The sequence below is a fragment of the Macaca nemestrina genome, chromosome 1 (genome assembly GCF_043159975.1).
Source record: "Macaca nemestrina isolate mMacNem1 chromosome 1, mMacNem.hap1, whole genome shotgun sequence".
Taxonomy (NCBI): domain Eukaryota; kingdom Metazoa; phylum Chordata; class Mammalia; order Primates; family Cercopithecidae; genus Macaca; species Macaca nemestrina.
This window is the reverse complement of record NC_092125.1, coordinates 98,691,298-98,763,386: the sequence shown is the minus strand read 5'-3', so window position 1 is coordinate 98,763,386 and position 72,089 is coordinate 98,691,298. Positions and strand designations below refer to the sequence as shown.

The 72,089-nt window shown below is 43.2% G+C and overlaps 1 protein-coding gene and 1 pseudogene across 1 annotated transcript; both read right to left on the bottom strand.

The window, feature by feature from the left end:
* Positions 1-32,064: 32,064 nt before the first annotated feature.
* On the bottom strand, positions 32,065-62,278 carry LOC105498189 (intelectin 2). The gene is given in 10 exon segments (XM_011770110.3): positions 32,065-34,602; positions 54,776-54,880; positions 54,883-54,946; positions 56,244-56,347; positions 57,416-57,536; positions 57,924-58,082; positions 58,399-58,646; positions 59,962-60,072; positions 61,677-61,740; positions 62,022-62,278. Coding segments are annotated over 9 exon segments (960 nt in total). The 5' UTR covers positions 62,028-62,278; the 3' UTR covers positions 32,065-34,602; positions 54,776-54,797.
* Positions 44,580-44,635, bottom strand: LOC139360542 (U6 spliceosomal RNA; annotated as a pseudogene).
* Positions 62,279-72,089: the final 9,811 nt, after the last annotated feature.

Sequence of the window (72,089 nt, the reverse complement as noted above, 5' to 3'; positions counted from 1 at the left end):
CTTCTCCTTCAAAGGATTGCAGCTCCTTGCCAGCAACGGAACAAAGCTGGATGGAGAATGACTTTGACTAGTTGAGAGAAGAAGGCTTCAGAAGATCGGTAATAACAATCTTCTCCGAGCTAAAGCAGGATGTTCAAACCCATCGCAAAGAAGCTAAAAGCCTTGAAAAAAAGATTAGACAAATGGGCTAACTAGAATAAACAGTGTAGAGAAGACCTTAAATTACCTGATGGAACTGAAAACCATGGCACGAGAACTACGTGATGCATGCACAAGCTTCAGTAGCTGATTTGATCAAGTGGGAGAAACAGTATCAGTGATTGAAGATCAAATGAATGAAATGAACCGAGAGGAGAAGTTTGAGAAAAAAAAGAGTAAAAGAAAAGAACAAAGCCTCCAAGAAATATGGGACGATGTGAAGAGACCAAATATAGGTCTGATTGGTGCACCTGAAAGTGACAGGGAGAATGTAACCAAGCAGGAAAACACTCTTCAGGGTACTATCCAGGAGAACTTCCCCAACCTAGCAAGGCAGGCCAACATTCAAATTCAGGAAATACAGAGAACACCAAAAAGATACTCTTTGAGAAGAACAACTTCAAGACACATAATTGTCAGATTCACAAAAGTTGAAATGAAGGAAAAGATGTTAAGGGCAGCCAGAGAGAAAGGTTGTGTTACCCACAAAGGGAAGCCCATCAGACTAACAGAGGAACTCTCGGCAGTAACACTACAAGCCAGAAGAGAGTGGGACCCAATATTCAACACTTTTAAAGAAAAGACTTTTCAACCCAGAATTTCATATCCAGCTAAACTAAGCTTCATAAGTGAAGGAGAAATAAAATCCTTTACAGATAAGCAAATTCTGAGAGATTTTGTCACCACCAGGCCTGACTTACAAGAGCTCCAGAAGGAAGCACTAACCATAGAAAGCAACAACTGGTACCACCCACTGCAAAAACATGCCAAATTGTTAAGACCATCAATGCTAGAAAGAAACTGCATCAACTAAAGAGCAAACTAACCAGCTAACATTCATAATGACAGGATCAAATTCACACATAACAATATTAATCTTAAATGTAAATGTGCTAAATTCTCCAATTAAAAGACACAAACTGGCAAATTGGATAAAGAGTCAAGACCCATCAGTGTGCTGTATTCAGGAGACCCATCTCATGTTCAGAGACACACATAGGATCAAAATAAAGGGATGGAAGAAGACGTACCAAGCAAATGGAAAACAAAGAAAAAGTAGGGGTTGCAATCCTAGTATCTGATAAAACAGACTTTAAACCAACAAAGATCAAAAGAGACAAAGAAGGCCATTACATAATGGTAAAGGGATCAATTCAATAAGAAGAGTTAACTATCCCAAATATATATGCACCCAATACAGAAATACCCAGATACATAAAGCAAGTCCTTAGAGACTACAAAGAGACTTAGACTCCCACAGAATAATAATGGGAGACTTTAACACCCCACTGTCAACATTAGACAGATCCACAAGACAGAAAGTTAACAAGGATATCCAGGACTTCAACTCAGCTCTGCACCAAATGGACCTAATAGACATCTACACAACTCTCCATCCCAAATCAACAGAATATACATTCTTCTCAGCATCACATCACACTTATTCCAAAATTGACCACGTAGGTAGAAGTAAAGCACTCCTCAGCAAATGTAAAAGAACAGAAATTATAACAAACTGTCTCTCAGACCACAGTGCAATCAAACTAGAACTCAGTATTAAGAAACTCACTCAAAACTGCACAACTACATGGAAACTGAACAACCTACTCCTGAATGACTACTGGGTACCTAAAAAAATGAAAGCAGAAATAAAGATGTTCTTTGAAACCAATAGGAACAAAGACACACATACCAGAAACTCTGGGATACATTTAAAGCAGTGTGTAGAGGGAAATTTGTAGCACAAGAGAAAGCAGGAAAGATTTAAAATTGACACCCTAAATTCATAATTAAAAGAACTAGAGAAGCAAGAACAAACACATTCCAAAGCTAACAGAAGGCAAGAAATAACTAAGATCAGAGCAGAACTGAAGGAGACAAAGACACAAAAAACCCTTCAAAAAACCAATGAATCCAGGAGCTGGTTTTTTGAAAAGATCAACAAAATTGATAGACTGCTGGCAAGACTAATAAAGAAGAAAAGAGAGAAGAATCAAATAGATGCAATAAAAAAAAGATAAAGGGGATATCACCACTGATCCCACAGAAATACAGACTACCACCAGAGAATACTATAAACACCTCTACGCAAATAAACTAGAAATAAACGCAAATAAACTAGAAAATCTAGAAGCAATGGATAAATTCCTGGATGCATACAGCCTCCAAAGACTAAACCAGAAAGAAGTTGAATCCCTGAATAAACCAATAACAGGCTCTGAAATTGAGACAATAAATAATAGCCCACCAACCAAAACAAGTCCAGGAGCAGTTAGATTCACAGCCAAATTCTACCAGAGGTACAAAGAGGAGGTGGAAGCATTCCTTCTGAAACTATTCTAATCAATAGAAAAAGAGGAAGTCCTCCCTAACTCATTTTACTAAGGCCAGCATCATTCTGATACCAAAGTCTGGCAGAGACACAACAAAAAAAGATAATTTTAGATGAATATCCCTGATGAACAATGATGCAAAAATCCTCAATGAAATACTGGTAAACCAAATCCAGCAGCACATCAAAAAGCTTATCCACCATGATCAAGTGGGCTTCATCCTTGGGATGCAAGGCTGGTTAAACATATGCAAATCAATAAACGTAATCCATCATATAAACAGAATCAAAGACAAAAACCACATGATTATCTCAATAGACGCAGAAAAGGCCTTTGACAAAATTCAACAACCCTTCATGCTAAAAACTCTCAATAAACTAGATACTGATAGGACGTATATCAAAATAATAAGAGCTATTTGTGACAAACCACAGCCAATATCATACTGGATGGGCAAAAGCTGGAAGCATTCTCTTTGAAAACTAGCACAAGTTAGGGATCCCCTCTCTAACCACTCCTATTCAACATAGTGTTGGAAGTTCTGTCCAGGGCAATCAGGCAAGAGAAAGAAATAAAGGGTATTAAATTAGGAAAAGAGGAAGTCAAATTGTCCCTCTTTGAAGATGACATGATTGTATATTTAGAAAACTCCATCATCTCAGCCAAAATCTTCTTAAGCTGATAAGCAACTTCAGCAAAGTCTCAGGATACAACATCAATCTGCAAAAATCACAAGCATTCCTATATACTGATAACAGACAAACAGAGAGCCAAATCATGAGTGAACTCCCATTCGCAATTGCTTCAAAGAGAATAAAATACCTAGGAATCCAATTTACAAGGGATGTGAAGGACCTCTTCAAGGAGAACTACAAACCACTGCTCAACGAAATTAAAGAGGACACAAACAAATGGAAGAACATTCCATGTTCATGGATAGGAAGAATCAATATCGTGAACATGGCCATACTGCCCAAGGTAATTTATAAATTCAATGCCATCTCCACCAAGCTACCAATGACTTTCTTCACAGAATTGGAAAAAACTACTTTAAAGTTCATATGGAACCAAAAAAGAGCCCATATTGCCAAAACAATCCTAAGCCAAAAGAACAAAGCTGGAGGCATCACACTCCCTGATTTCAAACTATACTACAAGGCTATAGTAACCAAAACAGCATGGTACTGGTACCAAAACAGAGATATAGACCAATGGAGCAGAACAGAGCCTTCAGAAATAATACCACACATCTACAACCATCTGATCTCTGATGAACCTGACAAAAACAAGAAATGGGGAAATGATTCCCTTTTTAAGAAATGGTACTGTGAAAACTGGCTAGCCATATGTAGAAAGCTGAAACTGGATCCCTTCCTTACACCTTACACAAAAATTAATTCAAGATGTATTAAAGACTTAAATGTTACACCTAAAACCATAAAAACCCTAGAAGAAAACATAGGCAATACCATTCAGGCCATAGGCATGGGCAAGGACTTCATGACTAAAACATCAAAAGCAATGGCAACAAAAGCCAAAATTGACACATGGGATCTAATTAAACTAAAGAACTTCTGCAGAGCAAAAGAAACTACCAGAGTGAATGGGCAACCTACAGAATGGGAGAAAATTTTTACAATCTACCCATCTGAGTAAGGGCTAATATCCAGAATCTACAAAGAACTTAAACAAATTTACAAGAAAAAATCAAACAACTTCATCAGAAAGTGGGCAAAGGATATGAACATACACTTCTCAAAAGAAAACATTTATGCAGCAAACAGACACATGAAAAAATGCTCATAATCACTCACCATCAGAGAAATGCAAATCAAAACCACAATGAGATACCATCTCACACCAGTTAGAATGGCAATCATTAAAAAGTCAGGAAGCAACAGGTGCTGGAGAGGATGTGGAGAAATAGGAACAGTTTTACACTGTTGGTGGGACTGTAAACTAGTTCAATCATTGTGGAAGACAGTGTGGCAATTCCTCAAGGATCTATAACTAGAAATACCATTTGACCCAGCCATCACATTACTGGGTATATAGCCAAAGGATTATAAATCATGCTGCTATAAAGACACATGCACACATATGTTTTTTGCAGCACTATTCACAATAGCAAAGACTTGGAACCAACCCAAATGTCCATCAATGACAGACTGGATTAAGAAAATGTGGCACATATACACCATTGAATACTATGCAGCCATAAAAAAGGATGAGTTCATGTCCTTTGTAGGGACATGGGTGAAGCTGGAAACCATCATTCTCAGCAAACTATCACAAGGACAGAAAACCAAACATCGCATGTTCTCACTCATAGGTGGGAATTGAACAATGGGAACACTTGGACACAGGGTGGTGAAAATCACACACTGGGGCCTATCATTGGGTGGGGAGAGGTGGGAGGGATAGCATTAGGAGAAACACCTAATGTAAATGATGAGTTAACGGGTACAGCACACCAACATGGCACATGTTTACATATGTAACAAACCTGCATGTTGTGCACATGTACCCTAGAACTTAAAGTATTAAAAAAAAAAAAAAAGAAAGAAACCTGTGGTGGGCTTGAAGGTAGTGACTTGATATTTACTGAGCTATACTGGAATTCAAGTGTATTTCTTCTCTTTCAAAGAATAAAATCTCTCTTAACTTCACACACAAAAAAGTGGGCAAGGATGTAAAAGGCATTTTTCAAAAAGAGACATACGTGTGGCCAACAAACATGAAAAAATGCTCAATATCACTAATCATTAAAGAAATGCACAATGAGATACCATCTCACACCAATCAGAATGGCTATGACTAAGGAGCAAAAAATAATAGATGTAGTTGAGGTTGTGGAGAAAAGCGAATGCTTATACATTGCTGATGGGAATGTGAAAAGCAATTTGGAAATTGCTTTTCAGCCACTGTGAAAAGCAATTTGGCAATTTCTCAAAGAACTTAAAACAGAACTACCATTCAACCCAGCAATTCTATTATTGGGTACATACTCAAAGGAAAATCAATGGTACTACTAAAGACACATGCACACATATGTTCACTGCAGCACTATTCACAATAGCAAAGACATAGAATTAACCTAAATGCCCATCAACAGTAGACTGGATAAAGAAAATGTGGCCCATACACACCATGGAATACTGTGCAGTCCACAAAAAGGAAAAAGATCATGTCCTTTGCAGCAACATATATGGAACTGGAGGCCATTGTCCTAAGCAAACTAACACTGGAACAGAGAACCAAATATCACATTTTCTCACTTATAAATGGGAGCTAAACATCAAGTACACATGGACACAAAGAATGGAAAAACAGACACGACAGCCTACTGGAGGGTGGAGGGTAGGAGGAGGGTGAGGACCAAAAAAACTGTCTATCCGGTACTATACTTATTACATGGGTAACCAAATAATCTGTACGCCAAACCCCTACAACATGCAATTTACCTACACATGAAATCTGCACATGTACCCCTGAATCTAAAATAAAAATTAAAAATAAAAATAAAAAATAAAACTTTTGGCTAAAAAAAAAATTAATTAATTAAATTGAAAATAAAAATTCCATTACTTCAGCACTTTCTTATTTTGTAATCCACATCACTTACAAGTTGAGACATTACAAATAGGTTATATGCTTCGCTAAAGTTTGATTTGAACGAAGGGGCTCTCCCTTGGAAAGCTAGCGTTCTGGCTACATCCATCCCCTGTTCAAAATCCTCTTAGGGCATCTTTCTGTTTTAATTCCCACTTACTGGTAGAATAGTGACATGGCACATGTTTTATGTTCACTATTCATTTGCAGTTTTCCCACAGCCAGAGATCCTTTATCTGGAGATACTATTAAGAATTACTTTCTTCATGGAAAAGCCTGCACCCTTCTCCTTTGGAGGCTGAGTAGAGTGGACCTTTGTGCCTTTTCTGGCTACCCCACACCAGAACACCTTTCTTCTTTTGGAGGAATCTCTCTCATACCCTGTAAAATGTACGACTTGGAGGGAGGCAGAGCCCCACCTCTAACTAAGGAAGCTGAAGGTCCTGATTCTCCCTTGTACCGCTCCGGACAGTTCATGATGCAGACTGATGACCTAGGCTTTGTCAGTTGGAGTTGCAGCCCAGAATTCTAAATCTTGAGACAGACAAACAAAGTCAGAGAGTCAAGTTTGGTAACGACCACAGTAGTGGCACCATCAGCAGCCCAGAGCAGCCTCAGAGAGACTGACAGACATGGAGCCAGCAGCAGCATCCTGAAAAAATTGGAGCTGCGACCAACCACTGTTGTGTTCCCTGAAGTTCACTCTCCTTTGAGGTCCAGACCATTTTCCAAGCCTAGGATGCCATGCCAGCCTTCCCACTTTACACTGATTCTAGAATAGTTCTGAGATTCTTAAATAAATTCCTTTCTGCTTCAATGAAGTGTGTGTGTGTGAGAGACAGAGAGAGAGAGAGAGAGAGAGAGAGAGAGAGAGAGATCTAAAATTCTTGACCACAAGAAAAAATCATCTCAAAGGAACCCCATATTGACAATATTTCCAGTCAAAATTTTATGAAAAACTAGACAAAAGTGTGATGCAATTGTACTTTGTTATACATCTTAATCTTCTGCCAAAGTGAATATCATAATTTTTTGTTGTTGTTCTTGAGACAGAGCCTCACTCTGTTGCCCAGGCTGGAGTGCAGTGGTGTGATCATGGTTCACTGCAGCCTCAAACTCCCGGGCTCAAGCAATCCTGCCACCTCAACCTTCCAAGCAGCTGGGACTACAGGCACACCCCACCATGCCTAATGTTTTTAGGTTTTTGTAGAGATGAAGTCTCACTATGCAGCCCAGGCTGGTCTCAAACTCCTGGGCTCAAGGAATCCTCCCACTTGGTCCCCCTAAAGTGCTAGGATTACAGATAGAAGCCACCACACCAGCCAATATCATAATTTTATTCTTATTTCTCATTTTAGAAAAAGAAGAAATACAGTCATTCCCTCTTATCTTCAGGGTATATGTTCCAATACCCCAGTGGATACCCAAAAACCAATGATAGTACCAACACTATATGTAGTGTGTTTTTCCTATACACACATACCAATGATAAAGTTTAATTTATAAATTAGGAACAGAGGCCAGGTACAGTGGCTCTATACCTGAAATCCCAGCACTTTGAGAGGCCAAGGTGGACAGATTGTTTGAGCCCAGGAGTCCAAGACCATCCTAAGGAACACAATCAGAACTCGTTGCTACAAAAAACTAAATAAAATTAGCCTAACATTGTGGCTTGCACCTGCAGTCCCAGCTACTCAGAAGGCTAAGGCAGAAGGATTGCCTGAGCCCAGTAGGTAAAGGTTGCAGTGAGCCAAAATTGCGCCACTGCACTCCAGCCAAGGCAACAGAGTGAGACCCTGTATCCAAAAAAAAAAAAAAAATTAAATTAAAAATAAAAATAAAAAATAAATTAGGCACTGTCTAAGAGATTATCAGCAAAAAATAATAATAAAATAGAACAATTATAACAACATATTGTAATGAAAGTTTCATAAATGTGGTTTCTCTCTCTCTCTCTCTCTCTCTATTACCTTATTGCGCTGTACTCACCTATTTTCACACCGTGGTTGACCTCAGGTAATTGAAATTATAGAAAACAAGGCCTGGCATGGTGGCTCATGCCTGTAATCCTAGTACTTTGGGGCGCCATAGTGGGGGCAGACCACTTGAGGTCAGGAGTTCGAGACCAGCCTGGCCAACATAGTGAAACCCCCTTTCTACCAAAAATACAAAAATTAGCAGGGTGTGGTGGCAGGGAGCTGTAGTCCCAGCTACTTAGGAGGCTGAGGCAGGAGAATGACTTGAACCTGGGAGGCAGAGGTTTCAGTGAGCCAAGATGGCACCATTGTACTCATCTGGGGAACAGAGTGAGACTCCGTCTCAAAAAGAGAAGGAAAAGAAAGAAAGAAAAAAGAAAAAAAAGAAATTATAGGAAACAAAACTGTGAATAAAGGGGTACTATTTGTATAAACAAGCCTACGGAGGTACAAAGGTTGCTGATGCTCAAATGACATTACTAAGTCAATCTTTTTGTGCTGCTGACACGTTGGCAGGGAGAACACCTTAAAAAAAAAATCAAATAATTTGAAACTTCAATTACTGCCCCAAGACTCCTCTGTATAATGCACACACTTTTTCTCCTTAACCAGGCAGCCCTTCTTCTTCCAGTACAGAGCATGTCCTAGGTAAGGTCCTACCATGCCAGGATTGACAAGCTGACATTGTCTATCCCCTAGATGCTCTGAGAAGGACATAACAGCAACAACATATATTCCTGCCAGAGATGTTTAGCCTGGAACTAATAACCTGAAGGAAGCAGCCAGACAAACCCAAATTAAGGAACATTCTGCAAAATAGTTGACCCCCCAGACTCTTCAAAAATGATAATATCATTAAAGACCAAAAATAATCTCAGTTACTAGTCTAGATTAAAGAAGCCTAGGTACACATGACAAATAAGTGCAATGCATAATCCCTGGTTGGATTCTGGATCAAAAAAAAGCTATAAAGAACATTATTGAAATAATTAGTGAAATGTAATATGAGCTACTATTAAGTACTAGTATTTTATTAGTGTAAAACTTCTTGAATTATATTTGTATTGTGTAGGAGATTAATGTTTAAATAATTAAAGGTAAAGTGTCACAGGCTAGGCAAAGTGGCTCATGCCTGTAATCCCAACACTTTGGGAGGCAGAGGTGGGCAGATCACCTGAGGTCGGGAATTCAAGACCAGCCTGGCCAATACGCTGAAACCCCGTCTCCACTAAAAAATACAAAAAATTAGTCAGGCATGGTGGCAGGCTCCTGTAATCCCAGCTATTGGGAGACTGAGGCGTAAGACTTACTTGAACCCAGGAGTCAGAGGTTGCAGTGAGCCAAGATGGCACCAATGCACTCCAGCCTGGGCGACAGAGGGAGACTCTGTCAAAAAAAAAAAAAAAGTGTTACACTTGCAACTCATTTCTAAGTTCTTCAACAAACCATAGTGAGAGAGAGAGAGAAAGAAAACAAATGTAGCAAAATGTCTAGATGAAGGAGTTCATTGCCAATCTTTTGCACCTTGTTGGGGATGCATGGCAACATATTCAAGTTTCTCTACAAGGCATTTGAGGTCGAGGCATGGAAAAATACTGAAGCATTCTGTGCATGTTGTTTGTGCATGAGACTGAAATTCCTTGACCCTGAAAACAGGGCAAGGAACAGAATGTCTGATTAGGAGCTGTGTGATAAGGAGTTGTGTGATAAGGAGCACTGAAAACAGCCTCCTGAGAATGTGGTCTGAGTGATTTTAGATGTAATAAACAAGGCCGTATGTGCCTCATGACCCAGCTGCAAATCGTTACCTAGTGGATGTCTCTTGGTTGTCTAAATTGTAGTTCTTGTACAATTACAATTTAGATTACAACTACAACTACAATTACAATCAGAACTACAATTTAGAGAGGGCTTGTTGCCCTCTCAATAAATACTTGGCAGACAGATCTTAGAGTGGCACTCTCTCAGAAGTGCTACTCCCTGCCCCGCTCAGCTGGAATTCTCTGAGTACTTCATTCTCAGCGTTCGCTGTAGCTACAAGCTGCAAGTGGTGACCCCAACATAACTGCGTTGAGATTATGCATGGAGTAGGAAAACTCATCAATCTTTGGGGAATACCAGTAAAGGACAGTCACAACCCGTTTCAGGAGGATGGGACTGATGCATATAATACCAGGGGTTGAGTTATCATGGGTCAGGAATTGACCAAAGAGCAGAAAGTATTTTTTAAAACGGTGCAACAATTAAGGCTATCCACTGCATCTTAGACTCCGAAGCTTTGCATCAGCTTATGCTTTTTATTCGGCAGGAATGCCCTTGGTTCCCTGATCAAGGAACATTTGACTTAGAGTTATGGAAGCAGGTGGGTCACTGTCTGAAAAGAGGATTTAAGCAGGGCCATTTTACTAATGTTACCATTTTGACCACCTGGGCTCTGGTACGCTCTGCGTTGTACCCTCTTTATAAGCCAGATTGTGGTGAGTCTGACTGCCTATTATCTCCACCTGAAGGGAATTCAGAAGATTTAAAGAAAAATAGGAACAGAACAACAGGGAGGGGCTCCTCTCCCTACTTCATTCCCTTCTGTAGAGCATAAGGAGGACACTTTCCAGTGATGATGAGGACAGACCGGAGCTTTTTCTTCCCCCAACAGAAAAGTCATTGCCCTCCTTTCCTCCACCCCTAAAAAAATCTGCATCTATTGGCCCTGTTCAGGCAACAGCACCTCCCATCCCCCTGCAGGAGATTGGAGGCCACCCAAGGGACGGTTCTTGGATAAGACCCCCCCCGTCCATGAACATCTATATTGTCATGCGCATCCATGTGAAGAGACCACCAAACAGGCTTATGTGAGCAATAAAGCTTTTTAATCACCTAGGTGCAGGTGGGCTGAGTCTGAGATGAGAGTCAGCAAAGGGTGGTGGGATTATCATAAGTCCTTATAGGTTTGGGATAGGCGTACAAAGTACATTCTCAAGGGTGGGGAGAATATTACAAAGTATCTTCTTAAGGGCAGGGGAGAATATATCATATCAGTTAGAGTGGGGCAGGAACAAAACACAATGGTGGAATGTCATCAGTTAAGCCTATTTCCACTTCTTTCGTGGCTCTTCAGTTGCTTCAGGCCATCTGGACGTATACGTGCAGGTCACAGGGGATATGATGGCTTAGCTTGGGCTCAGAGGCCTGACATATATGATCAGGTGAACACGTTCTCAGTGATAACTCATCAAACTTCCCTAGTAGAGGGGTGCCTCCAGGAGAGACTTAGGAAGGGAGATTCTGAGGCACTTTTTGGCGCATTCCTTGTCATTTTTCAAAACAATAGGAGACAGCATGAGAGTTTGCCTTTAACTGTTTTTAAAGAGATAAAGGAAAGTATCCGTGAAAATGGTGTACATTCATTCACCCTTTACCCAGGGGATGATTGAGGCTCTGGGAAATGGCTATAAGATGACTCCGCATGAAATGTGTCTGGAATTGGTGGGTTCTTGGTCTCACTGACTTCAAGAATGAAGTCGCGGACCCACGCAGTGAGTGTTGCAGTTATAAAAGATGCTGGGTTTGGAATTTGTTCCTTCTGATGTTTGGACGTGTTCAAAGTTTCTTCCTTCTGGTGGGTTTGTGGTCTCACTGGCTTCAAGAGTGAAGCCACAGACCTTCCCGGTGAGTGTCACAGCTCATAAAGGCAGCATGGACCCAAAGAGTGAGCATCAGCAAGATTTATTGCAAAGAGCAAAAGAACAAAGCCTCCACAGTGTGGAAGGGGACCCAAGCAGGTTGTCACTGCCTGGCTGGGCAGCCTGCTTTTATTCCCTTATCTGACCCCACCCACAAACTGCTGATTGGTCCATTTTACAGAGAGCTGATTGGTCTATTTTACAGAGAGCTGATTGGTCCATTTTACAGAGAGCTGATTAGTCCATTTTAGAGAGCTGATTGGACCATTTTGACAGGGTGCTGATTGGTGCATTTACAATCCCTGAGCTAGACACAGAGTGCTGATCCCTGCATTTACAATCCTCTAGCTAGACATAAAAGTTCTCCAAGTCCTCACTAGATTCAGGAGCCCAGCTGACTTCACCTAGTGGATCCCACACTGGGGATGCCGGCAAGCTAACAGCCAGTCCTGAGCGGTGCCTGCATTCCTCAGCCCTTGGGCGGTCCATGGGACCTGGTGCCACGAAGCAGGGGGTGGCGCCCATCGGGGAGGCTTGGGCCGCGAGGGAGCCCACCGCAGAGCTGTGGCAGGCTGCAGGTCCCGAGTCCTGCCCTGTGGGGAGGTGGCTGAGGCCCGCAAGAATTCAAGCACGGTGCATGCGGGCCAACAGTGCTGGGGGACCCTGCGCAACCTCCGCAGCTGCTGGCCCAGGTGCTAAGCCCCTCACTGCCCTGGGCCAGCGGCACCGGCCGGCCGCTCCGAGTGCGGGGCCCACCGAGCTCGCGTCCGCGCCCGCCGGACCTCGCGCTGGCCTGTGAGCGCAGTGCACAGCCCCGGTTCCCGCCCGCTCGTGCCTCTCCCTCCACACCTCCCCGCAAGCAGAGGGAGCCGGCTCCGGCCTCCGCCAGCCCAGAACGGGCTCCCACAGTGCAGTGGCAGGCTGAAGCGCTCCTCAAGCACCACCAGAGTGGATGCCCAGGCTGAGGAGCACGGAGAGTGATGACTGCTAGCACATTGTCACCTCTCAAAAATAGTGTACATTCACCGTTTACCCAGGGGATGATTGAGGCTCTGGGAAATGGCTATAAGATGACTCTGCATGATTGGAAAACTTTAGTAATAAAGTTTTGGTTTCAGTTGCAGAATACACTGTGTGGTAGAGTGAGTACAGTGATCTATCCATGCAGCAGCCCTTGCAAAATTTGGATAATAATATCCCAGTACAGCTTGATATGCTATTGGGAACAGGGCCTTTTGTTTGAGCTCAGGCTCAAGCTCAAATAAACAGCCACCTATTTCCACAATACTTGCAGCTAGCAATACAGGCATAGAAGAGGATACCCTTTTTTATGGCTGCATAGTATTCAATGGTGTATATGTGCCACATTTTCTTAATCCAGTCTGTCACTGATGGACATTTGGGTTGATTCCAAGTCTTTGCTATTGTGAATAGTGCCGCAATAAACATACGTGTGCATGTGTCTTTATATCAGCATGATTTATAATCCTTTGGGTATATACCCAGTAATGGAATGGCTGGGTCACATGGATGCAGCTGGAAACCATCATTCTTAGCAAACTATCACAAGAACAGAAAACCAAACACCGCATGTTCTCACTCATAGGTGGGAACTGAACAATGAGATCACTTGGACTCCGGAAGGGGGACATCACACACCCGGGCCTATCATGGGGAGGGGGGAGGGGGGAGGGATTGCACTGGGAGTTATACCTGATGTAAATGACGAGTTGATGGGTGCTGACGAGTTGATGGGTGCAGCACAGCAACATGGCACATGTATACATATGTAACAAACCTGCACGTTATGCACATGTACCCTAGAACTTAAAGTATAATAATAATAATAAAATAAATAAATAAATAAAACATATTTATCTAAAAAAAAAAAAAAAGAAGAGGATACCCATGGGACAATCCCAGTGTTCCTTTATAACAGTTAAACAAGAGTACCACAGAAATATACACTGCAAGCTGCACGTAGTGACCAACATCACATCAGCAGAGCTATAAAAAAAATCTATTTAAATCCACTGCACATGGAATGAATCAGAAGGTAAACAAAATAAAAGCCTCAAAATTCATACAACTTGTGAGTGAGTTCCAAAAAGCTTAGTTTAGAAGGGCTAGACAAAGTAAAACTTCAATGGGGCCCAAATTAGAATGCCTATAATGAAACCTAGTCTCCAGGAAAACAACAGTCACATGTGTTTATTCATATAAAATGATTTATAATGTCTCTAATTAGGTGAATCAACTAGAAACAAACTCATTAGTCAAAATAAATTTTTAAAATATCTTGTAACCTATATTTTACTTTTCTGAGTAGATTAAGGGGATGCCAGCCCAGAGAAATACTTAAGATATAGGTGAAAAATCCCCAGGCCTTTACACAAAATATTTCCACTTTCAAAGCAATGTCAGTGGACAATGATAAAAGTATAGCAGCATCCTCTACTAAGGTGATTTCATTTATTCCCTGCAACCCACTAGTAAATATCCCACTTCTCCCAAACAGTGTTTAGGCTCCTAGCTAAGCAAAAAACTATTGTCAATTAGCATTCAACTGAAGAAAAGAAAGATAAAAGATTGTCTTGTTTCCATCACTGTATTACTTGGGCAACACAATTATGTAATTCTTACCCTAAGAGAAAGTTTTCATATTTTTTTAAAAGTCTTTTCAACTAAAACCTTCTTATGTTTTGAAAAATATAAAATATAAACTTTCACTTTATTTTATTGTAAATTATAAAGAGATCATTGTCTTAAATAATATATTAAGTTAGCTTCAAGCTTCCTAAAATATAAAAACATTGTTGTCTAAAGTCACATATTAACATTAAACTCAGTGGTGTAGAGACTCTCCTACATTTTTGCAAGCTCAAGCTGATCATTCCGTTTTTTATCCGAACAACCACAGTCTTAAACAACAGGTTTTTTTGGCACTCACTCAAGCTCGCATGATTATTAAAACCTGTCCTGATTGCCAATGGCATTCTCTCTCCCCTTTTGCATTAGAATTTGGTGCCAACCCACGAGGTTTGGTGCCTAATGCTATCTGGCAAACTGATTACTCAGCATCCACCCTTTAGATGCCTCAAATTTCTACATGTTACTGTAGACACTTTATAGAGGCCTGAAATATGCTACTGCCCTGACTATAGAGAAAACTAAAGATGAAATTGCTCATCTTTTTAAATCTTTTATGACTTTAGGCCTTCCACAAACTATAAAAACTGATAATAGACGTTGCCATCTTAGTGCTTGATTTACATATGCATTTACAACCTTAGCACATACAACACAAGACTGGCATTCCTTATAACTCAACCAGTCAGGTCAATGTTGAGTGAGCTCATCAAACTCTTAAAGTATATCTTAAAAGGGGGCTTATGGGACTTTCTCCTCGAGAACAGATAGGAGACCACTGAACAACCCCCTCCCGATGATGAAAGACCTGTCGTTGGAGAATCGACCAGCAATGAGGGTGATGACGCAGAAGACACCTGACATTACCTGAGGACAGCTAAAGAAATTGGAGCAACAGGCAACTATCCGGCTTGTTGCCATGGGAGTCCCTGGAATTGCAGAGAATTGGCTTCTTATGTATCTGGTGGTAATTGGGGAAGCTTCTGAGAAACTAAGACAGACATGGATGCTGGGGTGGCTGGTGTTTCTTGTCCTTTGCCAAGTGGGATCAGCTCAAGAACATATTTATTGGAATCATATTCTGAATCCCCCTGTTTTAAATGTTATTACACGGTGGGATGCTGATCTACCTTTGTCATCTAAGGATACTTCTTGGATGAGAGGTCGATAGACGCCCCTGTCTTACCCCTTAACTGAAAATTTGGGATGGATTAAACTCAATGACTCCTTGACTTTATTGTCTAGCAACCGCCTTCTTTGTTTTTCTACAGTATCACACGATAAGCACATTACTCTCATTCCTCTGGAGTATCTTTACTTCCAGCTCAAAAGGGATGCCAAGCCGGCAAACTTGACCTTTATTTCTGCTGTTACCATTAATCTCACTAAGGTCTCTAATGAAGCTACACAAGTGCCTGATCTTCTTATATGCTATTTGAGAAGGGACTGGCAATATAAGCTTGAGGCTGTCCAGTGTGATCCACCTGCAGACAACCTGCGCCACGACAAGGGCCTCTGTTTAATAATGGCACCTTACTTGATTGGGGTCGCCATGGTAGTCTTATGTCTGCAAATCAGACTATTGGATTTGGGAGTCCCTCCAATAGTTCCATCACCTGGTCAGAGTATGGGCTTTCAGGACCAATATTACAACTAAAAGGGAAGCAAGCTTTAAGCCCTGCTATTACCCAAATTTGGAGACTAGGTCTTCCCTTTTTTGAATGGGTTCTTTTGCATGGTGATTACATTTATAGCAGTGGCAACCACGCCCTCTTCTTGTACAATAATGTTACTGATACAGTCCTGATTTGTACTACACACCCCTATATAGTTTTGTCTGGGCAGGGTATTCCTAACATAGAACAGAATCAATCCTTTTATAGTATTACTTTCTCTTCCAGTAGTTGGTATGCTACATGTTTGTCTCATCAAAATGTTACATAGTTAAATATAACCTATGTCATGATCCTAAAATGGCATGTAGAATTGTGGCTCCCTGTAAATTTAACCAGAGCTGGGAAGGGGATTCCACCCTACAGTTATTTAGAAAAGAACTATCTCATACTCGAAAAAAAGATTTTTGGCCACTTTAATTGCCTTTTTTGTCTCAGCTATTATTATACTGTGTCTGGAATTGGTTCCTTCTGGTGGGTTCTTGGCCTCGCTGATTTCAAGAATGAAGCCAGGATCCCTCAAGGTGAGCATTACAGTTCTTAAAGATGGTGTGTCCAGAGTTTGTTCCTTCAGATGTTCAGATGTGTCCGGAGTTTCTTCCTTCTGGTGAGTTCGTGGTCTCACTGACTTCAGGAGTGAAACCGCAGACCTTTTCCGTGAGTGTTACAGCTCTTAAAGGTGGTGCATCCAGAGTTGTCTATTCTTCTCGGTGGGTTCCTGGTCTTGCTGACGTCAGGAGTGAAGCCACAGACCCTCGTGGTGAGTGTTACAGCTCATAAAGGTAGTGCAAACCAAAAGAGTGAGCAGCAGCAAGATTTATTTTGAAAAGGGACAGAACACTTCCGTGCCATAGATGGGGACCCAAGTGCTTGTGGCTGCTGGCTCCGGTGACCAGCTTTTATTTCCTTATTTGGCCCTGCCCACATCCTGCTGATTGTTCCATTTTACAGAGTGCTGATTGGTCCGTTTTACAGAGTACTGATTGGTGCGTTTACAAACTTTTAGCTAGACACAGAGTGCTGATTGCTGTGTTCACAATCCTTTAGCTAGACAGAAAAGTTCTCCAAGTCCCCACCTGACCCAGCCCAGCCAGCTTCACCTCTCAATACTAGCAACTGCTGCTACCACAGCTGTTTCTCTGACAGAATCTATTCATACAGCCTCAGTAGTGAACCACATGGTATACAAAGTAACCTTTGGATTTCAAGAATAAGTAAACATTGATAAAACTATTTTGTCTCACCTGGAGGCTCTTAAAGCCCCTGTTGAATGGCTGGGGGATCAGCAGCAGGTATTCGTTACTCGTCAAAATTTACATTGTGATTGGCAATATAATTCCATCTGTGTCACACCTCTGCCATATACTAGCTCCCAATATACTTGGGAGAGAGTAAAGGCACACCTACAAAGGGTTTATCAGGGCCACTTACCCTCTCAAATTTCTACTCTTGAGTGTGAGTTAAAGAAACAACTTAAAGAATGATCACAGTAATTACAAACAAATATCCTTCAGCAATTACAAGGTTTTCAATGGTTGAACCTGAACATTTAGTTGTCTGAGTTAAACATACGCATTTGGGTGATGGTCACTATACTTATTCTTTTTTGTATCTGTTTGCTAGGCATCTGCAAATGGCTCTGTGCTGCCCTCCCTCCCCCCACCCCCCGCATCTACCACTGCATTACATAACCAGCATGCTTTAAGAATTAAAGAAGGAGTAGATGTGGGGGGTGCACAGCAACATATTCAAGCTTATGTATAAGGCATTTGAGGTTGAGGCATGGAAAAATACTGAGGCACTGTGTGTATGTTGTTTGTGCATGAGACTGAAATTCCTTAACCCTGAAAACAGATCAAGGAACGGAATGTGTGATAAGGAGCTCTGTGATAAGGAGTTGTGTGATAAGGAGGGCTGAAATCCTCCTAGGAATGTGGTCTGAGTGCTTTTAGATGTAACACACAAGGCTATATGTGCCTCATGACCAGACCGCAAATCTTTACCTAGTGGATGTCTCTTGCTTGTCTAAATTGTAGTTTAACAAGCCCTCTCAATAAATACTTGGCTGACAGAGCTTAAAGCAGCACCCTTTCAGAAGAGCCGCTACCTACCCCGCTCAGCTGGAATTGTCTGAGTACTTCATTCTCGGCGTTCGCTGCAGCTACAAGCTGCAGGCTTTGTTTCTTGTTCTGCTCTTAACAAATTACCACAAACGTGGTGTCTTAGAACACACATTTGTTGTAAAGTTCTAGAAGTCAGAAATTCAAAATGAGCCTTGTGGAGATGAGAGGGGTTGGAAGAGCTATGTTTCTTCTCAGGGCTCAGGGAAGAATGTTTCCTTTTCCAGATTCAAATACCACCCACACTCCTTAACTGGTGGCTCCTTCCTCTATCTTCAAAACACATCACTCTAACCTCTGCTCTGATCATCACATTTTCTTTTCTGTATCCTCTGCCTGCCTTCTGTACCCCTGTCTGACCCTTTGCCTGCCTTTAAAGAACTCATGAGATTATACTGGGCCCACCTGGATAATCCGGGACACTCTTCTCATCTCAAAATCCTTAACTTAACCACATCTGCAAAGTCCCTTTTGCCATCTAAGATAACGTATCCACAGGTGCCAGAAATTAGAATGTGGACCTCTTTGGGGGACGATTATTCTGCCTTCCATACCCTTTTCCATAGATTTGAACATTTTCAAAATAAAAAGGAAGAAAAATAAGGAAAATGTCTAGAAAATTAGAGCAATCAAAATAAATGTAGGCCTGTAACTCTTTGTGAAGCTTTGTGACAGCCCTTCTCAGGCACTAACCTTGGAGTCCAGGAAGCCTTGCAGAGGAACCAAAGGCTAAACAGAGATTCACAGAGGACTCCTGAAACCAGGAATACATCCTCCAGTCATGCAGTCCAGCATGGTTAATGAAAGAAAAAGCACAACTCTTCCTTCAAAAGCCCACTGCTGAGCCAGGTATGGTGGCCAGAACTGCAATCCCAGCTACTCTGAAGGCTGAGATGGGAAGACTGCTTAAGTCCAAGAGTTTGAGTCCAGCCTGGGCAAAAGAGCAAGACACCATCTCAATGTTTTAAATAAAATTTTTTTTTTTAATTTTTTTGGAGACAGAGTCTCGCTCTGTTGCCCAGGCTGAAGTGCAGTGTTGTGATATCAGCTCTCTGCAACCTGCACCTCCTTGGTTCAACTGATTCTCCTGCCTCAGCCTCCCAAGCAGCTGAGATTACAGGTGCACACCACCACACCCAGTTAATTTTTGTATTTTTTTAGTAGTGATGGGGTTTCACCATGTTGGCCAGGCTGATCTCAAACTCCTGACCTCAGGTGATCCACCCGCCTCAGCCTCCCAAAGTGCTGGAATTACAGGTATGAGCCACCGTGCCCAGCCTAAAAAATGTTTTTAAAGCCCACTGCTACCAAAAGAAAATTCAGAGACTTTATTTTGATGGCATTAAGGAAGCTGATGTTGATGAGACAACAAAAATGAAAGTTAGGACAGGATGGGAAAATAGTGAATTTGTTTCAAGCTCTTTAGTTAAACTGATATGATGTGCATGAAACAATATCTACACAAAATGGCCAAGAATAATCGTCCTCAGAAAATAACCACTCCAGCATAAATGCAGGCCTTTCTCACTACAGATGTATTGCTATCATAGATTGAAATAGATATATGAACTCACCTTTTTTTCTACTTTGGTGAGTAAACTGCTTTTTTAAAAAATTAAGAAATAGGCCAGGTGTGGTGGCTCAAGCCTGTAATCCCAGCACTTTGGGAGGCCGAGACGGGCAGATCACAAGGTCAGGAGATTGAGACCATCCTGGCTAACACGGTGAAACCCTGTCTCTACTAAAAAATACAAAAAAACTAGCCGGGCGTGGTGGCGGCGCCTATAGTCCCAGCTACTTGGGAGGCTGAGGCAGGAGAATGCCGTAAACCCAGGAGGCAGAGCTTGCAGTGAGCTGAGATCCAGCCACTGCACTCCAGCCTGGGCGGCAAAGCGAGACTCCGTCTCAAAAAAAAAAAAATAAATAAATAAAATTAAGAAATATGGGCAGAAGGGTGATTTTAAAAGAAAGTCAGCCAAATTACTTTTTTTTTCTCACTCCATTGGCCAGGCTGTAGTGCAGTGGCACAATCTTGGCTCACTGCAACCACCACCTCTGGGGTTCAAGCAATTCTCCTGTCTCAGCCTTCCAAATAGCTGAGATTACAGGCACCTACCACCATGACCAGCTAATTTTTGTATTTTTAGTAGAGACAAGGATTCACCATGTTGGCCATGCTGGTCTTGAACTCCTGACCTCAAATGATCCATCCGCCTCAGCCTCCCAAAGTGCTGAGATTACAGGTGTGAGCCACTGTGCCTGGCCTGAATTAAATCTTCTAAAGTTTAATTGAGCAATGAACGGTTCCCGAAACTGGCAGCCTCCCAAACCAGAGTAGGCTCAGAGACTCCAGCCCAGCCACATGGTGAAAGATTTACTGACAGAAAAGGAAAGTGACATACAGAAAATGGAAGTGAGGTACAAAAACAGCTGCATTGGTTACAGCACGGCAAACATTTAGCCACATTTGATTGGTCAAAACTTAGTGATTGGCACAAGAATAGACTACAGTTTGTTTACATTTCCATTTAGGCTATAGCTCATAATGTAACCTTTAAGCTGAACTTAAAATATGTAAGGAAGCTGCTTTAAGCTAAACTTGATTTAACAATTCCCCCGTTTTAGTCATCCTCTCAATTTTGAGACATTTACTGAAACGTTAGTCATTGATGTCACAATCACCATCGTAAAAGTGCTTATTTGGTCTTGAGACCCACTGGGAAACAGTAGAACAGTTGGTTTTGCAAGTTGGGAACAAGGACTTTGGGGGTTTTTAAGGATTAGGGTAGAGGGTACTTCCTTATGCTGAGACGTCCTCTTTATAGGAGAAAAAACAAAACCTGGTCTCTTCTGGGATCTATGTGTTTCTTTAAAGTCTTAATTTGATTATGTCACATTTAGAACAGTTACTCCATTTTGCTTTGGTCTGGTCTGTTTGGGCCTAGTGCATGAGTTCAGTCCAAAACAATGGCTTTCCATAATTTTGTTTAAAAATTTCCCCATTTGGTCCTCGCTTAGGTGAGAGTGGGATCAAAACTTAGCATCACTCTCAGTTGCCATCATTTTGGATTTCCAGTATCAGTATGTCATTCACAGGTTACGGCGCCCTCGTGGTCACACATCTTTTTTTTTTTTTTTTTTTGAGAGAGGGTCTTACTCTGTCACCCAGGCTGGAGTGCAGTGGAGCGATCTCGGCTCATTTCAACCTCCACCTCCTAGGCTCAAGTGATCCTCCCACTTCTGCCTCCTGAGTAACTGGGACTACAGGTGTGCACCACCACACCCAGCTAATTTTTGTACTTTTTGTAGAGACGGGGTTTTGCCATGTTGCCCAGGCTGGTCTCGAACTCCTGGGCTCAAGGCATCTGCCCGCCTTGGCCTCCCAAAGTGCTGGGATTACAAGCATAAGCCACCATGCCTGGCCTGTGGTCACACATTTCTTTGAGCCCTTGTCATTCCATTGAAGCAAGACCATTTGACATTTTAGTGATGGCTGCATGCAAACATTTAAAACTTTTGAGAGAATACAGCACACCAGGGAGACTACTCTTATGACAATCATGAGGATAATACCAAGAGTTTGCAGTACGTTCTTTACTCAGGGTCCCCATAAACCAACTCCTAAAATCAAATAGATCAAAAAATGAGCTAGATATACAGTCTACTTGCTTAACTAAGCAGCCTCTTCATTAATCCCCTACAACTGAATCTCTATCATACCCAAGACAAGGTATTTCTCCTTAGGCTACAAAGTGTCAGCAGTTGCACAGGTATTTCTCTGTTTAGCCAGTAAGTAATCTAAAGCAATTCTATTACTTAGCATAACTTTCATGAGATAATTTGAAGTCTGTTGTGTAATCATATCTGTTACAGTAGAATCTTCTGTAGAGCCTATCATGAGGGATACATTTCTAATCAATGCCTCTTTTACTCCAAACCATGGAAAAAAGGACCTAATGAATGAGCCCTTTTCTAGAAGAGTGAAGACCTCCTGGCAATGTTCTCTTTAACCCATGATGTAGATTAAGAGGGGATAGGTGAACCAAAGTTCTGTTTCTGACTGATTATGAAGTAACGTATATGCCACTAAAATTTCTCACCTACATTGGGCCTTCACCTTCCATCTTTCAAGGTATAAGGTCATCCATGTATAAGGCTCACTACAAAATCCTTCACAGGTAAGAGTATACTAACAGATCCTTTTTTTTTTTTTTTTTTTTTTTTTTTTTTTTTTTTTTTAGACAGAGTCTTGCTCTGTCACCATTCCAGACTGGAATGCAATGGCATGATCTCGGCTCACTGCAACCTCTGCATCCTGGGTTCAAGTGATTCTCCTGCCTCAGCCTCCTGAGTAGCTGCGACTACAGGCATGTGTCACCACACCTGGCTAGTTTTTGTATTTAGAGACAGGGTTTCACCATGTTAGTAAGGCTAGTCTTGAACTCCTGACCTCAAGTGATCTGCCCTCCTTGGCCTCCCAAAGTGCTGGGATTACAGGCATGAGCCACCATGCCCAGCCGCTCTTTTCACTTCTGTTGTTCAAAGAGGCATAAGCAAGGGGAAAAAATATTCAACGAGTCACATGATAGTAGAGAGGTCTGGATCTGTGGTCTTAGGAAAAAGCTGTTCACATCAAGCATGTCATCTTCTTCTGGGGAGAAACTTCCCTGATTAGCTTTACTTTAAGCTTTCCAATGGCTCTACAAGTGTGTGGAGGGACCCTTCTCAGTTGCGAGATTGTGAACCTGAGATTCGTAGTCCCAAAGTTTTGCTCCAGTGTGAAAGGCAAGGGCAGTCTTTCTCTATTGTTCTCAGAACATCCAGTCTTCAGGTTTTAGAATTTGAAGGGTTTGATTGTCCTCATAAAAGGCTTTCTTTACCAGTGGCATAACAATCTACTGTTAGAATATCAGCATTCTTCCGTGGGAAAGCTCTTATACAACCAGGAAACATGCATTGAAAATGACAATTGAACGAATTCTCTCTATAAATGTTTAAATGGCCCATCAGGTAGCAGAATGTACTTGAAGCTTTGATTGTCTTCCGGGATGTGGGTTTGACAAACCAAATATTGGTCATAAACTATTTTAGCAATTTACAAGACACCACACCAATATGTATTCAATTTGGATCATTTTATCTTTTCCATAATGAGTCATAGAATGAAAAGCTTTTAATAACAAAAGCTTTAAGGACTCAGAAAGGACAAGGCAGACGTCCCCGTTCTCCGTGAGTGCAAGCTTAACTGGACTTACATCCTCTTGAATACTAGTTGTTTTTCCAATTTAGGGGCATAGCACTGATAACTGATGGGTTATCGTAAGTAATTTGACTTAGATCATGGAATTCATTCAAATTATATATTTAAACTATTTCAGTATTGGCTGATTTAGCATGAAAATCTGACAAAGTAGTCTCTTGGTTTTCAAATATTTTTTGTTCTACTTGGGTTAGCAATTTTATAAACCAGTCAATCTTTTCATTAAAGTTCCAGGAATTCTTACTCAGTCCAAATGATATGATTCTAAAGTCATCAGAAACCTGTATTCAAGAGTGCTTTTCAGGCTCCTTTCATCCTTTCACAAACCTCCTAAAAGACACTATATTCTAGGATTTTGCCTGCTTATGAAGCTTTCAGAAACTGCATCAGAATTAAGCAATTAACTATGGAAATGACTTTAAATTGTCTTAAAGACAAAATTGACAAGGAAATTTCTGTGGTCTACAATATCTTAATATAATAGCCATAATTATTATTGATAGCATTTACTCAGACATATTAGAATTTTAGAAATCCCATATGAATTGGGAACATGTATTAATAACATTCACTAAAATATAAGATGAAGAAAGATAGACATTATTTCTTGTTTTAACAATGCTTCCCATGTAACTAAACAATTCTGTTTTCCTCTCTTTTGGATGCTTCAGGGGTACTCTATAGCATCCCAAAGTTAGAGGTTAAAAAAGACTTAATTTTGAAGCTAAAGTTTGATTTTGGGAAGCCTGTCAAATATGTTAAAGTTTTAAAAGACTTAATGTTACAAAATAGAATTACAGGTCTGTATTTATCCATTTTCACACTGCTGATAAAGACATACCTGAGACTGGGCACTTTACAAAGGAAAGAGGTTTAATGGAGAACCCACATTTCCATGTAGCTGAGGAAGTCTCACAATCATGGCAGAAGGCAAGGAAGAGCAAGTCACATTTTACATGGATGGCAGCAGGCAAAGACAGAGAACTTGTGCAGGTGAACTCCCCTTTTTTTTGTTTTGTTTTGTTTTTGGTTTTGTTGCTGTTTTTGTTGTTGTTGTTTTGAGACAGAGTCTTGCTCTCCCACCCAAGCTAGAGTGCAGTGGCATGATCTCAACTCACTGCAACCTCTGCCTTCCAGGTTCAGGTGATTTTCCTGCCTCAGCCTCCTGAGTAGCTGGGATTACAGATGCCCTCCACCACTCCCAACTAATTTTTGTATGTTTTGAGACAGAGTCTTGCTCTCCCACCCAAGCTAGAGTGCAGTGGCATGATCTCAACTCACTGCAACCTCTGCCTTCCAGGTTCAGGTGATTTTCCTGCCTCAGCCTCCTGAGTAGCTGGGATTACAGATGCCCTCCACCACTCCCAACTAATTTTTGTATGTTTGGTAGAGACAGGGTTTTACCATCTTGGCTAGGCTGGTCTCAAACTCCTGACCTCATGATCCACCTGCCTTGGTCTCCCAAAATGCTGGAATTAAACTCCCGTTTTTAAAGCCAACAGATGTCATGAGACTTATTCACTAACACAAGAACAGCACAGAAAAGAACGGCCCACATGATTCAATTACTTCCCATCCAGTCCCTCCCACCACACGTGGGTGGGAATTATGGGAGCTACAAGATGAGATTTGGGTGGGGACACAGAGCCAAACCATATCAAGGTCACTATAAGTCATTCATTTTGCCAAAATGATAACTCAACAATTTTTAAAAGGCAAAAACCTCTACTCATTGATAGAGGGAAGATTTAGTTCCCCAAACTCTGTGTCTTGCCTTTCCCTTCCCTTTCCTATAGTTTATTCAAAAGACAAACAAAAATCTTTCATGGCCAGCCGTGGTGTCTCACACCTGTAATCCCAGTACTTTGGGAAGCTGAGGTGGGTGGATTGCCTGAGCTCAGGAGTTCAAGACCAGCCTGGGCAACACAGTGAAACCCCGTCTCTACTAAAATACAAAAATTAGCCAAATGTGGTGGCACACACCTCTAATCCCAGCTACTCGGGAGGCCAAGGCAGGAAAATTGCTTGAACCTGGGAGGCAGAGATTGCAGAGAGCTGAGATTGTGCCACTGCACTCCAGCCTGGGTGACAAAGCAAGACCCCATCTCCCAAAAAAAAAAAAAAAAAAAAAAAAAAAAAAAAAAACTTTCATTATTCTTTAATATACATGAAAATCTTACTCATGAGAAAAGCCAAGTTTCTTTTATTTCTTTAATTTTTTATTTTAAATTCTGGGATACATGTGTTGAATGTGCAGATTTGTTACATAGTTATACATGTGCCATGGTGGTTTGCTGCACCTATCAAGCCATCATCTCGGTTTTAAGCCACGCATGTATTAGGTATTTGTCCTAATGCTGTCCCTCCCCTTTTCCCCCACCCCACAACAGACCCTGGTGTGTGATGTTCCCCTCTCTCTGTCCATGTGTTCTCATTGTTCAGCTCCCACTTATGAGTAAGAACATGCAGTGTTTTGTTTTCTGTTCCTGTGTTAGTTTGCTGAGGATGATGGTTTCCAGCTTCATCCATGTCCCTGTAAAGGACACAAACTCATTCTTTTTTATGGCTGCATAGTATTCTATGGTGTATATGTGCCACATTTTCTTTATCCAGTCTATCACTGAAGGGCATTTGGGTTGGTTCTAAGTATTTGCTATTGTAAATAGTGCTGCAATAAACATAAGTGCACAGATGTGTGAGAAAGTCAAATTTCACCCTTGCATGAGTGTACTATTAATGTCAACATCAATTTTTAATAAAACTTTATAGACAAATCTATCTAATCTTAATCCGTTTGACCATAACGTAAGAGTCTCATAAGCCTCTTAAAACCCTTTACAAATTTTTGTTAAAGAGCAGATCAGTTCCTAAGAAAACCCTGTTGTGCTTATTCCAATGTTCAATTTATGGAAAAATCAAATAATACCCCTTTAAATTTAGCTGATATGTTCCCACACAGAATTTCTTTTACAATATTAATGTTTTATAAACCTTCCACAACTTGCTCAAGTTTTATCCTATCTAACTTAAAACAATCCTTTAATCGTTTAATTTAGGCATACACAAAACCCCACATTCCCATGCCTTCTTATAATCTTTTGCCAAAATTGCATTTTACTTTCCTCACACACCTTGCATGTAAAACTGTTTTTTCAGTAGTCTCAATTATGTCATACAATGTTAACTCTTAGCAATTTTTATCTTTGGTGAAAAACCTGGTAAGTTATTTTAATTATGTACTAGGTGTGGAGCCTAGGACACCAGAAAGAAATGCAGATAAAGTCTCATTTATTCCAGCATAGCCAGGGGGCATGGCTAATTCCACATGTCCCCAGGGCTTACCTAGAATGTAATGGCTCCAAAGCAAGTAAGTTGAACAATTTTCAGAAGACAAAGCAGTTTATAACCTTAAAGCATTTAGCAAACCTAATACCTGACCTGCATAATTTAGACCAAACAGCTTTATTTTACCAATAATATTTAAAACTCTTCATTTCTCAAAGTTACATTAACTAAAAGGCATTAATTACAGTTTTTATTTTTGATATGGTTCAGCTGTGTCCCCACCCAAATCTTATCTTGAATTGTAGCTCCCATAAATCCCATGTGCTATAGGAGGGACTAGGTGGGAAATAACTGAATCATGGAGGTGGTTTCCCCCATAATGTTCTCATGGTAGTGAATATATCTCACGAGATCTGATGGTTTTATGGAGGGAAAACCCCTTTCATTTTGTCCTTGTCCACCACCATGTAAGACATGCCTTTCACCTTCTGCCATGATTATGAGGCCTCCCCAGCCACACAGAACTGTGAGTCCATTAAACCTCTTTTTCTTTACAAATTACCCAGTCTTGGGTATGTCTTTATCAGCAATGTAAAAATGAACTAATATAGTAAATTGAACCAGGAGCGGGGCACTGCTGTAAAGATACCCAAAAATGTGAAAACGACTTTGGAACTGCATAGCAGGCAGAGGCTGGAACAGTTTGGAGGGCTCAGAAGACGACAGGAAAATGTGAGAAAGTTTGGAACTTCCTAGAGACTTGTTGAATGGCTTTGACCAAAATACTGATAATGACATGGATGGACAACGAAACCCAGGCTGAGGTGGTGTCAGATGGAGATGAGGAACTTGTTGGGAACTAGAGTAAAGGTGATTCTTGTTACGTTTAGCAAAGAGACTGGCAGCATTTTTCCCCTGACCTAGAGATTTGTGGAACTTTGAATTTGAGGGAGATGATTTAGGGTATCTGGTGGAAGAAATTTCTAAGCAGTGAAGCATTCAAGAAGTAACTTGGGTGCTGTTAAAAACATTCAATTTAAAAAGGGAAACAGAGCCTAAAAGTTCAGAAAGTTTGCAGCCCAACGATCTAATAGAAAAGAAAAACCTGGCCAGGCACGGTGGCTCATGCCTGTAATCCTAACACTTTGGGAGGCCGAGCTGGGCTGATTGCCTGAGCTCAGGAGTTTGAGACCAGCCTGGTCAACATGGTGAAACCCCATCTCTACTAAAATACAAAAGAAATTAGCCAGTTGTGGTGGTATGCACCTGTAGTCTCAGCTACTTGGGAGGCTGAGGCAGGATAATTCCTTGAACCCAGGAGGTGGAGGTTGCAGTGAGCCAAGATTGCATCACTGCACTCCAGCCTGGGCGACAAGACTGAGACTCCATCTCAAAAAAGAAAAGGAAAGAAAAACCCATTTTCTGAGGAGAAATTCAAGCCAGCTGCAGAAATTGGTCTAAGTAATCAGGAGCCACATGTTCATCACCAAGACAACAGGGAAAATATCTCCAGAGCATGTCAGAGAGCTTTGAAGCAGACCCTCCCATCACAGGCCCTAAGGCCTAGGCGGAAACAATGGTTTCATGGGCAGGACACAGGGGACCCCTGCTGTGTGCAGTCTAGAGGCTTGGTGCCCTGCATCCCAGCCACTCTAGCCATGCCTAAATGTGCCAAGGTACAGCTCAGGCCATGATTTCAGAGAGTGTAAGCCCCAATCCTTGGCAACTTCCATGTGGTGTTGAGTCTGCAGATGTATAGAAGTCAAGAATTGAGGTTTGGGAACCTCCATGTAGATTTCAGAGGATGTACAAAAACACCTGGATGTTCAGGCAAAAGTTTGCTGCCAGGGTGGGGTCCTTATGGAGCATCTCTGCTAGGGAAGGGAAATGTGGGGTTGAAGCCTGCACACAAAGTCCCCACTGGGGCACTGCTTAGTGGAGCTGTGAGAAGAGAGCCACCATCCTCCAGACCCCAGAATGGTAGATCCACCAGCAGCTTTCACCATCCACCTGGAAAAGCCACAGGCACTCAACACCAGCCTGTGAAAACAGCCAGGAAGGAGGCTGTACCCTGTAAAGCCACAAGGACATAGCTGCCCAAGACCATAGGAACTCACCTCTTGCATCAGCATGACCTGGATTTGAGACACAAAGTCAAAGGAGATCATTTGGTGCTTTAAGATTCGACTGCCCTGCTGGATTTTGGAATTGCATGGGGCCTTTAGCCCCTTCTTTTTAGCCAATTTCTCCAATTTGGAATGGGTGTACTAATCCAATGCCTGTACCCCCATTGTAGCTAGAAAGTAACTAACTCGGTTTTGATTTTACAGGCTCATAGGTGGAAGGGACATGCCTTGTCTCAGATGAGACTTTGGGCTGTGGAATTTTGAGTTAATGCTAAAATGACTCAAGACTTTGGGGCACTGATGGGAAGGCATGATTGATTTTGAAATCTGAAGACATGAGATTTGCGAGGGGCCAGGGGTGAAATGATATGGCTTGGCTTGTCCCCACCCAAATCTCAATTGAATTGTAGCTCCCATAATTCCCATGTGTTGTGGGAGGAACTCAGTGGGAGATAATTGAATTATGGGGGCAGTTTCCCCCACACTGTTCTCATGGTAGTGAATATGTCTCACAAGATCTGATGGTTGTATAACGGGAAACCCTATCACTTTATTCTCATTCTCTATTGCCCACTGCCATGTAAGATGTGCCTTTCACCTTCTGCCACGATTGTGAGGCCTCCCCAACCATGTGAAACTGTGAGTCCATTAAACATCTTTTTCTTTATAATTTTTTTTTTTTTGAGACAAAGTCTCATCTCTTTCACCCAAGCTGGAGTGAAGTGGCACAATTTGGCTCACCTCTGCCTCCTGGATTCAAACAATTCTCCTGTCTCAGTCTCCCGAGCAGCTGGGATTACAGGCATGTACCACCGTGTCCAGCTAGTTTTTGTATTTTTAGAAGAGATGGGGCTTCACCATATTGGCCAGGCTGGTTTCAAACTCCTGACCTCAGGTAATTCACCTGCCTTGGCCTCCCAAAGTGCTAGGATTACAGGTGTAAGCCACCACGTCCAGCCTTTCTTTATAAATTATCCAATCTCAGGTATGTCTTTATCAGCAGCATGAAAACAGATGAAAACAATTTTTCTGACAAAATATTTGATTTAAGTGCTTCTTATTAGCCCAATTAATCAGAACTTTTTCATATAAACATCACACACAACACATAAATATATAGACAGAAGAAGATCCAGTAGTTGTAAGATTTTTCATTTGTCAGTTTTTGAGATTCTTAATTGGATTACTGGATTCAGGGTGGAGTCCTTTGAGGAAAAGGGCTAGGAAAACATGCAATTTCTAGGGCCTAATAAGCAGGCACAGATGGAAAGCAAACAGATCTCCAAAAATTCAGGGTCCCATTTTTATGCCGGATTCTGGATCCCCAAAAGAGAAATGGTGTGGAACAAGACAGTGCAATGATTTTACTGTACATTTCATTGCAAAGCAACCCAAAGCCAATCAACCCATTTTTGATCAGTTCATCCCCCATGGGAGTCTTACCTTTCAGTGGGGGTAGGAGGACACCCAACTAGGTGTGGAGCCTGGGACGCCAAGCTCCTAGGCTAGTGTATTTAGCTTTAGGTTTTGAGAGGAATGGTATGTTTTGGCTCTGTCCTCACCCAAATATCATCTTGAATTCCCATGTGGTGTGGGAGGGACCCAGTGGAAGGTAATTGAATCGTGCAGACAGGTCTTTCCTATGCTGTTCTCATGATAGTGAATAAGTCTCATGAGATCTGATGGTTTGATAAGGGGAAAGCCATTTTGCTTGGCTCTCATTCTGTCTTTGCCTGCTGCCATCCACATAAGATGTGACTTGTTTCTCCTTGCCTTCCACCTTGATTGTGAGGCCTCCCCAGTCATGTGGAACTGTAAGTCCAATAAACCTCTTTCTTTTGTAAATTGTCCAGTCTCAGGTATGTCTTTATCAGCAGCATGAAAATGGACTAATACAAGGGATTTATCTACTTTCAATTCCTGGGGTTTCATGAGGAAAAAAGATTTTTCCCAAAATGGGGTCTGTGGCACTTCCTCCGATTTTCCCAAGGAGTCTGGGCTGTTAGAAATTATCTTAGGTCGCCGGGCGTGGTGGCTCACGCCTGTAATCCCAGCACTTTGGGAGGCCGAGGTGGGCGGATCACAAGGTCAGGAGATCGAGACCATGGTGAAACCCTGTCTCTACTAAAAATAGAAAAAATTAGCCGGGCGCAGGGGCGGGCGCCTGTAGTCCCAGCTACTCGGGAGGCTGAGGCAGGAGAATGGCGTGAACCCGGGAGGTGGAGCTTGCAGTGAGCCGAGATTGCGCCACTGCACTCCAGCCTGGGCGACAGAGCGAGACTCCGTCTCAAAAAAAAAAAAAAAAAAAAAAATTATCTTAGGTCTTCACACCTGTAATCCCAGCATTTTGGGAGGCCAAGGAGGGCAGATCACAAGGTCAGGAGCTCGAGACCATCCTGGCCAACCTGGTGAAACCCCTGTCTCTACTGAAAATACAAAAATTAGCTGGGTGTGGTGGTGCATGCCTGTAGTCCCAACTACTCAGGGGGCTGAGGCACAAGAATCACTTGAACCCACAAGGCAGAGGTTGTAGTGAACCGAGATCACACCACTGCACTCCAGCCTGGGTGACAGAGCAAGACTCCATCTAAAAAAAAACAAAAAAAACAAAAAAGAAATTATCTTAAATCTGTCCGGGCATGGTGATGCATGCCTGTAATCCCAGCACTTTGAGAGACTCAGGCAGGTGGATCACCTGAGGTCAGGAGGTTGAGACCAGCCTGACCAACATAGTGAAACCCCGTCTCTACTAAATACAAAAATTGGCCAGGCGTGGTAGCACATGCCTGTAATCCCAGCTATTTGGGAGGCTGAGGCACAAGAATTGCTTAAACCTGGGAGTCAGAGGTTGCAGTGAGCCAAGATCGCACCATCGCACTCCAGCCTGGGCATTAAATTCCTTCCCAAAAAAAAAAAGAAAGAAATGATCTTAGGTCCTCTCATGTGTGCATCAAGAGTGGCAAGAAGACAAAATGGAGAAAATCAATTCAGTTGTCTGAACAGATAAAAATCTTTTTTTTCCCCAGAAAAACAAGATCCAGAAGATCCAGAAAGAGAAAGAAAAAAACAAACAAAAAAATAACAACAAAAAATAATATATATAAATATATATATATACATATATATATATGTCTTGTCAATATACCTATAGCTCGAATATCTGCTTTTAATTAAGTTGACTTTGAACCAAATATCTTATTATAAGACTATAGCCAGAACAAGCAGCAAATATTTCTTACCTTTGAACTTTACCAAAGGCAACATTCCCAGTGCTCAGAGAAAAGAAAATTCAAGACAGGAAGTCAGAAGTTGTTCATGGAGGGAAAGAGAATCAATAAATGGCAAACATCACACAGATATCAAACCAAAAAGTGTTGCAACAGTGGGTAGCTAGTTAGGTATGAGCAGGGCAGGAGAGGGCTCCCCACACACAGACACACACACATACACATACACACAGACACACACACACGCACACACACTAGTGAAAGGTGACAGCATGCTGGCAGCCCTCGCTCACTCTCTGTGCCTCCTGGGCCTAGGCACCCACTCCGGCCATGCTTGAGGAGCCCTTCAGCCCGCTGCTGCACTGTGGAAGCCCCTCTCTGGGCTGGCCAAGGCCAGAGCCGGCTCTCTCTGCTTGCCGGGAGGTGTGGAGGAAGAGGTGTGGGTGGGAAAGCTACAAGGCACTGGCGGGCCAGTGTGAGTTCCAGGTGGGCGTGGGCTTGGCAGGCCCCACACTCAGAGCAGCCAGCTGGTGCCACCGGCCCTGGACAGTGAGGGGGTTAGCACCCCGGCCAGCAGCTGCAGAGGATGTGTTGGATCCCCCAGCAGTGCCGGCTGGCCAGTGCCGCTCTCAGATTCTCAGGGGCCTCAGCCGCGCCCCCCTGCACCCTGCCCCTCAGGGCAGGGCTCGAGACCTGCAGCTCGCCATGCCCGAACCGCCCTGTCACCTGTGGGCTCCCATGAGGCCCAAGCTTCCCTGATGGGCACCACCCCCTGCTCCTAGGCACCTGGTCCCATCCACCCTGGAAGGGCTGAGGAGTGCGGGCGCACAGCACGGTACTGGCAGGATCCACTAGGCAAGCCAGCTGGGCTCCTGAGTGGGGTGGGGACTTGGAGAATTTTATGTCTAGGGAAAGGATTGTAAATGCACCAATCAGTGCTCTGTGTCTAGCTAATCTAGTGAGGACTTGGAGAACTTTTGTGTCTAGCTAAAGGATTGTAAATGCACCAATCAGCACTCTGTCAAAACGGACCAATCAGCTCTCTGTAAAACGGACCAATCAGCTACCTGTAAAATGGACCAATCAGCTCTCTGTAAAATGGACCCATCCGCAGGATGTGAGTGGGGTCAGATGAGGGAATACAAGCAGACTGCCCTATCCAGCAGTGGCAACCGCCTGGGGTCCCCTTGCAGGCTGTGGAAAGTTTGTTCTTTTGCTTTTCGCAATAAATCTTGCTGCTGCTCACGCTTTGGGTCTGCGCCACCCTTATGACCTGTAACACTCACCAGGAAGGTCTGCAGCTTCACTCCTGAAGCCAGCAAGACCGTGAACCCACCGGGAGGAATGAGCAACTCCAGATGCACGGCTTTTATGAACTGCAACACTCACCATGAAGGTCTGCAGCTGCACTCCTGAAGCCAGCAAGACCACAAACCCACCAGAAGGAAGAAACTCCAGACACGTCTGAACATCAGAAGGAACAAACTCCGGATACACCATCTTTAAGAACACTCACCATGAGGGTCCGCAGCTTCATTCTTGAAGTCAGTGAGACCAAGAACCCACCAATTCCGGACACACTAGGAGTGTTGGGCGACCATCAGGTGATGGTCAGGCAGTTGTTAACTGTTTCGTTAAAGTAGTAATTGTTCACAGCTGGTGCCAGGGAACAGCAGTCTCCTAATAGACACAAAACACCTGAAACTAATCAGCAGCTTCCCAGTAAGATCTCAGGTTCGGGGAGAAGTAACACAAGATCCCAGAAGTATGCCAGCCTATAAAACTCCGAGTTAAGAGGTCAAGCTGCACACCTGGCCTCTCAAGTCACCCACGCCTGTAACTCCAGCACTTTGGGAGGTTGAGGCAGGCAGATTGCCTAAGATCAGGAGTTTGAGACCAGCCTGACCAACATAATGAAACCCCATCTCTATAAAAATACAAAAATTAGCCACGTGTGGTGGTGGGTGCCTGTAATCCCAGCTACTCAAGAGGCTGAGGCAGGAGAATCCCTTGAGTCTGGGAGGCAGGTTCACTGCAAGCCACTGGAGTGTGTGCCACTGCATTCCAACCTGTGCAACAGAGCCAGACAAGAAAAGCAAAGGGGTCGAACACAAAAATCCATGCAAATTTCTGAAAGCCAAGTTTTACACCCCTGAATACTGCCATTTACTACCCGTTTCTTTCTGACCCAGTCAAATGTAAGAGGCTTCTAACTAGATCCAAGCCAGTTAATCAGTTCATTACTGAATCCAATCTGGTCTGGACCCAGTCTTCTGTTATACTTTCAAACCAAGTTTGGATCAGAAATTTGCTCAGAGAATTCAGACAACTCAAAACACAAATCTATGGAGCTTCGGAATCTGAGAGATTCTGAGAGAGAACTTACCCACGATCCCTGCTTGGTCACTCAGCATTCCTGGGGGTTGTGAGAAGTTGTACTTCAGATCCCACTTCTGACACCATCTGATAAAAGAATAACTTCAGCCAAATTAAATTTAAAAGAGTTTAATTGAGCAGTGAACGATTGAAGGGCAGCCTTCTGAGCCAGGGTAGACTCAGAGACTCCAGCAGAACCACATGGTGGAAGATTCATGAACAGAAAAAGGAAGGTGACATATGGAAAATCAAAGTGATGTACAGAAACAGCTGCATTGGTTATAGCTTGGCATTTGCCTAATTTGAACATTTAGCCACATTTGATTGACCAAAACTTAGTGATTGGCACAAGAGTAGACTACAGTTTGTTTATACTTCCATTTAGGCCATAGTTCGTGATGTACAGAGAAACCTTTAGGCCAAAATAAAGTATGCAAGGAGGCAGCTATAGACTAAACTTGATTTAACAAGGGATGAAATTTAAGATTATGTCACACAAAGAGAAAGAAGGGCCTGGGCACCTGTAGTCCCAACACTCTGGTAGGCCAAGGCAGGAGGATTACTTGAGCCCAGGAGTATGAGACCAGTGTGGGAAACAGACTCATGAATCATTCACTGCTCAATTAAACTCTTTTAAATTTAATTTGAGTTAATAGAGACCCCATCTCTACAAAAAAAATTTTAAAAATAAAATTTTAGGCCAGGCGTGGTGGCGCCAAGACCAGAGGATAACTTGAGGTTAGAAGTTCGAGATCAGCCTGACCAACATGGTAAAACCCCATCTCTACTAAAAATACAAAAATTAGCCAGGTGTGATGGTGGGCACCTGTAATCCCAGCAACTTGGGAGGCCAAGGCAGGAGAATTGCATGAACCCAGGAGGCGGAGGTTCACAGTGAGCTGAGATTGTGCCACTGCACTCCAGCTTGGGCAACAGAGGGAGACTCCATCTCGAAAATAAATAAATAAGGCTGGGCACAGTGGCTCAAGCCTGTAATTCCAGCACTTTGGGAGGCAGAGGCGGGCGGATCGCAAGGTCAGGAACTTGAGATTAGCTTGGCCAATATGGTGAAACACCATCTCTACTAAAAATATGAAAATTAGCTGAGCGCAGTGGTGGGTGTCTGTAATCCCAGCTACTCAGGAGGCTGAGGCAGGAGACTTGCTTGAACCTGGGAGGCTGAGGTTGCAGTGAGCTGAGATCACACCACTGCACTCCAGCCTGGTTGACAGAGTGAGGCTCCATCTCAAAATAAATAAATTAATTAATTAATTCGATTTTAAGAAAAGAGAAGAAGGTTTAATAATGATTTGGAGGGTTATATATCAGATATCACTTAGGGCCAGGCACAGTGGCTCACGCCTGTAATCCCAGCACTTTGGGAGGCCAAGGCGAGTGGATCACCTGAGGTCAGGAACTCGATACCAGCCTGACCAACATGGTGAAACCCCATCTCTACCAAAAATACAAAAACTTAGCCGGGCGTGGTGGCAGGCGCCTGTAGTCCCGGCTACCTTGGGAGGCTGAGGCAGGAGAAACACTTGTACCCAGGAGGTGGAGGTTGCAGTGAGCCAAGATTGCAACTTTGCACTTCAGCCTGGAGGACAGAAGTGAAACTCTCTCAAAAAAAAAAAAAAAAAAGGTATGGGCCAGGCACAGTGGCTCACGCCTGTAATCCCAACACTTTGGGAAACCGAGGCAGGTGGATCACCTGTGGAGTGAAACTCTGTCTCTATTAAAAATACAAAAATTTAGCCAGACTTGGTGGCGGTCGCCTGTAGTCCCAGCTACCTCGGGAGGGTGAGGCAGGAGAATGGCATGAACCCGGGAGGCAGAGCTTGCAGTGAGCCGAGCCAAGATCATGCCACTTCACTCCAGCCTGGGCGACAGAGCAAGACTCCATCTAAAAGAAAAAGCTATCACTTAAAAATAGGAGTAAGTGAATGAGTAAGTCAGCCTCACCTTCAAAATAATCTAACCTGACCACCATTCACACCCCTACTGCTTTCATCCTTATCTAGGCCACTAGCATCCCCTGGCTGGCTGCAAGTCTCCTCTTTGGTCTCTCGGCTTCTGCTCTTGGCAGTCTTCAATATATCCTCACCACAGCCAAAGTCATCCTGCTAAATCAGGTTACCCTCCTACTCAGACCCCTCTGAATGGCCAACACCATTTATTAAATAGGGAACCCTTTCCCCATTTCTTGTTTTTGTCAGGTTTCTCAAAGATCAGATGGTTGTAGATGTGTGATGTTATTTCTGAGGGCTCCGTTTTGTTCCATTGGTCTATATCTCTGTTTTGGTACCAGTACCATGCTGTTTTGATTACTGTAGCCTTGTAGTATAGTTTGAAGTCAGGTAGTGTGATGCCTCCAGCTTTGTTCTTTTGGCTTAGGATTGTCTTGGCAATGCAGCCTTTTTTTTTTTTTTTTTTTTGGTTCCATATGAAATTTAAAGTAGTTTTTTCCAATCCTGTGAAGAAAGTCTTGGAATGTTCTTCCATTTGTTTGTGTCCTCTTTAATTTCATTGAGCAGTGGTTTGTAGTTCTCCTTGAAGAGGTCCTTCACATCCCTTGTAAGTTGGACTCCTAGGTATTTTATTCCTTTGTAGCAACCATGAATGGAAGTTCACTCATGATTTGGCTCTCTGTTTGTCTATTATTGGTGTATAGGTATGCTTGTGATTTTTCACATTGATTTGGTATCCTGAGACTTTGCTGAAGTTGCTTATCAACTTAAGGAGATTTTGGACTGAGATGATGGGGTTTTCTAAATATACAATCATGTCATCTTCAAAGAGGGACAATTTGACTTCCTCTTTTCCTAATTTAATGCCCTTTATTTCTTTCTCTTGTCTGATTGCCCTGACCAGAACTTCCAACACTATGTTGAATAGGAGTGATGAGAGGGGCACCCCAGTCTGGTGCCAGTTTTCAAAGGGAATGCTTCCAGTTTTTGCCAATTCAGTACGATATTGGCTGTGGATTTGTCATAAATAACTCTTACTATTTTGAGATAGTTCCATCAATACCTAGTTTATTGAGAGTTTTTAGCATGAAGGGCTGTTGAATTTTATTGAAGGCCTTTTCTGCATCTATTGAAATAATCCTGTGGTTTTTGTCTTTGGTTCTGTTTATATGATGGATTACATTTATTGATTTGCGTATGTTGAACCAGCCTTGCATCCCAGGGATCACACCAACTTAATCTTGGTGGATAAGCTTTTTGATGTGCTGCTGGATTCAGAATGCCAGTATTTTATTGAGGATTTTTGCATTGATGCTCATCAGAGATACTGGTCTAAAATTCTCTTGTTTTGTTGTGTCTCTGCAAGGCTGTGGTATCAGGATGATGCTGGCCTCATAAAATGAGTTAGGGAGGATTCCCTCTTTTTCTATTGATTGGAATAATTTCAGAAGAAATGGTACCAGCTCCTCTTTGTACCTCTGGTAGAATTCAACTGTTAATCCGTCTGGACCTGGACTTTTTTTTTTTTGGTTGACAGGCTATTAATTATTGTCTCAATTTCAGAGCCTGTTATTGGTCTATTCGGGGATTCAACTTCTTCCTGGTTTAGTCTTGGGAGGGTGTATGTGTCCAGGAATTTATCCATTTCTTCTAGATTTTCTAGTTTATTTGTGTAGAGGTGTTTATAGTATTCTCTGATGGTAGTTTGTATTTCTGTGGGATCAGTGGTGATATCCCCTTTATCATTTTTTTATTGCATCTATTTGATTCTTCTCTCTTTTCTTCTTTATTAGTCTTGCTAGTGGTCTATCAATTTTGTTGATCTTTTCAAAAAACCAGCTCCTGGATTCATTGATTTTTTGGAGGGTTTTTTGTGTCTCTATCTCCTTCAGTTCTGCTTTGATCTTTGTTATTTCTTGTCTTCTGCTAGATTTTGAATGTGTTTACTCTTGCTTCTCTAGTTCTTTTAAGTGTGATGTTAGGGTGTAGATTTTAGATCTTTCCTGCTTTCTCTTGTGGGCATTTAGCACTATACATTTCCCTCTACACACTGCCTTAAATGTGTCCCAGAGATTCCAGTACCTTGTGTCTTTGTTCTCACTGGTTTTAAAGAACATCTTTATTTCTGCCTTCATTTCGTTATGTACCCAGTAGTCATTCAGGAGCAGGTTGTTCAGTTTCCTTGTAGTTGTGCAGTTTTGAGTGAGTTTCTTAGTCCTGAGTTCTAATTTGATTGCACTGTGGTCTGAGAGACAGTTTTTTGTGATTTCTGTTCTTTTACATTTGCTGAGGAGTGCTTTACTTCTAACTATGTGGTCAATTTTGGAATAAGTGCGATGTGGTGCTGAGGAGAATGTATATTCTGTTGATTTGGGGTGGAGAGTTCTGTAGATGTCTGTTAGGTCCACTCAGTGCAGAGCTCAATTCAAGTCCTGGATATCCTTGTTAACCTTCTGTCTCATTGATCTGTCTAACGTTCACAGTGAGGTGTTAAAGTCCCCCATTATTATTGTGTGGGAGTCTAAGTCTCTTTGTAGGTCTCTAAGAACTTGCTTTATGAATTTGGGTGCTCCTGTATTGGATGCACATATATTTAGGATAGTTAGCTCTTCTTGTTGAATTGATGCCTTTCCCACTATGTAATGGCCTTCTTTGTCTCTTTAGATCTTTGTTGGTTTAAAGTCTGTTTTATCAGAGAATAGAATTGCAATCCCTGCTTTTTTTTGCTTTCCACTTGTTGGTAGATCTTCCTCCATCCCTTTATTTTGAGCCTATGTGTGTCTCTGCATGTGAAATGGGTCTCCTGAATACAGCACACTGATGGGTCTTGACTCTTTATCCAATTTTCCAGTCTGTGTCTTCTAATTAGGGCATTTAGCCCATTTACATTTAAGGTTAATATCATTAATATTTACATTTAAGGTTAATTATGTGTGAATTTTATCCTGTCGTTATGATGTTAGCTGGTTATTTTGCCCATTAGTTGATGCAGTTTCTTCCTAGCATTGCTGATCTTTACAATTTGGCATGTTTGGCAGTGGCTGGTACCAGTTGTTCCTTTCCATGTTTGCTGCTTCCTTCAGGAGCTCTTGTAAGGCAGGCTTGGTGGTGACAAAATATCTCAGCATTTGCTTGTCTGTAAAGGATTTTATTTCTCACTCACTTATGAAGCTTAGTTTGGCTGGATATGAAATTCTGGGTTGAAAATTCTTTTCTTTAAGAATGTTGAATATTGGTCCCCACTCTCTTCTAGCTTGTAGAGTTTCTTCTGAGAGATACGCTATTAGTTTGATGGGTTTCCCTTTGTGGGCAACCTGACCTTTCTCTCTGGCTGCCCTTAACATTTTTCCCTTCATTTCAACCTTGGTGAATCTGATAATTTTTTTTTTTTTTTTTTTTTTTTGAGACGGAGTCTTGCTCTGTCACCCAGGCTGGAGTGCAGTGGCCGGATCTCAGCTCACTGCAAGCTCCGCCTCCCGGGTTTACGCCATTCTCCTGCCTCAGCCTCCCGAGTAGCTGGGACTACAGGCGCCCGCCACCTCGCCCAGCTATTTTTTTTGTATTTTTTAGTAGAGACGGGGTTTCACCGTGTTAGCCGGGATCATCTCTCAATCTCCTGACCTCGTGATCCACCCGTCTCGGCCTCCCAAAGTGCTGGGATTACAGGCTTGAGCCACCGCGCCCGGCAAATCTGATAATTATGTGTCTTGAGGTTGCTCTTCTCGAGGAGTATCTTTGTGGTGTTCTCTACATTTCCTGAATTTGAATGTTGGCCTGCCTTTCTAAGTTGGGGAAGTTCTCCTGGATAATAACCTGAACAGTGTTTTCCAGTTTGGTTCCATTCTCCCCATCACTTTCAGGTACACCAATCAAATGTAGATTTAGTCTTTTCACATAGTCCCATATTTCTTGGAGGCACCATTCATTTCTTTTTATTCTTTTTTCTCTAAACTTCTCTTCTTGGTTCATTTCATTAATTTGATCTTCAATCACTGATACCCTTTCTTCCACTTGATCGAATCAGTTACTGTAGCTTGTACATGCATCAGGTAGTTCACATGCCATGGTTTTCACCTCCATCAGGTCATTTAAGGTCCTCTCTACACTGTTGATTCTAGTTAGCCATGAGCCTAATCCTTTTTCAAGGTTTTTAGCTTCCTTGCGATGGTTCGAACATCCTCCTTTAGCTCAGAGAAGTTTGTTATTACCGATCATCTGAAGCGTACTTCTGTCAACTCATCAAGGTCATTCTGCATCCAGCTTTGTTCCATTGCTGGAGAGGAGCTGAGATCGTTTGGAGGAGAAGAGGCGCTCTGATTTTTAGAATTTTCAGGTTTTCTGCTCTGGTTTCTCCCCATCTTTGTGGCTTTATCTACCTTTGGTCTTTGATGATGGTGACTTACAGTTGGGCTTTTGGTGTGGATGTCCTTTTTGTTGATGTTGATGCTATTCCTTTCTGTTTGTTAGTTTTCCTTCTAACAGTAAAATCCCTCAGCTGCAGGTCTGTTGGATTTTGCTGGAGGTCCACTCTAGACCCTGTTTGCCTGGGTATCACCAGCAGAGGCTTCAGAATAGCAAATATTGCAGAACAGCAAATATTGCTGCCTGATCCTTTCTCTGGAACCTTCATCTCAGAGAGGCACCCAGCTGTATGAGGTGTCAGTTGGCCCCTACTGGGAGCTGTCTCCCAGTTAGGCTATCTGCGGGGTCAAGGACCCACTTGAGAGGGCAGTCCGTCTGTTCTCAGAGATCAAACACCATGCTGGGAGAACCACTGCTCTCTTCAGAGCTGTCAGACATATATGTTTAAGTCTGTAGAAGTTTCTGCTGCCTTTTGTTCAGCTATGCCCTGCCCCTAGAGGTTGAGTCTACAGAGGCAGGCAGGCCTTGTTGAGCTGCAGTGGGCTCCACCCAGTTCTAGCTTCCTGACCACTTTCTTTACCTACTCAAGGCTCAGCAATGGTGGATGCCTCTCCGCCAGCCAAGCTGCTGCCTCACAGCTCGATCTCGGACTGCTGCACTAACAGTGAGCAAGGCTCCATGGGTGTGAGACCTGCTGAGCCAGGCACAGGATATAATCTCCTGGTGTGCCATTTGCTAAGACCGTTAGAGAAGCACAGTATTTGGGTTGCAGTGTCCCAATTTTCCAGCTACAGTCTGTCACGGCTTCCCTTGGCTAGGAAAGGGAAATCCCCTGACCCCTTGTGCTTTCCGGGTGAGGTGATGCCCTGCCCTGCTTCAGCTCACACTCCAAGGGCTGCACCCACTGTCCAACCAGTCCCCGTGAGATGAACCAGGTACCTCAGTTGGAAATGCAGAAATCACCTGTCTTCTGCATCAATCACACTGGGAGCTGCAGACCGGAGCTGTTCCTATTCAGCCATCTTGGAACCCTTCTCAATATTTAGTATTTTAAATATTTAGTTTCTTGTTAGCTGGTCTTCAGTTGACTTGGTTCTCTATCTAGTTACAGCCATGCTGCATATTGCAGTCATGCAGTCATCTATACATTATTTAAATGGGTTTAAATGTTAAATGTGTTACCCATGAATAATAAAATAGACCTTTATGAAAACTATAAAAACAAAATACACAAAAAAAGCCACTGGGTACATTTGTTTAAATCTTTTTTTTTTTTTTTTTTAATGGAGTTTCACTATTTGTTGCTCTGCCTGGAGTGTAGTGGCACAATCTCAGCTCACTGCAACCTCCACTTCCCAGGTTCAAGCAATTCTCCTGTCTTAGCCTCCCCAGTAGCTGGGATTACAGGTGCCTGCCACCGCACCCATCTAATTTTTTGTATTTTTAATAGAGATGGGGTTTCACCATGTTGGCCAGGCTGGTCTTGAACTCCTGACCTCAGGTGATCCATCCACCCTCAGCCTCCCAAAGTGCTGGGATTACAGGCGTGAGCCACCATGCCTCAATGTTCTTGGGCCAGGTGCGGTGGCTCACCCCTGTAATACCAGCACTTTGGGAGGCTGAAGCAGGGAAATCACGAGGTCAGATCAAGACCATCCTGGCTAACACGGTGAAACCCCTTCTCTACTAAAAATACAAAAAAATTAGCTGGGCATGGTGGTGGGCACCTGTAGTCCCAGCTACTCGGGAGGCTGAGGCAGGAGAATGGCATGAACCTGGGAGGTGGAGGTTGCAGTGAGCAGAGATCTCGCCACTGCACTCCAGCCTGAGTGACAGAGCAAGACTCCGTCTCAAAAAAAAAAAAAAGTTCTTTATTGCCTTCAGCTGTCAGGGCTTCGTGACTTCCATTCTATAGAATTTAAACAAAATCCTCTATTTCTCAATGGCAGCATAGCTGGCATTTGAGATCAGATCATTCTTTGTTGTGGAGCATGGATGTCCTGTGCAGTATAAGGTGTTTTGCAGCATCTGCAGCCTCTACTCACTAGATTTCCGTAGCGCTCCTGCCAGGCCCTCCACCACCACTGGTTACAGTGTCTCCAGACATTGCCAAATGTTCCCTAGATGTAGGGTTGCCAGGTAGAATATTGCGTGGGACAAACATACTAAAAATACTATCAATTGTTTATCTGAAATGCAAATTTAATTTGGCCTTCCATATCTTTATTTGCTAAATCTGGCAACCCTATCTGAGAGGTAAAATCACCCCTACATCTCCTACCTCCCATCCTATTTGAGAACCAATGCTCTAGTCCACAGGGAGCAATGGAGAAAAAATGTGGTAACAGGTTTGGGAAATGTTATGATTAGATTTGCATTTGGAACAAAACACTTTTTTTGTCTGTTTTGTTTTGCGTGAGATGCAGTCTCTCTCTGTTGTCCAGGCTGGAGTGCAGTGGCACAATCTCAGCTCACTGCAACCTCCACCTCCCAGGTTCAAGGGATTCTCCTGCCTCAGCCTCCCCAGTAGCTGGGATGACAGGTGCCTGCCACCACACCTGGCTAATTTCACCATGTTGGCCAGGAAGGTCTTGATCTCTTGACCTCGTGAGCCACCCCGCACGGCATGGAACCAAAAACACTATAAAACATCCGAGCCCTCTTCACCATCTGGGAATGCTGTAGTCAGCATCCTGTTTGAGACCTGATTGGAATGCCAGGCTCTCCCTTTTTTTTTTTTTTTTTTTTTTTTTTTTGAGACGCAGTATTGCTGTCACGCAGGCTGGAGTGCAGTGTTGAGATCTTGGCTCACTGTAACCCCCACCTCCTGGGTTCAAGCGATTCTCCTACCTCAGCCTCCTGAGTAACCAGGACTACAGGTGCACACCACCACGCCTGGCTAATTTTTGTATTTGTAGTAGAGACAGTGTTTCACCATATTGTCTAGTCTGGTCTCAAAACTCCTGACCTCATGATTCACCTGCTTCAGCCTCCCAAAGTGCTGGGATTACAGGTGTGAGCCACCACACCTGGCCGTCTCTGCTTTTTAGTAAGCAACTGGAGTTGGGACTCCATATGTGACCAGGCACATGCACCTCTGAGGAGACTACCCTGACTGCTAAAGCTGGAAGAATAAAAGAAATGGGTGGTTGTGCCTTCTATCTCCTGTTTATCTTCTTTAACATGTTTATATTGAAGGCTTTATTTAATTAGCTAATAAAGGTGCATTAGGAAGAATTAACATGAAATATTTTCTATTGTCCTTAAATCCAGTTCAGGGATCTCCTAAAAACAGGAACATACTTGTGCTCTGGGAGAGATGAGACTTGAAATTCCAAACCCAGAATGTCTTTATCTTTTTCTTTTTCTTTTTCTTTTTTTTTTTTTTTTTTTTTTTTTTTTTTTTTTTTTTTTTTTGAGATAGAGTTTGGCTCTGTCACCCAAGCTGGAGTGCAGTGGCAAGATCTTGGCTCACTGCAACCTCTGCCCCCCTGGCTCAAGCCATCCTTCCACCTCAGCCTCCTGAGGAGCTGGGACTACAGGCACACATTACTGCCTAGCTAATTTTTGTACTTCTTTTAAAGATGAAGTTTTGCCATGCTGGCCAGGCTGGTCTCAAACTCCTGACCTCAGGCAATCCACCAGCCTCGGCCTCCCAAAGTGCTGGGATTACAGGCATGAGCCACCATCCCTGGCCCAGAATGTCTTTTTATTTTTCAGTTTTTTATATCTTTTTGCTAATCTTCTCTGTATTGTTTCAATTTTAGTATATGTGTTGCTGAAGTGAACACTTATTTTTATTCAATGGGATCTTCCTAGCCACTGTACAGGCCCAGAATATCCAAGGTGGAATTCACCAGAACCATAGGTATTCTTTTAAAAATCTCTCAATACATCAGCCAATTTATAAAAAGAATTCAAGGCCGGGCGCGGTGGCTCAAGCCTGTAATCCCAGCACTTTGGGAGGCCGAGATGGGTGGATCACGAGGTCAGGAGATCGAGACCATCCTGGCTAACACGGTGAAACCCCGTCTCTACTAAGAAATACAAAAAATAGCCGGGCGAGGTGGCGGGCGCCTGTAGTCCCAGCTACTCGGGAGGCTGAGGCCGGAGAATGGCGTGAACCCGGGAGGCGGAGCTTGCAGTGAGCTGAGATCCGGCCTGTGGGGAAAAGAAAGAGATCAGCCTGTTACTGTGTCTGTATAGAAAGAAGTAGACATAAGAGACTCCATTTTGTTCTGTATTTGAGATGCTGTTAGTCTGTGACCCTACCCCCAACCTTGTCCTTGCAAGAGACATGTGCTGTGGTAACTCAAGGTTTAATGGATTTTGGGCGTGCAGGGTGTGACTTTGTTCCTAGATAAGCTAGGTATTTGTCTAAGGTTTCTCCCCATGTGATAGACAAACTATGCTGCCTAAAGGTTTATGGAGATGTTTGCATATGCATCTCAAGGCACAGCCTTGTCCTTTGAATTTATTCATGTCACAGAGGTTTTTGTTCATATGTCTTACTGCCGATTTCCTCTTTTTTCTTTGTTTATATTGTCCTGCCACTCCCCTGTCTTTAAGATGGTAAAGATAATTATCAATAAATACTAAGGGAACTCAGAGACCGGGGCCGGCGTGGGTCCTCTGTAAGCTGAGCGCCGGTCCCCTGGGCCCCGCTTTTCTTTCTCTATACTTTGTCTCTGTGTCTTATTTCTTTTCTCAAGTCTCTCGTTCCACCTTACGAGAAACACCCACAGGTGTGGAGGGGCAGGCCACCCCTTCATCTGGTGCCCAACGTGGAGGCTTTTCTCTAAGGTGAAGGTACGCTGGAGCGTGGTCATTGAGGACAAGTCGACGAGAGACTCCCGAGTACGTCTACAGTCAGCCTTGCGGTAAGCTTGTGCGCTCGGAAGAACCTAGGGTAACAATGGGGCAAACTAAGAGTAAATATGCCTCTTATCGCAGCTTTATTAAAATTCTCTTAAAAAGAGGGGGAGTTAAAGTCTCTACCAAAAATCTAATTACGCTATTTCAAACAATAGAGCAGTTTTGTCCATGGTTTCCGGAACAGGGAACTTTAGATCTAAAAGATTGGGAAAAAATTGGCAAAGAATTAAAACAAGCAAGTAGGGAAGGTAAAATCATTCCGCTCACAGTATGGAATGATTGGGTCATTATTAAAGTAGCTTTAGAACCATTTCAAACAGAAGAAGATAGCGTTCCAATTTCTGATGTCCCTAAAAGCTGTGCAGTAGATTGTGAAAAAGAGGCAGGGATAGAATCCCGGAAAGGAAAGGAAAGTTCACACTGTGAATGTGTATCAGAGCCGGCTATGGCTCGGTCAACGCAAAATGTTGACAATAATCAATTACAGGAGGTAGTATATCCTGAAACGTTAAAATTAGAAGAAAAAAATCCAGAATTAGCAGAGCCATCAGAGTCTAAACCACGATGGCCAACTGCTCTTCCAGCAGCTCAGATGCCTGTAAATTTACAACCTCAAACGCAGGTTAAACAAGTACAAACTCCAAAAGAAGATCAAATAGAAAAAGATAGAGTCTCTGTCATGGCAATGCCATTCCAAATGCAGTGTCCACAATATCAGCTGGTAGAAGATAAGACCCAGCCGCCAGTAGCCTATCAATACTGGCCGCCAGCTGAACTACAGTATCAGCAGCCCCCAGAAAATCCGTATGGACAGCCAGGAACATTTCCAGTGCCACAGGGCAGGGTGCCATATCCTCAACCGCCCACCATGAAACTTAATCCTACAGCACCGCCTAGTACACAGGGTAGTGCGTTACATAAAATTATTGATGAGGCAAGAAAACAAGGAGATATTGAGGCGTGGCAATTCCCAGTAATATTAGAAGCAAGACCACCTGGAGAAGGGGCCCAAGAGGGAGAGCTTCCCGTAGCTGAAGCCAGATATAAGTCTTTTTCTATAAAAATGCTAAAAGAAATGAAAGAGGGAGTAAAACAGTATGGACCCAACTCTCCTTACATGAGAACATTATTAGATTCCATTGCTCATGGACATAGACTTATTCCTTATGATTGGGAGATTCTGGCAAAATCCTCACTCTCACCCTCTCAATTTTTACAATTTAAGACTTGGTGGATTGATGGGGCACAAGTACAGGTCCGAAAAAATAGGACTGCCAATCCTCCAATTGACATAGATGCAGATCAACTATTAGGAATAGGTCAAAATTGGAGCACTGTTGACCAACAAGTAATAATGCCAAATGAGGCCATTGAGCAAATCAGGGCTATCTGCCTTAGGGCCTGGGAGAAAATCCAAGACCCAGGAACCGCCTGCCCCTCCTTTAATACAATAAGACAAGGCTCTAAAGAGCCCTACCCTGATTTTGTAGCAAGACTTCAAGATGCTGCTCAAAAGTCAATTACCGATGAGAATGCCCGTAAGGTCATAGTGGAGTTGATGGCATATGAAAACGCCAATCCTGATTGTCAATCAGCCATTAAGCCATTAAAAGGAAGGGTTCCCGCAGGATCAGATGTAATCTCAGAGTACGTTAAGGCCTGCGATGGAATTGGAGGAGCTATGCATAAAGCTATGCTTATGGCTCAAGCAATCACAGGAGTTGCTTTAGGAGGACAGGTTAGAACATTTGGGGGAAGATGTTATAATTGTGGTCAAATTGGTCATCTAAAAAAGAATTGCCTAGTCTCAAATAAACAAAATATAACTACTCAAGCTACTACAAAAACAGATAAAAAGCCACCTGGCCTATGTCCAAGATGTAAAAAGGGAAAACATTGGGGTGATCAATGTCGTTCTAAATTTGATAAAAATGGGCAACTACTGTCGGGAAACGAGAGGAGGGGCCAGCCTCAGGCCCCGCAACAAACTGGGGCATTCCAAATTCAGCCCTTTGTTCCTCAGGGTTTTCAGGAACAACAACCCCCACTGCCACAAGTGTCTCAGGGAATAAGCCAGTTATCACAATACAGCAATTATCCCCCGCCACAAACGGCAGTGCATCAGTAGATTTATGCACCATACAAGCAGTCTCTCTGCTTCCAGGGGAGCCTCCACAAAAAATCCCCACAGGGGTATATGGCCCATTGCCTGAGGGGACTGTAGGACTAATCTTAGGAAGATCGAGTTTAAATCTAAAAGGAGTTCAAATTCATACTGGTGTGGTTGATTCAGACTTTAAAGGCGAAATTCAATTGGTTATTAGTTCCTCAGTTCCTTGGAGTGCCAGTCCAGGAGACAGGATTGCTCAATTATTACTCCTACCTTATATTAAAGTTGGAAACAGTGAGATAAAAAGAACAGGAGGGTTCGGAAGCACTGATCAGACAGGAAAGGCTGCATATTGGGCAAATCTGGTCTCTGAGAGCAGACCTGTGTGTAAGGCCATTATTCAAGGAAAACAGTTTGAAGGGTTGGTAGACACTGGAGCAGATATCTCTGTCATTGCTTTAAATCAATGGCCAAAAAATTGGCCTAAACAAAAGGCTGTTACAAGACTTGTCGGCGTAGGCACAGCTTCAGAAGTGTACGAAAGTACAATGATTTTACATTGTTTAGGACCAGATAATCAAGAAAGTACTGTTCAGCCAATGATTACTTCAATTCCTGTTAATCTATGGGGTCGAGATTTATTACAGCAATGGGGTGCGGAAATCATTATGCCCGCTCCATTATACAGCCCCACGAGTCAAAAAATCATGACTAAGATGGGATATATACCAGGAAAGGGGTTAGGAAAAAATGAAAATGGCATTAAAGTCCCAATTGAGACAAAGAAAAATCAAGAAAGAAAAGGAATAGGGTATCCTTTTTAGGGGCGGCCACTGTAGCGCCTCCTAAACCCATTCCATTAACTTGGAAAACAGAAAAACCGGTATGGGTAAATCAGTGGCCGCTACCGAAGCAAAAACTGGAGGCTTTACATTCATTAGCAAAGGAACAATTAAAAAAAGGACACATTGAGCCTTCATTCTCACCCTGGAATTCTCCTGTATTTGTAATTCAGAAAAAATCAGGCAAATGGCGTATGTTAATGGACTTAAGAGCTGTAAATGCTGTAATTCAACCCATGGGGCCTCTTCAACCCGGATTGCCCTCTCCGGCCATGATCCCAAAAGACTGGCCTTTAATTATAATTGATCTTAAGGATTGCTTTTTTACCATTCCTCTAGCAGAGCAAGATTGTGAAAAATTTGCCTTTACTATACCAGCCATAAATAATAAAGAACCAGCCACCAGGTTTCAGTGGAAAGTGTTACCTCAGGGAATGCTTAATAGTCCAACTATTTGTCAAACTTTCGTAGGTCAAGTCCTTCAACCAGTTAGAGACAAATTTTCAGATTGTTATATCATTCACTATATTGATGATATTTTATGTGCTGCAGAAACAAGAGAAAAATTAATTGACTGTTACACATTTCTGCAAGCAGAGGTTGCCAACGCAGGACTAACAATAGCATCGGATAAGATCCAAACCTCTGCTCCTTTTCATTATTTAGGGATGCAGATAGAAAATAGAAAAATTAAGCCACAAAAAATAGAAATAAGAAAAGATACTTTAAAAACATTAAATGACTTTCAAAAATTGTTAGGCGATATTAATTGGATTCGGCCAACTCTAGGCATTCCTACTTATGCCATGTCAAATTTGTTCTCTATCCTAAGAGGAGATCCAGACTTAAATAGTAAAAAAAATATTAACCCCAGAGGCAACAAAAGAAATTAAATTAGTGGAAGAAAAAATTCAGTCAGCGCAAATAAATAGGATAGATCCTTTAGCCCCACTCCAACTTTTGATTTTTGCTACTACACATTCTCCAACAGGCATCATTATTCAAAACACTGATCTCGTGGAGTGGTCATTCTTTCTCACAGTACAATTAAGACTTTTACATTGTACTTGGATCAAATAGCTACATTAATTGGTCAGGCAAGATTACGGATAATAAAATTGTGTGGTAATGACCCAGACAAAATAGTTGTTCCTTTAACCAAGGAACAAGTTAAGCAAGCCTTTATCAATTCTGGTGCATGGCAGATTGGCCTTGCTAATTTTGTGGGAGTTATTGATAATCATTACCCAAAAACAAAAATCTTCCAGTTTTTAAAATTGACTACTTGGATTTTACCTAAAATTACCAGACATGAGCCTTTAGAAAATGCTCTGACAGTATTTACTGATGGTTCCAGCAATGGAAAAGCGGCTTACACAGGACCAAAAGAGCGAGTAATCAAAACTCAGTATCAATCAGCTCAAAGAGCAGAGTTGGTTGCAGTCATTACAGTGTTACAAGATTTTAATCAACCTGTTAATATTATATCAGATTCTGCATATGTAGTACAGGCTACAAGGGATGTTGAGACAGCTCTAGTTAAATATAGCACGGATGATCAGTTAAACCAGTTGTTTAATTTATTACAACAAACTGTAAGAAAAAGGAATTTCCCATTTTATATTACTCATATTCGAGCACACACTAATTTGCCAGGACCTTTAACTATAGCAAATGAACAAGCTGACTTACTGGTATCCTCTGCATTCATAAAAGCACAAGAACTTCATGCTTTGACTCATGTAAATGCAGCAGGGTTAAAAAACAAATTTGATGTCACATGGAAACAGGCAAAAGATATTGTACAACATTGCACCCAGTGTCAAGTACTACACCTGCCCACTCAAGAGGCAGGAGTGAATCCCAGAGGTCTGTGTCCTAATGCATTATGGCAAATGGATGTTACCCATGTACCTTCATTTGGAAAATTATCATATGTTCATGTAACAGTTGATACTTATTCACATTTCATATGGGCAACATGCCAGACAGGAGAAAGTACTTCCCATGTTAAAAAACATTTATTATCTTGTTTTGCTGTAATGGGAGTTCCAAAAAAAATTAAAACTGACAATGGACCAGGTTATTGTAGTAAAGCTTTCCAAAAATTCTTAAATCAGTGGAATATTACACATACAACAGGAATTCCTTATAATTCCCAAGGACAGGCCATAGTTGAAAGAACTAATAGAACACTCAAAACTCAGTTAGTTAAACAAAAAAAAGGGGGAGACAGTAAGGAGTGTACCACTCCTCAGATGCAGCTTAATCTAGCACTCTATACTTTAAATTTTTTAAACATTTATAGAAATCAGACTACTACTTCTGCAGAACAACATCTTACTGGTAAAAAGAACAGCCCACATGAAGGAAAACTGATTTGGTGGAAAGACAACAAAAATAAGACATGGGAAATAGGGAAGGTGATAACCTGGGGAAGAGGTTTTGCTTGTGTTTCACCAGGAGAAAATCAGCTTCCTGTTTGGATACCCACTAGACATTTGAAGTTCTACAATGAACCCATCGGAGATGCAAAGAAAAGCGCCTCCACGGAGACAGAAACACCGCAATCGAGCACCATTGACTCGCATGATGAACCAAGTGATGATATCAAAAGAACAGATGAAGTCACCACGCACCAAGAAGGCGGAGCTGCCGACCTGGGCACAGTTAAAGAAGCTGACACCGTTAGCTGGAAAAAGCCTAGCTAGCACAAAGGTGACACAAACCCCAGAAAAAATGCTGCTTACAGCTTTAATGATTGTATCAACGGTGGTAAGTCTCCCCATGCCTGCAGGAGCAGCTGCAGCTAATTATACCTACTGGGCCTATGTGCCTTTCCCGCCCTTAATTCGGGCAGTTACATGGATGGATAATCCTATTGAAGTATATGTTAATAATAGTATGTGGGTACCTGGTCCCACAGATGATCGTTGCCCTGCCAAACCGGAGGAAGAAGGAATGATGATAAATATTTCCATTGGGTATCGTTATCCTCCTATTTGCCTAGGGAGAGCACCAGGATGTTTAATGCCTGCTATTCAAAATTGGTTGGTAGAAGTACCTACTGTCAGTCCCACCAGTAGATTTACTTATCACATGGTAAGCGGAATGTCACTCAAACCACAGGTAAACTATTTACAAGACTTTTCTTATCAAAGATCATTAAAATTTAGGCCAAAAGGGAAATCTTGCCCCAAAGAGATTTCCAGAGAATCAAAAGATTTAGTTTGGGAAGAATGTGTGGCCAATAGTGCAGTGATATTACAAAACAATACATTCGGAACAGTTATAGATTGGGCACCTAGAGGTCAATTCTACCACGATTGCACAGGACAAACTCAATTCTGTCCCAGTGCACTAGTGAGTCCAACTGTTGATAGTGATTTAACGGAAAATTTAGATAAACATAAGCACAAAAAATTACAGTCTTTCTACCCTTGGATATGGGGAGAAAAGGGAATCTCTACTCCAAGACCAAAAATGATAAGTCCTGTTTTTGGTCCTGAACATCCAGAATTATGGAGACTTACTGTGGCTTCATACCGCCTTAGAATTTGGTCTGGAAATCAAACTATAGAAACAAGAGATTATTAGCCATTTTACTCTATCAACCTAAATTCCAGTCTAACAGTTCCTTTACAAAGTTGTGTAAAGCCCCCTTATATGTTAGTCATAGGAAATATAGTTATTAAACCAGACTCCCAAACTATAACTTGTGAAAATTGCAGATTGTTTACTTGCATTGATTCAACTTTTGATTGGCAGCACCGTATTCTGCTGGTGAGAGCAAGAGAAGGCGTGTGGATCCCTGTGTCCATGGACCGACCATGGGAGGCCTCACCATCCATCCATATTTTGACTGAAATATTAAAAGGCGTTTTAAGTAGATCCAAAAGATTCATTTTTACTTTAATTGCAGTGATTATGGGATTAATTACAGTCACAGCTACAGCCACTGTGGCAGGAGTTGCATTGCACTCTTCTGTTCAGACAGTAAGCTTTGTTGACAATTGGCAAAAGAATTCCACAAGGTTGTGGAATTCACAATCTGGTATCGATCAAAAATTGGCAAATCAAATTAATGATCTTAGACAAACCGTCATTTGGATGGGAGATAGACTCATGAGCTTGGAACATCGTTTCCAGTTACAGTGTGACTGGAATACGTCAGATTTTTGTATTACACCCCAAGTTTATAATGAGTCTAAACATCACTGGGACATGGTTAGACGCCATCTACAGGGAAGAGAAGATAATCTCACTTTAGACATTTCTAAATTAAAAGAACAAATTTTTGAAGCCTCTCAAAGTCACTTAAATATTGTGCCTGGAGCTGAGGCATTAGATCAAGTGGCAAAAAATCTTTATGAATTAAACCCCACGACTTGGATTAAGTCTATTGGGAACTCTACTGCAGTAAATTTTGGAATTATGTGTCTCTGTTTAATCGGCTTGTTTTTAGTGTGCCGGACCAGTCGAAGAATCCTGCGTCAAAATCGAGAGAACGAACAAGCCTTCATCGCCATGGCACATTTATATAGAGAAAAAGGGAGGGAGAACGTTGCGGGAAGTCAGGGACCTTGAACGCAGGGACTAGCTGAAGCCACGGCAGAAAAACATAAAATGTGAAGATTTCATGGACATTTATTAGTTCTCCAAAATTAATACTTTTGTAATTTATTATGTCTGTCTTTACTTTAATCTCTTAATTCTATCATCTTCTTTGTAAACTGAGGAGGATATATGTCACCTCAGGACCCTGTGATGATTGCCTTAACTGTACAAATTGTTTGTGGAGCATGTGTGTTTGAACAATATAAAATCTGGGCATCTTGGAAAAAACAGGATAACAGCAATGTTCAGGGAACTAGGGAGGCAACCTTGAACTGGCCGCCGGTGAGCCGGACGGAACAGAGCCATATTTCTTCTCTTTTCATTATGCAAATAGGAGAAATATCGCTGAATTCTTTTTCTCAGCAAGGAACATCCCTGAGAAAGAGAATGCGCTCTGAGGGTAGGCCTATAAACGACCCCCTTGGAGGCGTGCCGCCTTTTACGGTTGAAGCCGAAGGGATGAAATAAGCCCCGGCCTCCTGTAGCGCTCCCAGGCTTATTAGGACGAGGAAATTCCCACCTAATAAATTTTGGTCAGACAGGTTGTCTGCTCTCAAACCCTGTTTTCTGATAAAATGTTATCCATGACTATGCATGCCCAAAAATTTTAATTTTAACACCATCCTGCCTCCACTTGCTTTGTGATATTCTATTACTTTGTGTCATGATGACAATGGTGGTTTTGTTGAAAAAAAAAGGGGGAAATGTGGGGAAAAGAAAGAGATCAGCCTGTTACTGTGTCTGTATAGAAAGAAGTAGACATAAGAGACTCCATTTTGTTCTGTATTTGAGATGCTGTTAGTCTGTGACCCTACCCCCAACCTTGTCCTTGCAAGAGACATGTGCTGTGGTAACTCAAGGTTTAATGGATTTTGGGCGTGCAGGGTGTGACTTTGTTCCTAGATAAGCTAGGTATTTGTCTAAGGTTTCTCCCCATGTGATAGACAAACTATGCTGCCTAAAGGTTTATGGAGATGTTTGCATATGCATCTCAAGGCACAGCCTTGTCCTTTGAATTTATTCATGTCACAGAGGTTTTTGTTCATATGTCTTACTGCCGATTTCCTCTTTTTTCTTTGTTTATATTGTCCTGCCACTCCCCTGTCTTTAAGATGGTAAAGATAATTATCAATAAATACTAAGGGAACTCAGAGACCGGGGCCGGCGTGGGTCCTCTGTAAGCTGAGCGCCGGTCCCCTGGGCCCCGCTTTTCTTTCTCTATACTTTGTCTCTGTGTCTTATTTCTTTTCTCAAGTCTCTCGTTCCACCTTACGAGAAACACCCACAGGTGTGGAGGGGCAGGCCACCCCTTCACGGCCACTGCACTCCAGCCTGGGCTACAGAGCGAGACTCCGTCTCAAAAAAAAAAAAAAAGAATTCAAAGAAACATAGAGTTGCAGATTGATGTAATTTAGTCTCTTCTCCTCCTTGTTAGAATTCTGGTTTTTCTGTCTCCAAATCGCCGGGTTTGGAAGATGGGTTCTTACCCCGACACTGCAGAGCTCTCTCTCATCTATACAACAAGAGTACAGCTGCCACCATTATCTCCTGACTGCAGCTCCTCCGAATGTGAGCTCCATATCCATTCCAAAGGCAGAGAAGTCCCCACACTGACAGGGCTTGCCCTGTGGGAAGAACCCTCCTCCACTGATGCAGTGCTGGGAAACAGAAAGAAGAGACACTGTGAGGGATCTGATTTGCTGCTGACACCAGTGAGCCCAAGACTGGTATCTAACTCCTGACCTCAAGTGATCCGCCTGCCTCGGCTTCCCAAAGTGCTAGGATTACAGGCGTGAGCTACCGCACCTGGCTATGCATGTATTTTAAAGAAATAATGCATGCAGGGACATATGCAAACATGCACTAATGGACAGTCTAAGAGCCAGTGGAGAAGGTTGTCAAGGAAAAGGGCATAAAGACACCTACTTTAGTCCTCCGCCAGTGCCCACGTGGTCAGCATCCTCTGAACTCTAATCTGCGAGTCCCTCCATGAGAGAATAGCCGCCTCATCTTAGCTGGAAAATGAAAAAGCTGAAAGCTGAGGCAGGGAAGTGAAAATGGAACTGTGAGTTCAGACTGTCAGTTGGGGAGGAAAGGGGGCCCTAAGTGAATGCCCTTGTTCTTGATGGCTCTGATACTCTCTTCCTCCAGCCCCTAGGCACAGGATGTCCCTCAAATTCAATCTCCCACCACTACAGCTATGGTGCTGTCTTCTACAATAAAAATATAAAGCTTCTAAAAGTTAAGATTAATATTGGAGAATATTTTCATGACCTCAATGTAAGGAGGTTCATCTTAAAGAAAACATGAAAAGTACTAACCATAAATGAAAATTTTGGTAAACTGAATTCCATTAAAATAAATTATACTCGGCCAGGCGTGGTGGCTCCCACTTGTAATCCCAGTACTTTGGGAGGCCAAGGCAGGTGGATTACCTGAGGTTGGAAGTTTGAAACCAGACTGACCAACATGGAGAAACCTGTCTCTACTAAAAATACAAAAAAAATTAGCCAGTCGTGGTGCTGCACACCTACAATCCCAGCTACTCAGGAGGCTGAAGCAGGAGAAACACTTGAACCCAGGAGGCAGAGTTGCAGTGAGCAGAGATCGCGCCATTGCACTCCAGCCCAGGCAACAAGAGTGAAACTCCGTCTCAAAAAAATAAATAAAATAAATAAGATTTTAAAAATAAATAAATTATACTCAACTTCTGGCATCTACTACTCCAAACTTTGTATCACTTCATTTTTATTAAAAATATGGACTCTTCAAAGAAAAAAAAGAAATAAAAAATAAATTATATTCATAAGACATCATCAAGAGAGTAATGAGAGTGAAGAGAATAATGAGAGTAAGCAAGTAACCACAGAGACACAGAATGATGGACCCCACACAGGTGCACACACGTGCATACCCATGCACACACATGGGCCATTGATCTCCCCAAAAACTCACATGCTCAGTGTTACAGCCAGTAACTCTTATCCCAGCACAAAGGGCTTTGGCTGCTCTCTCATTATTAAACACCCAGAACTGGACGAATCCTGCAACAAATTCCCCTGAAAAAGAAGAGGTGAAGAAAGAGCCAAGCATTCACAGGAGGAACCAGAAGCAGCATCCCATTGGCCAGTCCAGGAATTCCCTAAGCCAAAAGCTGAGGCTACAGCCAAACACCCCAGGTTGTAGGGGTGCAGCCCAGCACCTCTATGGCCAGTGGCTTGTGCATGTCAGTCCTAAACTTGTCCCCAAGGGAACTTCTTTTCATCTGGGGCAAGAGGACAAAGGCTGGGGCTCACAAAAGGACCCTTGTCTGCCTACAGCTTATAGGAGAAGATAGACTCCACAGAAAGATTACTAAAAAGATCTGAGAAGGCCCAGCAGGAATAAGCAATGATCAGATGTGGCTGCCTGTTGCTGTTTACACACTTCTCATCCAATTACCATGGGTTAGTTTCCCTGGCCATCACCTGCTTTCATCGAAATATCAAAGGCAAACAGTGATGTCTTTGATTTTTTTCATCCACAACTTAACTTCTGTGGTCTTATTATACAGAAAACTGCCTTTTGTAAGATAATTAATAGTTATCCTTCATAACAAAAGTAAATTTCTCTCACCACTCTGCTAGTGGTTCTTTCCTGTGAACCTCAGTGTGCACCTTATCTTTTTTTTTTTTTTTTTTTTTTTTTTTTTTTTTTTTTTGAGATGGGGTTTCACTCTTGTTTTGCAGGCTGGAGTGCAGTGGTGTAATCTCAGCTCACCGCAACCTCCGCCTCCCGGATTCAAGCAATTCTCCTGCCTCAGCCACCCAAGGAGCTGGGATTACAGGCGTGCACCACCATGCCCAGCTAATGTTTTGTATGCACCGTTTCTTAACTATTATAAGAGGCCACGCAGGTGGTGATGAAGAAGCTGGGATCATGTCCTGTGAAATGGGATTAATAGCAATTCTAACTTCATAGTTTTCTCATAATTAAATGACACAAGATCATGTTAAGTTCCAAGACAAGAGTCTGGTGCATTTTAAGTGCTCAGTAAATACTAGTAATTATGAATTGTTCTTATTTGCCACCATTCTCCAAGAGTGCAAGAAAATATTTATGACCAGACTTAGGGAGCAAGCACTCACATTGACCATATGGTGAGTAACAAGATGCAGTCTTCTTAGCATCACCAAAGTCATAGACCACAGGTATGTCTGGGCCGTTGTCATTCCAACATTTCCGTCATCCGTATTTCACTGGCTATTTCTGCAGAGACCCAGAAGAGAGGTTTTGTGAGGACAGTAGAGATGCTGCCACAGTGCAGGGAGAGGAGGAGTTTCAAGTTAACTGCCATTAACCAAAACCAATCATAATAATAGTGCTTCCTTTTCCCCATAGCTGTGTCTCCCCAACAGCCCCAAACCCCTTGTCCCTGTCTCTTTCTCCCTATGCTCTCCTGTCCCACAGGCCTCTTCGTTGCCTGGCTTAGAGTTTCTGAGAGGCCAGACATGAGCTCACAGTGAACCAAAGGAAGGAGAAACAGCCAAACACTCGGTAGTGATGTGGAACCACAGGACAGATCTGCCCCCTACCCTAGACACTTGGCTCTCTGTTCACCAAAGAAAGTGCCCCCCAGCCAGCAGCCCCGTGTACCTGGTAGAGGCCAAACAGATGATGTCCCAGTCTCTGGAAAAAGCCAGTGTTGGTGCGGTATCTCAGCAGGGTGCTGTTTCTCCAATGCTGCATGGAGGACCTGTTGGGCACATGCCAGATGCCCAGGTCCTTGGCCTGGATGTCGTAGTAGCCGGGGTTCTGGAAAGCAACGGACACTGAGCCTGACTGGGCCAGGAGGCAGAAGGTCCACACATGCAAGTGGGCTGAGAGCTCTGGGATCCAGTAGGCAGATGGTTAGCCACGCTCAGACACCCTACTCCCAGCAGATGATCCCATCACCACTCACGGCCCTAACAGCCTTGTTGGGAGGAAGTTGTGATTCAAGGCATGTATTTCTCTCTTATTCTCCAGCTCTTCCCCACATCCCCACCTTCCAGCCCTCCCTACTGCAGGCTTGTGGCCAGCCACACTCCACTCCTCACCCTCACCCTAGTGGGTGGGAAGTGGTACCAACCTTGTAGTCATTGCTCATGGCCGCCTCTGCAGACCCAAAGGTGTTGTAGTTGGCCCAGTTGCCATACCCCTCTGGGTAGTCTGCTTTGCTGCCCTGCTGACTGGACCAGCAATCGCCCACCGTGCACTTCCCATGCACGTCATTCTCGTGCACGCTGGCCACCAGGGTCCAGCCACCACCCCCAGAGGTCATGTCACAGAAGGTCTGGTAGACAACACCATTCTCGGTGCAGAGAAACTACAGGTCATCTGTAGAGAGAACCAGCCCAGAGCCTCCCTGTCTGAGAGCTCAGGGTTCATCTCAGCCCCGTGAACGGAAAAGCCTTAAGAAGTCAAAAGTACACCCAGAAGACTGCAACACATACTTGCTGGAAGATGATGCTCCGCGCGTCCTGTGTTCTGGTCACCTATGAGCAGAGGCACTGACTGCCTTGGCTTCACACTATCTTTTCAAAGAGTTTGTAGAGCAAATAGCCTTAGAAGAGACAGAGATGGTATCTCCCTCTCGACAGTGCCACCCTGTGGCCAGGAGAGGCCAGAAATCAGCACACAGCCACATCTGAGTTTATAGCTGGATGGGGCCTCTGTGCAGCTCAGAGCAAAGGTTGTGCCCATTTCATAAGATTCAGCTTCCCAAAGCTCAGAGTTCCCCTTCTGTTCCCAAGTTTGCAGGAGACTGGCTCCACTGTGGCATCCTGGTGACCTTGCACATTTGCACATAGGCCACATAGGGACAGCTGACCTAAGCCTTGGCAGAAAGCCTGTGGTCTTCCCGAAACATGGAAAGATGGGAAGCCTGTGAGGACCTGCAACGAGGTCACTTCTCACCCTGCTCCCTATCTTTCGTGGAGGCTGTCATGACTGTGTCATCACCTCCTGGGTTCTGAAGAGGTATGAGGTTTTTTGCCTCACTTGCCCCCACCCCATAGGGTACACAGGCCATGAAACGGCTAGGGCAGCATGGACTGGCTCCTCAGCCACTGCCCACTTTGCGTTGTCACCCGCCCTCTTTTCTGTACCGTCTTGTGGGACAAGGGATGGGAAAAGCTGACACTTTTGCCGATCTTGAACTTGCTATCTATGTGAGTAATAAACTCTCTGGCTCTAAAAAGGGCTCGTTGTTTCTTTGCCAGCCACATTTGTCAGCCAGCTTGACAAACCCACTACTTGGGCAGAAGTCACCTGGCCCAGTACAAGAAAATGCTGATGCTCTGGCTGCTGCTATTTCTGTGATTAATAAAGTTCCTTGTCTCTGGCTCGGGAGTTTCAGGTTTTCTGCCAGCATCTATAAACCCCGGGCAAGTAGCGGCAAATCTTAGACTCATCACAGTTCTTGCCACCACTGTAAGCATAACCAGGAACACTGCATTCTCCCGTGTTCAGAAGACTTTGTGACTGGAATGGGACACAAAAGCCTCAAAATTCCCACTAGAAACCTCCTTTCGTAGGAGCTGGGAGCAGAATAGGCTCCACATGGATATGTCCCTCCTGATTTCCATGACTGGACTCTGTTGAGCTAAAAAGTGGCTTTAAAGAGAGAATGGTGAGTTGGTTCATTACTCACCACCCGCACTATGGCAGCATTCCTTTACTTCTTTGCAGCTTCTAGGCAGGGAAGAAAAGGAGGAGGCACAGGTTTGGAACTCCCTCAAGAGCATCTCAAGAGAAGAGGCCGCTGTTAGAAGATGTGAGAATGATTCTCATTAAAAGTCTGACCACTAAGGCCACCTTTCCTGGCCAACCTCTGCCCCTGCATCACTCTGCTCTGAAGTCCCAGAAGGTCAGGGATTCTCTATGCTAAGACGGTCTAATCCAACAGCTGGTATAGGTTAAACACCTGGAATCTTCCACTCGACTAACTTTAATTAAATACCTACTGTGTGAACTACCTAGATGCCGGACAAAGACAATTTGGCACATTTCTTCAAGAGACTACATTCTACAGGGAAGGAGCACATGGAAAGGGGCCAACTGAGATGGGAGGGTCAAACCCACCTACAGGGGTGAGGCCTGGAAACTTGCTGGGGAAGGGACCAGCTGTAACTCAGAGCAGACTGATTTTGATGGGAGAATGGGAGCTGGCTACAGGACAGGAAGAAAAGGGGAGAGTACACCCCAGGAAGAGAAGAAAGCACATGAGATGGCCTGAAGCAATAGCAGAGCCCAGCCCAGCCCAGCCTGCTGAAAACTACAGGTCAGTCTCTTACTGCGGCTGGAACATATGTTGTAATACAAAGAGGTTTGGAAACCAAAGCTGAAAAATTAACAGAGGCCAGTGGAGGAAGGGCTGTGTATATTAGTCTAAAAGCCTAGAAATTATTCCAAAAACCTGGCAGAGTAGGAAAAAGTGTAAAATTACAGGACTCAGGCCAGGCGCGGTGGCTCATGCCTGTAATCGCAGCACTTTGGGAGGCCAAGGAGGGCGGATCACAAGATCAGGAGTTCAAGACCAGCCTGGCCAATATGGTGAAACCAAGTCTCTACTAAAAATACAAAAATTAGCTGGGTGTGGTGGTGCACACCTGTAATCCCAGCTACTGGGGAGGCTGAGACAGGAGAATCGCTTGAACCCAGGAGGCGGAGGTTGCAGTGAGCCGACATTGCACCACTGCACTCCAGCCTGGGTGACAGAGCAAGACTCCGTCTCAAAAAAAAAAATTACAGGACTCAAGTTAAAACCCAGACAACCCCTGATGACAGTGCCTCCTTGAGCAGACACTTAACATCTCTGATCCTTTTTCTACATCTTTAAGATGTCATTAATAACTTCTTTATACTCATGGAGATCAAATGAGATGCATATGTAAATGATGGATTGAAATAAACAATAAACTCAGTGTCAATGAAAAAATATCACTAGTGTGCCTACTGGAAGAATAGAATTGTGAGGATGGCAACTAGAGGAGGGTGTACCCTGGGCACAGCACTGATCACCCAGCTCCCTCTGGAGATCCCAAGGCCAAGACTACAAGAGCAGCCGAGCAGGGACACAGTTTACTCTCTCACCTTATGAACCCCTCACAGTCACAGAAGCAGAGAATCAAGCCCAAGGACATACCCGAGCTAACATCCTGACTGCTTCAGACCAGACCCCAGGAGAGGCCAGAAATCAGCACCCAGTCCACACCTCAAGTTGGCTGCCTATCCTGGGTTCCGTGCCTCTCCAGGACTTCCCCCCTGGTTGACTTCAGAGCCCTGCCCAGCTCTACTCCCTCCAGGGCCCTGCACAGCAGAGGGGAGCCCAGGGAACTGCAGCTCCTACTGTCAGGAGTGATTTACCTGCACTGCAGCCGCTGGTGGCCACAGAGAAGAATAACAGGAAGCAGAGTCTGGTCATTGTCCTCTAAGGAAAAACAAGATGCACAAGGTCACTGGTTGGCCCCTCCTTTGTCATCCTCTCATTCTTACTCCCTGACATTTCTGAGTCAGGAAACCTCACATGGAAAATGATGGGCTTATGAGCATTCTAGAACCTCCTGGAATGTCCTCCATGGCTGTCCAGCACTACAAATACTCCAGAGGCCACAGGCTCATTTCCCTGAAACTCTCAGTCTCTAAAACTGAGACCAGACCTGAGCTGGCATCATTGCTCCCACACACATGGATCAAAAACACTTTTCTCACCAGCATAGACAGCTCCCTCCTTCCTTCCTCACAGATGCCAGGAGCTGAAAGTTCTCTTCCAGTGGACACTCAGAGCTCCCCTGCAGAGGATCCTGATGCGGGGTGAAGTGCTGGTCCCTTTATGTGGAGAGCTGTGGAGAGTCCAAAAGCCTGGCAGAGTGGCACCCAAGCCCTGCCCAGCCCAGCCCTGATCAGCCTAGACTGCTGGCCCCTCCCTCTGATTCCCTTCCCTCTGAGGGTACCTCAGCCTGGGCCCCTGGAAATGAGAAAGGATGTGTGACTGGCTGGAGGAGCAGGGAGCTGTGTTCCTGGCCACACAAGTAACTGTCACCATCTGAGGAGGGGTGTCCTGCTTTGCCAGGGCAGGCCATACAATGTAGCAGTATCTAATCCAATTTGTGGATAGGTCACAATCCTCCCCTGCGTTCTCCCTCTCCCACCTCCCCCAGATGCCCTGGCCCCCTAGACACGGCTCTGTCAAGAAGTCATCCTTTTAGACTGAGGTGACACTTCATGAAAAATAAATTAATTAAGAATAATAATTGGCCGGGCGCAGTGGCTCACGCCTATAATCATAGCACTTTGGAAGGCTGAGGTGGGCAGGTTACCTGAGGTCAGGAGTTCAAGAGCAGCCAATATGATGCAACCCCGTCTCTACTAAAAATACAAAAATTTAGCCAGATGCAGTGGCATGCACCTGTAATCCCAGCTACTCTGGAGGCTGAGACAGGAGAACTGCTTGAACCTGGGAGGTGGAGGTTGCAGTGAGCCAAGATCACGCCACTGCACTCCAGCCTAGGCAACAGAGCAACACTTCGACTCAAAAATAATAATAATAATAATAATAATAATAATAATAATAATAATTTAAATAAATAAATAAATAGAGGAAAAGAAGACATCATCCTTCCAATCTTTCCTCCAATTTCTCTATGAAGCCTTCCCTGACACCTCCACCCCCAGACAAAGCTGATGGCTCCCTCCTTTGTCCCACTACTATACATTGTCCAAACACTAATTATTGCATGTATCCTGCTGTAATTTTATTGTTTTATTAACTCTGTTTAGAAACAATTTAAAATTTATTAAATGTTGCAAAAATAACAATGGTATAAAACCACACATATGCCCTTTACCTGGATTCAACTATTGTTAATATTTCACCCCATTTGCTTTATCATTCATGTTCTCTCTCTGTCTGTCTCTCTCTCTCTCTCTCTCTTTCCTCTCTCTCTCTCTCTCTTTCCTCTCTCTCTCTCTCTCTGTATGTGGGTGTGTATATATATGTGTGTGTGTGTGTATATATATATACACACATATATATATAGTATATATATGTATATATATGTGTGTGTATATATATATATATATATACATACACACACACACACACAAAATTTTTTCTGAACCATTTGAGGGTAAGTTACATACATCATGGGCCTTTATTTTTAAATAGGTGTGTATGGGTTTTTTTGTTTTGTTTTTTGAGATGGAGTCTCGCTCAGTCACCCAGGCTGGAGTGCAGTGGCATGGTCTCAGCTCACTGCAACCTCTGCCTCCTGGGTTCAAGTGATTCTCCTGCCTCAGCCTCCCGAGTAACTGGGATTACAGGCGCCCGCCACTGCGCCCAGCTAATTTTTGTATTTTTAGTAGAGACAGGGTTTTGCCATCTTGGCCAGGCTGGTCTTGAACTCAAGACCTCGTGATCCACCCACCTCGGCCTCCCAAGTGCTGGGATTACAGGTGTGAACCACCGTGCCCAGCTAAGTATGTGTTTTCTAATAATAGGAATATGTACATGTCAACCACAGTACAATTATCAACATCATATTATTAAAAACTCTTTTTTTGGACTGGGCGTGGTGGCGCATGCCTGTAATCCCAGCACTTTGGGAGGCCAAGGCGGGTGGATCATCTGAGGTCAAAAGTTCGAGACCAGCCTGACCAACATGGAGAAACCCTGTCTCTACTGAAAATATAAAATTAATCGGACATGGTGGTGCATGCCTGTAATCCCAGCTACTCAGGAAGGCTGAAGCAGGAGAATTGCCTGAATCCAGGAGCCGGAGGTTGCAGTGAACCGAGCTTGCACCATTGCACTCCAGCCTGGGCAACAAGAGTGAAACTCCGTCTCAAAAAAAAAAAAAACTCTTTTCTGTAGAAACGGGGTCTCCCCGTGTTGCCCAGGCTACTCCCGAACTCCTGACCTCAAAGGATCCTCCTGCCTCAGCCTGCCCAAGTGCTGGGATTATGGGTGTGAACCACTGAGCCAGCTTGTTAACTCTTTTTAATGTAACTGATACTTCCCTAGGGTACATCAACCCAGGGGTCATGGTGAGTTAGCATTAATGAGACAAAAATTTCTCTGGCTTTCATGCCCTCCCATTGTAAGGAGACTTCTGGTCCCCTTTTAAGTTCATAATCGCAAGGGGCATCTTGTGTGTGCTAACAAACATTTCTCCATTCCACACATACTCCCAGCCCACCCTGACTCCTTTCAGTGCTGCCTACTGCTGAGACCACAGCTGACCACCAACCGTATGATTTGGCATCCCTGCTCCTCTCTGATGCTGGACCTGGTGGCGTTGGGACAACTTGCTGGTGTTTAAGGCACTGTTTCTGCTCACTCCCAGGCCTCCGGCACATCTCCTTGCTATTCAAGGCATGGAAGTAATCCACTTCTTAGGGTGCTGGAGAAGGGAAATGCCTCACTGCTCCTATGATGGGCACCAGATTGGGACATGTCTCCAAGTGTCTCAGTGACCTCAGTGACACCACTTTTTCAGTGTCTCTTGCAGTCTCTCTCTCTCTTGGACTCAGACAGAAATCTAAGGAGATGAGGATAGAGGACAAACCTGGAAGATATCATACTACTCTGATGGACCTTTGTCTCTGAATGCTAAGATACTATTATTGGAAAGATTTTGTAAGCTCCTTCTCATGAAACTTTTGGATTTTTTTATTTGAGTACTTATATAGGTATTTGCTTAATACCTGTCTTGTGGGGAAAAGAAAGAAAGATCAGACTGTTACTGTGCCTATAGAGAAAGAAGTGGACATAAGAGACTCCATTTGGTTCTGTATTTGAGATGCTGTTAATCTGTGACCCTACCCCCAACCTTGTCCTTGCAAGAGACATGTGCCGTGGTGACTCAAGGTTTAAAGGATTTTGGGCTGTGCAGGGTGTGCTTTGTTAAACAAGTGCCTGCAGGCAGCTTGCTGGTTAAAAGTCATCACCATTCTCTTGATCTCAAGTACCCAGGGATACGCACACTGCCAAATGTCACAGGGTCCTCTGCCTGGGAACGCTAGGTATTGTCCAAGGTTTCTCCCCATGTGATAGTCTGAAATATGGCCTCGTGGGAAGGGAAAGACCTGATCGTCCCCCAGCCTGACACCCGTGAAGGGTCTGTGCTAAGGAGGACTAGTACAAGAGGAAAGAAGGCGGCCGGGCGTGGTGGCTCAAGCCTGTAATCCCAGCACTTTGGGAGGCCGAGGCGGGTGGATCACGAGGTCAGGAGATCGAGACTATCCTGGCTAACACGGTGAAACCCCGTCTCTACTAAAAATACAAAAAAATTAGCCGGGCGTGGTAGCGGGCGCCTGTAGTCCCAGCTACTTGGGAGGCTGAGTCGGGAGAATGGCGTGAACCCAGGGGGCGGAGCTTGCAGTGAGCCAAGATCGCGCCACTGCACTCCAGCCTGGGAGACACAGCGAGACTCCGTCTCAAAAAAAAAAAAAAAAAAAAGAGGAAAGAAGGCTCTTGGTGGTTGTTGGCAGTTGAGATAGAGAAAAGCATCTGTCTCCTGCCTGTCCCTGGGCAATGGAACATCTCGGTATAAAACCTGATTGTATGTTCTGTTTACTGAGAAAGGAGAAAAACACCTTAGGGTGAAAGGCGGGACTTGCTAGAGCAATGCTGCTCTTTATGCACTAAAAAGGTTTATGGAGATGTTTACATATGCATATCAAGGCACAGCACTTTTCCTTAAACTTATTCATGTCACAGAGATCTTTATTCATATGTCTTACTGCTAACTTTCTCCCTACAATGATCCTATTATCCTGCCACTTCCTTTTCTTTAAGATGGTAAAGATAATTATCAATAAATACTAAGGGAACTCAGAGACCGGTGCCGGCGCGGGTCCTCTGTATGCTAAGCGCCGGTCCCCTGGGCCCACTTTTTCTTTCTCTATACTTTATCTCTGTGTCTCATTTCTTTTCTCAAGTCTCTTGTTCCACCTAACGAGAAACGCCCACAGGTGTGGAGGGGTAGGCCACCCCTTCACTGTCTCCTTCTTTATAAAGACAGAGTCTATGTCTGTGGTTGTCCACCAGATGTCCAGGCCTATGCACAATGCCTGGCACACAGTGGGCCTTCAATATGCATTAGTTGAATGAAAGACATTGACTCCAGGTGGTACTAAAAAACACACATGAACGCTTTCTCCAATCCAAAAAAATTTCTAGGAAAGAAAATGGCTATGCCATCTTTCCACCATCAAATATTCAATAAAAGTTAGAATGCATGCAACAGCTTGGTGTTTACCAATGCTTCAGAGGAAAAAAGGAAGAGATGTGGTATCCTGTTTGGGAAGGAACAACAGGGCAAAGGAAACCAGAGAAAAACAATGGCAGCCCCAATCAGATAGATGATAAGAAGTAGATGAGAGCCCAGGAACTGGCTGAAATGCAGAAGCACACAGGAGAAAAATAGGTCTCCTTGGTACTCTTCAGTTGAATTGGGTAATTTTCTACAGTAGATTTTACCCACAGTACCAGAACTACTGGGAATGGCAATGTAAACGTAGCTGGAAGAAAGGGGACCTGAGGCTTACATTACATATTCATAAATGTTTATTATCCACTTAGTACCTTTCTTTGTAAATTCTGGATTTTTTTTTTTTTTTAGACAAAGTCTCACTCTGTTGCCCAAGCGGGAACGCGGTGGCACGATCTTGACTCACTGCAACCTCCGCCTCCAGGTTCAAACGATTCTCCTGCCTCAGCCTCCTGAGTATCTAGGACTACAGGCATGTACAACCATGCCCAGCTAATTTTTGTATTTTTAGTAGAGATGGGGTTTCACTATGTTGGCCAGGCTGGTCTTGAACTCCTGACCTCATGATCCGCCTGCTTCAGTGTCCCAAAAAAACAAAAAAAAATTAAAATGTTTTGACTGTGCCAGGCATGGTGGCTCACACCTGTAATCCCAACACTTTGGAAGGCCGAGGCAGGTGGATCACGAGATCAGGAGTTCAAGACCAACCTGGCCAAGATGATGAAACCCCGTCTTTATTAAAAATACAAAAAAATTAGCCAGGAGTGCTGGCAGGCATCTGTAATCTCAGCTACTCAGGAGGCTGAGGCAGAGAATTGCTTGAACCCGGGAGGTGGAGGTTGCAGTGAGCTGAGATCCTTCTCAAAAGAAAAAAAAAATGTTTTGACTGGACTTCAAAAATTGTTTCAAAACTTTGTTGCAATTTTTAAAATATTTCCCAAAATTAAAATGTTTGGAAGACTGCCCAAACAATGTAAACAAATTCAATTGAAACATGCATTTAACTTTTATAACTTATATTTACGACTCAACAACAAAAAAGCAAACAACCCAATTAAAAATTTGGGCAAAGTAGGACTTACAGTATGATGTTGAAAAAAAAAAGGACAAAGGACTTGGATAGACTTTTCTTCAAAGAAGATATACAAATGGCCAACAAGCACATGAAAAGATATTCAACACCACTCATCATTAGGGAAATGCAAACCAAATGCAAAACTACAGTGAAACACCAGTTCACAATCTTTAGGATGGTTATTACCACAGGGAGGGAGGGAGGTGAGCAGAAAACAAGAAATGTTGGTATGAATTGGCCGGGCACGATGGCTTATGCCTGTAATCCCAGCACTTTAGCAGGCCGAAGTGGGTGGATCACTTGAGATCAGGAGATCGAGACCAGCCTGGACAACATGGTGAAACCCTGTCTCTACTAAAAAAGTACAAAAATGTGCTGGGCATGGTGGTGTGCACCTGTAATCTCAACTACTTGGAGGCTGAGGCAGAAGAATCGCTTGAACCCAGGAGGCAGAGGTTGCAGTGAGCCAAGATCGCACCATTGCACTCTAGCCTGGGTGACAAAAGCAGAACTCGATCTCAAAAAAAAAAAGAAAGAAAGAAAGAAAAAAAAGAAAAGTTGATATGAAGGTAGAGAAATTGAAACCCTTATGAATTGCTAGTGGGAATGTAAAATGGTGCAACCTCTGCAGAAAACAATATGGCAGGTCCTAAAAAAAACAGAATTTGGTTGGGCACAATGGCCCATGCCCATAATCCCAGCTCTTTTGGAGGCCAATGCAAGAGAATCGTTTGAGGTCAGGAGTTGGAGTCCAGCCTGGGAAATGTAGCGAGACCCCTATTACTATTTTAAAACACTTTTTTAAGAAAAAAATTAGCCAGGTGTGGTGGCACATGCCTGTAGTCCTACCTACTCAGGAGCCTGAGGGTGGAAGGATCACCTGAGCCCAGGAACTCAAGGTTACAGTGAGCTCTGACGGTGCCACTGCACTCCAGGTTGGGCACAGAACAAAACCCTGTCCCGAAAATAAAAACAATAATAATAAACAGAATTACCACATGATCCAGCAATCCTACTTCTGGGTATATACTGAAAGAATTGAAAGCAAGGGCTTTCAATTTTACAGATATTTGTACACCCATGTTCATAGCAGCATTTTCCACAATAGCCAAAAAGTGTAAACCACCCAAATGTCCAACAACAGATGAATGGATAAACAAAACATGGTATTTGGAGTCTCTCTGAACATATTCTGGTTCTGGAGTCTGCTCAATTCACAAATTGCAGAAAATAAAAATAAATATAAATATAAATATATATATTTTAAAGAGTTGGGGTTTCGCCATGTTGCCCAGGCTGGCCTCAAACTCCTGAGCTCAAGCGATCTGCCAGCCTTGGGCTCCCAAAATGCTGGGATTACAGGCATATGCCAATATGCCCAACCAAAAACAGATTTTTTTAAATGTGGCATGTACAGCCAATGAAGGAAGGAAACTCTGACAGATGGTACAACATGAATGAACCTTGAAGATTATGCTAAGTGCAATAAGTCAGAAACAAAAAGATAAATACTGAATGATTCCACTTATAGGAGGTACCTATAAAAGTCAAATACACAAAGACAGAAAGTAGAATAGTGATTACCAGTGGCTGGAATTGGGAGGCAGGAATGGGGAGGTGTTGTGTTTTTCTTCAATTTCAATGGCTTTAGAGGTACAAGTGGTTTTTCATTACACGGATGAATTGTACAGCGGTCAAGTCTGGGATTTTAATGTACCCATCACCTGAGTAGTGTACATTGTACCCAACAGGTGGTTTTGCATCCCTCACCCCCCTCTCACTCTCTACCCTTCTGAGTCTCCAATGTCCATTATACCCACCTGTATGCCTTTGTGTACCCATGGCTTGGCTCCCACTCATAAGTGAGAACATGCACTATTTGGTTTTCAATTCCTGAGTTACATCACTTAGAATAATGGTATCTAGTCCCCTCCAAGTTGCTGCAAAAGACATTGTTTTATTCTATTTTATGGCTGAGTACTATTCCACAGTGTATGTGTATATATGCTATATACATATACCATATTTTCTTCCTTTTTTTTTTCCTTGAGACAGAGTTTTGCTCTTGTCACCCAGGCTGGAGTGCAGTGGCATGATCTTGGCTCACTCCAACCTCTGCCTCCCAGATTCAAGCAATTCTCCTGCCTCAGCCTCCTGAGTAGCTGGGACTACAGGCGCCCACCACCATACCTGGCTAATTTTTGTATTTTTGGTAGAGACAGGGTTTCACCATGTTGGCCAGGCTGGTCTCGAACTCCTGACCTCAGGTGATCCACCCGCCTCAGTCTCCCAAAGTGCTGGGATTACAGGCGTGAGCCGCTGCACCCGGTTCATATACCATATTTTCTTTATCCATTCATCAGTTGACGGGCACTTAGGTTAATTCCATGTCTTTACAGTTGTGAATTGTGCAATAAGCATACACGTGCAGGTGTCTTTTTGATAGAATGACTTCTTTTCCTTTGGGTAGATACCTAGTAGTGGGACTGTTGGAGAAATAGGAAGTTATTGATTAAGGGTATAGTATGATTGGAGGTAACATATACCCAGTTTTTCAAAAAATAGGTATAGTATGAGATGATGAAAAGCTCTGGAGATAAATACTGGTAATCATTGCTCAAAATGTAAATGTACTTAAGGCCACAGAACTCTATACTTTTTTTTTTCTTTTGAGACAGAGTCTCAGTCTGTCACCCAGGTTGGAGTGCACTGGTGTGATCTTGGCTCACTGCAACCTCTGCCTCCCAGATTTAAGCGCTAGAACTCTACACTTAAGGCACTTAAGACAGTGGCTGATGTCTGTAATCCCAGTACTTTGGGAGGCTGAGGCAGGTGGATCACTCAAAGCCAGGAGTTCAAGACCAGCCTGGCCAACATGGCAAGACCACAGTCTGTACTAAAAATACAAAAATTAGCCAGGGGTGGTGGTGCATGCCTGTAATCCCACCTACTTGCAAGGTTGAGGCACGAGAATCGCTTGAACCTGGGAGGCAGAGGTTGCACCACACTGAGATCATGCCACTGCACTCCAGCCTGGGTGACAGAGTGAGATTCCATCTCCAAAAAAAAAAAAAGAATAGTACTGACCACCAGTTCAAGTTATGAGTTGGAAGGCTCAGGTTCAAATCCTGTTGGTTCTGCTTCCTACATATCACTTAAAGTCTTAAACCTTCCCCTCTAAGCTGGGCTCAGTGGCTCACGCCTGTAATCCCAGCTCTTTGGGAGGCCGAGGTGGACGGACCACTTGAGGTCAAGAGATTGAGACCATCCTGGCCAACATGGTGAAAACCTGCCTCTATTAAAAATATAAAAAATTAGCTGGGCATGGTGGTGCATGCCTGTAGTCCCAGCTACTGGACTAGCTAGTTTGAATAATTTCATCAGGCTCTGGGGCACAGGGGCTGTCCCTCATTGTCAGGTATCTGGCACTGGATGATTAGGGCAGATGCGTAGCAAGGCAGAATATGAGCCCAGCAGAGGAGGTGGTTGTATGGGCTCTGGATTGGTCATTTTGCATATGAAAGGCATGCTCACAGGCAAGTTGTTTGCTATCTCTAAGAATCAGCCAAACTTAGGAGAGATAGTCTGTCCAGGGTCAGCAAGGTTTAAGGTGAAGATGTCAAAGTATCAGAAAATAAAAGGAATGGCTAATACAGCCTTACCCCCATAGACTGAGATAGGTACACCCTAAATACATTTCTATCACCAGATTTATTAAACTCCATTGTAATAATTGTTTTGTTGGTCTTTTGCCTGTTGGACTTAATTCTGCTGGATAGGGATTTTGTCTCCTTCATCTTTGTGCTCTCAGCTCAGAGTACAGTGCCTAGTCCAGAGCTTCTGAGCTCATGTATCATAGCACCCTGGTACGGCATAAACAGGTTACAGGTGTCCCAGGAAATGTCGATGATCGTAAATTTTTTATAGTGATACAGAATCTAAAATTTTCTTTTCATAGGCATTTAGATTTTTACTCCAGTTAAAATTATATTTAAACATTATTCGTGTGGCTCCCTCTGTATACTTCTTAAATTCAGTTCTTATTATCTTGGCAAAAGACTTTGGGCATAACACCCACCATCAAAGAGTGTTCTCTATGGGCTACACCAAAAAGCATGTCCCCTGGAAATAGCAGGCTAAGAGTATCCTTCTGGCCGGGCGCGGTGGCTCACGCCTGTAATCCCAGCACTTCGGGAGGCCGAGGCAGGCGGATCACAAGGTCAGGAGATCGAGACCACAGTGAAACCCCGTCTCTACTAAAAATACAAAAAATTAGCCGGGCGCGGTGGCAGGTGCCTGTAGTCCCAGCTACTCAGGAGGCTGAGGCAGGAGAATGGCGTGAACCCGGGAGGCGGAGCTTGCAGTGAGCCGAGATCGCGCCACTGCACTCTAGCCTGGGCGACAGCGTGAGACTCCATTTCAAAAAAAAAA